Here is a 72,089-nt window from a genome sequence, read left to right on the forward strand (position 1 = left end):
GTGGTCGGCGGAAGGTGCACGTGCCCGTCGACCTGGGACCGGACCGCAGCGACGCACGGATGCACGCCAAGACCGTAGGATCCTACGCAGTGCCGTAGGGGACCGCACCGCCACTTCCCAGCAAATTAGGGACACTGTTGCTCCTGGGGTATCGGCGAGGACCATTCGCAACCGTCTCCATGAAGCTGGGCTACGGTCCCGCACACCGTTAGGCCGTCTTCCGCTCACGCCCCAACATCGTGCAGCCCACCTCCAGTGGTGTCGCGACAGGCGTGAATGGAGGGACGAATGGAGACGTGTCGTTTTCAGCGATGAGAGTCGCTTCTGCCTTGGTGCCAATGATGGTCGTATGCGTGTTTGGCGCCGTGCAGGTGAGCGCCACAATCAGGACTGCATACGACCAAGGCACACAGGGCCAACACCCGGCATCATGGTGTGGGGAGCGATCTCCTACACTGGCCGTACACCACTGGTGATCGTCGAGGGGACACTGAATAGTGCACGGTACATCCAAACCGCCATCGAACCCATCGTTCTACCATTCCTAGACGGGCAAGGGAACTTGCTGTTCCAACAGGACAATGCACGTCCGCATGTATCCCGTGCCACCCAACGTGCTCTAGAAGGTGTAAGTCAACTACCCTGGCCAGCAAGATCTCCGGATCTGTCCCCCATTGAGCATGTTTGGGACTGGATGAAGCGTCGTCTCACGCGGTCTGCACGTCCAGCACGAACGCTGGTCCAACTGAGGCGCCAGGTGGAAATGGCATGGCAAGCCGTTCCACAGGACTACATCCAGCATCTCTACGATCGTCTCCATGGGAGAATAGCAGCCTGCATTGCTGCGAAAGGTGGATATACACTGTACTAGTGCCGACATTGTGCATGCTCTGTTGCCTGTGTCTATGTGCCTGTGGTTCTGTCAGTGTGATCATGTGATGTATCTGACCCCAGGAATGTGTCAATAAAGTTTCCCCTTCCTGGGACAATGAATTCACGGTGTTCTTATTTCAATTTCCAGGAGTGTAATAGATGTGTCGCTAATAACTCTTGAGATGAAAAATAATTCAAACACCTTATACAAATATGTCGTTTATGATCATTTTTACTTAACTGGGAGGAAATGAGTCGGGACATGTCTTTGATCCAGACGTAGTGATAATTATCACGTTCGGAGAAGAGCAGCATGTTGACATGCAACTCTCGTTCACCTGCAAATTTTGAGAAATGGAGGGGGCCTACTACTGTATGCTTGTTCTGCTCATCTGACTTGCTTTTCTTCTCCAGGCCATAAACGTGGACCGATATTGCGGTATTCTGAGCCTCAAACTTAGGTATGTCCTGGATTCTTAAAGGGAACTCTATTCCGTCAAAGTTATACAGTCTCTTAATATCTTTGACTTTGTAACTGCTGGGACGCTCGGGATGATGTTTGTAATTGTAATTTCTCTCGCAAGCCAGGACTGACCATGCAAAACACGCATTATCATAGTTATTTTGAACATTAATGCACGCCTGCTTCTTCTCAATATCTATAGGGAGTTTAATATAACTAGACCCTCCATTCATTGGATCATAGACATGTATATGGATGTCGAGGTGTGGTATACTGCTGAGCGCTTTAGCGGATCCACGTACTTCCATCTCGGAAAATCGGGCCATAATAGCGCTCAAGGTGGATTCTCTATACCACTCAGCAATCGATGTGCTCCGAGAAATAACGCCATTGTCACCCCATATATAGTGCAGAGTCGTTGTCTCTGCGTCACCCTGATGTTTAGGGGGGTGACTCAGTTCACAGCATAACACAGCACTGCATTTAAAGGCTTTAAATTCCGGATCTTCTAAGAGTTTGAGGAGCTCGGTCTCCAAGACGGGGAGGCACGCCTCCAAAAACCTTACAGGATCGCGATACCTCCCGCCTGGATTCTCAATTCTGGTGAAAGAGATTCGCCCCTCAAACGCTCTAGCAACTGCTGAGTATTCTAAGGGAGTCATTACGCCGTTATTCTGATCGACTTCGTTATCGATAGGACGGGTGAGAGAACTACCGCTAGCCATAAGGAAATTACTATTATTACTGTTGCTACAACTAGGAGTCCACCCGATAGATGAATGGGTTGGTGATGGGTGATCGTAATCATCATCATCATTTGCGGGGAGAGGTATACGTCTCGTAACGCGTACCTTGCGTGGGCGGCGGCGGTGAGCTGCTGCTTCTAGAGGAGGAGGGGGTGACAGCCGCTGTGAAGGGCCAGGCTGTGGTGATGGCGGACGGGCTGCGCAGCCAAACGGTTGCGACAGCGCTGGGGGAGGAGCTGGCGCGTGTTCTGCATCCTCTTCCCGCGAAGCCCTTATAGGGGGGTACGCAAGGCGCGGCGTGTCTTTGCGGTTCGGTGCGCCCGAGTCCCGCCCCCGCAACCACCGCTCTAGGAACACGGCCTACGCCGTGTGATATACCTGTAAGATAAATAAGGAAAAAAATTAATTTAGTGATTTATATTTAAAAGAGCGATACATAATAACAATAAGAGTAGATAATGGTGGTTATGTGAAGGGATGTTAATGTTCAAAATTATTCACCTTCTCCGCTCTGACTCCATGGTTTGAGCAACTCATTGCCAAAATCAAGTAGATCCTCAAACCACTCAGGTAGGTTGATCTCCTCCTCAAACGGGTCAGGCAGGTTGGTCTCCTCCTCCTCTAAAGACTGAGTGTCCTGTGTGGCGGGCGCCGTTTGAACGCTACCGCCGCCTCCTTGAACGTTTTGGGTGGTTGAACCGAATTCTGAATTAGGCGCATCTACAAAGAAAAGACCGGCTTATGAGGACTAAATGTATACAATCAGGAAACGGGTATATATTAGATGAAATTATTTAAGTTTAAGAAGTGTGATTGTATTATAAATGTACTTACATTCGAGCTGCGCTTGAGCTCTTTCCATCTCGATCTGGTTGTCTAGATTAACCAAGATTTGCTGGAAGAAATCTAGAAAGATGGAGAAGACTGAATATAATATCGCATATGGAAAGGGAAGTGTGCTTTCAGTTAAGTGATAGAGAAATAAGCGGACCAGCAAATTTAAAAAAAGGAAAGAAATGAAATATTTACAAAGAGCACTGCACAACGAATATAACAGATACACAACACGTGGAAGCTCTATCTTTATAGCGGATACGGTAAATTAATTATAACACATACAACATGTGGAAAGTCATTCTTTACATTGAGATGTCCAAAACGGTTATAAGACTTAACACATGCACAAACATAGAATCCGTTAAAAGACTTAGTAAACTTTACAGAGAGAGATCGAAAACGGGTATAACATACACTCCTGGAAATGGAAAAAAGAACACATTGACACCGGTGTGTCAGACCCACCATACTTGCTCCGGACACTGCGAGAGGGCTGTACAAGCAATGATCACACGCACGGCACAGCGGACACACCAGGAACCGCGGTGTTGGCCGTCGAATGGCGCTAGCTGCGCAGCATTTGTGCACCGCCGCCGTCAGTGTCAGCCAGTTTGCCGTGGCATACGGAGCTCCATCGCAGTCTTTAACACTGGTAGCATGCCGCGACAGCGTGGACGTGAACCGTATGTGCAGTTGACGGACTTTGAGCGAGGGCGTATAGTGGGCATGCGGGAGGCCGGTTGGACGTACCGCCGATTTGCTCAACAAGTGGGGCGTGAGGTCTCCACAGTACATCGATGTTGTCGCCAGTGGTCGGCGGAAGGTGCACGTGCCCGTCGACCTGGGACCGGACCGCAGCGACGCACGGATGCACGCCAAGACCGTAGGATCCTACGCAGTGCCGTAGGGGACCGCACCGCCACTTCCCAGCAAATTAGGGACACTGTTGCTCCTGGGGTATCGGCGAGGACCATTCGCAACCGTCTCCATGAAGCTGGGCTACGGTCCCGCACACCGTTAGGCCGTCTTCCGCTCACGCCCCAACATCGTGCAGCCCGCCTCCAGTGGTGTCGCGACAGGCGTGAATGGAGGGACGAATGGAGACGTGTCGTCTTCAGCGATGAGAGTCGCTTCTACCTTGGTGCCAATGATGGTCGTATGCGTGTTTGGCGCCGTGCAGGTGAGCGCCACAATCAGGACTGCATACGACCGAGGCACACAGGGCCAACACCCGGCATCATGGTGTGGGGAGCGATCTCCTACACTGGCCGTACACCACTGGTGATCGTCGAGGGGACACTGAATAGTGCACGGTACATCCAAACCGTCATCGAACCCATCGTTGTACCATTCCTAGACCGGCAAGGGAACTTTCTGTTCCAACAGGACAATGCACGTCCGCATGTATCCCGTGCCACCCAACGTGCTCTAGAAGGTGTAAGTCAACTACCCTGGCCAGCAAGATCTCCGGATCTGTCCCCCATTGAGCATGTTTGGGACTGGATGAAGCGTCGTCTCACGCGGTCTGCACGTCCAGCACGAACGCTGGTCCAACTGAGGCGCCAGGTGGAAATGGCATGGCAAGCCGTTCCACAGGACTACATCCAGCATCTCTACGATCGTCTCCATGGGAGAATAGCAGCCTGCATTGCTGCGAAAGGTGGATATACACTGTACTAGTGCCGACATTGTGCATGCTCTGTTGCCTGTGTCTATGTGCCTGTGGTTCTGTCAGTGTGATCATGTGATGTATCTGACCCCAGGAATGTGTCAATAAAGTTTCCCCTTCCTGGGACAATGAATTCACGGTGTTCTTATTTCAATTTCCAGGAGTGTATGTTACATACAACACATGGATGAACAATATTTATAAAGAGCAGTACAAAACAAATGTAACAGTTAAAATAAAAGATTCATACACCTAAGTTAGAGGTAAAAAAGGCGTGGATAAACAATTTTTATAGAGAGAGAGATTCAAAAGGTAAAAAACGTAAGCAGGAACACACACAGAGCAAGTGGAGGAGCGATCTTTATAGAGAGCATTATAAAGATATGTAGCACTCATACACAGAGTTAAAGGGTGTAGATATCGGAATTCTGAAAATGTACTTACCAGGGAATGGAACTTCGTCCACACGAGCACGTTTGCTGCTGCTGCTGCTGTCACTGACGGTTCGTGATCGTTTCATTTTTACACGTTTAATTACGAAGACGTGACAAGTATTGGATGAATGAAGTATACGAGCAGTGAGAGAGTGAGGTAGGTCGGGCATTGATTTATATAGGTCCTGCCTAGCGCGTGTATGTAAGCGCGGGGTTGCGACAGAGAGAGAGATGGCGCTAACTCTCTCTCTCTCTATGTCACAACCCCGCGCCGGTAATAACGACTAGAGAGTCAACACTTGCCGGATACACTGCGTGCGACCTTGTTGCTGTCTGCTAACGATGCTTTGGAATGGACTCTCTCTATGTCACAAACCGCTACGGTAATAACGACTAGAGAGGCAACACGTACCGGATACATTCGGTATTTTGGAATGGCGCCGGCCGTGTCCCAATACTGAAATGTCTAGCGCGTATACGTAGGTGGGGGGAGGGGGGTGGGGGTTGGTGACGGTATTTTGGAATGGCGCCGGCCGTGTCCCAATACTGAAATGTCTAGCGCGTATACGTAGGTGGGGGGAGGGGGGTGGGGGTTGGTGACGGTATTTTGGAATGGCGCCGGCCGTGTCCCAATACTGTGGTCCTAAAAAATCACGCACATCAAGTGTAAAGGTGATTAGATTAGGAAATGAGACACTTAAAGTAGTAAAGGAGTTTTGCTATTTGGGGAGCAAAATAACTGATGATGGTCGAAGTAGAGAGGATATGAAATGTATATTGGCGATGGCAAGGAAAGCCTTTTTGAAGAAGAGAAATTTGTTAACATCGAGTATAGATTTAAGTATCAGTAAGTCGTTTCTGAAAGTATTCCTATGGAGTGTAGCTGTGTATGGAATTGAAACATGGACTATCACTAGTTTAGACAAGAAGAGAATTGAAGCTTTCAAAATAATGTGCTGCACAAGGATGCTGAAGATTAGGTGGGTAGATCGTGTAACTAATGAGGAGGTATCGAATAGAATTGGGGAGAAGAGCAATTTGTGGTACAACTTGACTAGAATAAGAGATCGGTTAATAGGACATGTTCTGATGCATCAAGGGATCACCAATTTAGTATTGGAAGGCAGCGTGGAGGGTAAAAATTGTAGAGGGAGACCAAGAGATGAATACACTAAGCAGATTCAGAAGGACGTAGCTTGAAGAAGTTACTTGGAGTTTAAGAAGCTTGCGCAGGATAGAGTAGCGTGGAGTGCTGCATCAAACCAGTCTCTGGACTGATGACAACATCAACAACAACACCATTCGTACTACAATGGAGTAGAAAAAGTGGCTTGGTTTAGCAAACACTGCTCGTTTACAGTTTTAGGCTTGCATTAAAAGTTATTTATTGTGGAACCATACATAGTGCTGTCCTGCAAGTGCACTATAGAATCTTCTCCGAAACATTTTTGAAGTGAAGTCTGTGTTACTTGATACGTAATACTGAAAGCATTTGAGGATGATTTCTCGTGTTTCAGGTTTGGAGCTAACTGATATCAAGCACCGCACTGCAGTCAACCGTTATGGGTGCTGCAGCACGGCCGTTGGAATGATGCTTGCTGGTCTGGTGTCTTGGGGGCTGCCCAATTGGAACTATTCCCTCTCGTTTGCTGCCCTCAGTTGTTTTATACTATTCTTCTTCTTCAGGTAATATACACAAAATAAACGATACATGGGGATGTGTAAAGATGCAATGAATATTAAAATTTTATGATTTTGAGATGAATGAACAAAGGACGACGAAAATGTACAGCTTGTGTTTAGGCAGCGTGTCTTGTGCAAGAACAGAAGTTCACCACAGATTATTTTTGAGCGAGAAGCATGTACAGTAGAAAGGCGTGATGCGAAGCACATAGCGAGCTACGTAGAGCTTTCGAGTGTCTCATCTCACTGACCAGTCGAGTGGTCCATTGTTGTGTGTGTGTGTTGTGGGACATTGCTCGCAATTAATCAAGTGCAGGGGCTGAAGACCTCTTAGTGTTCGGTATTCCCAGACTGCTCCTACATACGTCATCAGCCTTATAATGAGAGTTACATACACGTACTAGCCATGCTGCCATTCAGTGTACTTTGGCAGCTGAGCATTGAGTAGGAGGAATTAGAAAAGTCTGACTTAAACTCTGGTTTCAATTTCCTCCAGTTCAACTTAACGCCAATGTAGCTAATTCTCACAGAAAAATGTTTGTGTACTGTGATTTATCTACACTGTTTGTGCTTGTGCATATATATATATATATATATATATATATATATATATATATATGTGTGTGTGTGTGTGTGTGTGTGTGTGTGTGTGTGTGTGTGTGTGTGTGTGCATGCATGTGGGAGGGGAGGGGGTGCGGTCTGCTTGTAAACAGAAGTAACTTCCACTTAATAAACTCACCATTTCTCCAACCAATGCCTGAGACTTTTCAATCCTGTCTGTAAGCTGAGATGATGTTTGGTAATTTCCAGTACTGTGCCAGGGTGGGTTTTTCGTTGGTGTGGGTGGCTGCCAACACATTGTCGTGGAGGCTTAACGCGTGGACCTCCAGTATATTGCCATGAGGTGCTCCCTCCTGTTTACCATGTAGTGTTGATTGTTTACCCCGAATCTCTTGAAGCCCCTGTGAGTGAGTGACACACATGACCCTTTGCGGAATTCTAGCGAGTTTGCAAATGAAGCTGTTATGGCTAATACGTTCGGCGGTCAAGGAAAACAGTGCCTCTGGTTCTTTATTATTATTGTCGTGTGTTGTGCGGAGAAATAGTGTTGTGGCGAGGTGATTCAGGAATTGGAGTTTGTCTGGGCTCAGGTTACTGATGCAGTGCCAGTGAGAAGTTTCTGAATTATTTACTCAACAACACTACTGAAAGAGCTCAGCAGGATGATGAGCCTGTAATTTTGTGGGATGGAGTCGTCTTTCCCTGACTTAACTGAATATCAGGACCTTGCCCAGTTTCCAACGTGCAAGGAAATACCAATGTTTGAGGATAGCATTGTTGATGTTTGTAAAATTTTATAATGATGTACTTACGAGCTGGGTTTGAATTCCATCTAGACCAGTTTCTTTCGTAGGATGGTTTACTTGATAGTTACCATGATACGCCTTGTTTTACGATACCATATGTTGGCGAACCTCGAACATCACATTTCTTGCATATATATTTGGCTACAGTATGTATAATCTTTCTTTGTTAGCAGATACTTACCGTGAATAATTTTTATTATAATTACGATAGTTTTACAGTTTGTACGACGACGTAATAAAAAAGGCATTAGAGCAGTGTTTTCTTTTCGGTACTACAGCGTTGTGTTTTATAATTAATCCCAGAGATGTTATTCAACTTCAAAAAATGTATGAAATTGATAATTTGTAGTCTTTGATTTAGTCTGCTCTGATGAACAACCGTTTCCGTTCTTTAAATAAAATTTGTACTGTTTGAACCTTTTTCAATATTTTATGCTTCAGGTACTTCCACAATATGCAGACAATTAGCCCTAGCTTATGCTCTTGGCGTTATGTATCTCTTAACTTATAAAAACACTCTTATTTCAGTTTTTCCGTTTTACTTCTCTGAAAGACAAAAACTGGATGTTTGGTGAAATACGTTGTTCATATAATTTAACTTCTTCACGTTTGCAAGATAAAATATTTATTTTTAGATTTTGCAGTATCATAAACTCAGTAACAACGTTCTGCTTTCGTGATGCACGTTAAGCTTTTGGGACAAAATATAAACGGTAACTGAATACTGTAAAAGTTTATTGGATGAGGAATTCCGTTTTATGAAGACACCTTTGGCGTTTTGTTTTACCGAGACATATTTCAACATTTTTTGTGCTATCTTCAGTGGATTACTTTATCTTCTTTCTTACATGAAGCTATTGAATGTTAATGCTGGTACACAATATACAACTTAGTACGGCGGCGAAAATACTGAGCAAGTTCGAAAAATCGCAGAAAATTCCTGTGAAATGACAAAAGTGGTAGAAATCAGCATGTTACCATACCACAAACAAAGGGGACAGAAACATCAAAGCCATGACAAGTTGCAGATTGTGTAGCCGACTCACTGCTACCAACATTAACATTCAATAGCTTCATGCGAGAAAGGAAATAAAGCAATCCACTGAAGATAGCACAAAAAGTGCTGAAACATGTCTGGGTAAAACAAAACTCAAAAGGTATCTTGCATTAGGAGGAATTCGTCATCCAACTTTCTTAGCAAGCACGGGAATAAGAAGAACTGCAACACCAAAAGGTGATCGTACAAGTTCAAGTCATACAACTTTTTCTTACCTTTCTTTTTACATTTACATTAATAGTGGTCGAAAATTGTGTTTTCTAGCTGTCGCTGGTCTTCGGTAAAGGTGGTGGCTCTGGTCCCTGTCCTTTCCATATAAAACATAAAAATTTAACATTTTGTAATTATTTCACAAATTGTAATGGGTAAAAACCCTTTAATTGTAATTTGAAAGAAATATTTATCTTACAGACAGCAGCGTGACCGGAATGCAGTCGCACTATCTAGTCCATATGATTTCAAGTATCGTATGTCTGATGTAGGCGTGAGGCGCCTAGGCAAAAAGTGTGAAAGTTGTGTTTGAAGGGCTAAAACTGCCCTGGAAGAATGTTCCGCCTGGTCCTGGAGGGTTGGGAATCTAGCGTCTCTTACTGGTTCACCGTCCCATCAGATTAAACGCAGTTTGGTGGGCGGTGTCCAACCCAGTGAGTGTCTGATTCGATTATGGGCCTCAAAGAGTATGTGTTTGTTCCACACGTCAATTCCGACTGGGGCGTTTACCGATAAGGTTTCCAGTAGCAAAGGCATGCTGCGCTATGTTGAGTACTCTGCTTTTTATTGGCCCTGAGAGGTGCAGACTCCGATTTCTCGATTTCTCAAGTTTCGTTAGCTCTATTCCACTGTCTTGGTGGCCGTTTGTCGTTCGGTTCTGTCAATCTGTCTATCGGTACAACAGACAAAACATCTGATTATCTTAAACTGTCTGCGACGTTCTGATAGCATATCAATCACTACCGCGATGTGTGTGTTCTTCTGATTGCTGAACATGATAGCTTCGAACCTATTATTATGCACACTGAGGAAAATTGTAGTAATTATTACACCAACAATCTGTCTATCATCACAGGACAAGAGTCACAGTTAACTTTAACAATTTTCGTATGACATTTATAGATCATTCGTTAAATAATTCCTATTATACCTTAATGGGTTATTTAGCCAACGTGGAACAATCGTTTGTAAAAATGTAACACATATTTATAATGCAATACCCACTTCATTCTACAATATACTTTCTATAATACACATTCTTACTGGAAAATCTTACATGTAGATCTTCTTCGTCATAGTGAGGGGACAACCAACTGGTTTTAACAACCGATTGTCCAGTCTACAATTTTTTTGTTCAGTCGTTTTTTTTCAGTCAAGTGAAACAACCAATAATTGAATGTAGTCTCTGCAACCATGTAAGCTGTATCAGTGTTCTCACTCAGTCTCAATGTTTGAATTGTTTCACTTAATGTGAGACAGCTGACTGACAAGTCTCTGATGGTTACATCAGCCATATTAATGTTTTCACTCAGTCTCTGGGTTTGAGAGATTTCATGTGCATACTCTTTCAGTCTTTTCGGTTATACATGAATCACAACTAATTTTGCCAACTTCTTTAGAGAAAAGTAATGTAATTTATCTCAAGGAAAGCTGAAAAAAGTATATTTCTTAAAATGAAGCATTTTTAAAATTTGAGTATTCATTTGCTTAAATATGCATTTTTCGTCCTTCTGGTATTAAATGTGGATGTTTGGTGGGTTTTAATTGGTTAATGATTGGTGCTACAAGATAAATTTATGTTGAACTAAATGAACAATCACTTTTTTATTTAAATTTACTGAAACTCTATTTCCTCTGGTTTGCACCAATCAGCAATCATCCTATTTTGGTACATGCTGAGGTGACGTGAACATAAAACATATAATGTCAATTGTTGGAAGCTTTTTTTGCGAGAAATATTTGTTAATCTTCTTTGTATTTCTTTAATTAATATAGATTCAGACTATGAATCATCTTTGCAGAGACTTTAAATCTCACTGAGTTTGCCTTGAGGATCATTTTCTAATCAGTCATAAGGTTTATTCCATCCTCACACCACTGAGCATTTCGGAGTTCTGAAACCAAACACAGAGTTCACTATTAAGAAAATGCCTCTTCATAAACATGGATGAAGAGCCAAACTAATAGTTAGTGAATGCACTCAATAAAAATAAGATGTCAGGACAACAACAACGGTGACGACAAGTGATAACAGAGTTGAGTGAACAATAAGGGTTAAATAGTGGCATAACAATGGAATGTTCACACTCAAAATGGAATGCATTGTTTTCCAACAACCAACAGAATCGATTCCTTTGATTCAGTTGTTCCTATCAGTACTTCCTCATCTGAATATACATTTTATTGCTCAGGAATATCTACTCAGTTTTTCAGAGTTACAAAGATTCAAAGATTGAAGTGCATAGGAATAACGAAAATTCTAATGTGAATATATATGTATCATATGTGTTTGTGGCTCATAATGGAACATTCGTTTCCCTATTAAGCTTAATTTGTTTCGAGTATGAACATACTAAAATACTAAAGAATATTGTGCACTACCGATAAATTATTGTTAAGCTCGAAATGCAACCATTTAAATGTCCAAATGTATAAGTAAAGTTTTCATTGTGTCTTTTCTTTGTATTAAGCTGACAGCTCTAATATTGTTGTAAAGCTGATAAGTGGACCAATATTCTACTACAACTACTACTGTGATTAGTACTTACAGGAGACTTGTATTTTTTTGGTGACAGTTGGTTCCCCGAGTCTCCACGCTGGCTGGCGTGCAGGGGTCGCGAGCAGGAGGCGCTGGCTGTTCTGCGGCGCATAGCAGCCACTAATGGTTCCACGGTGCCTCCGTTCGCCTTGCAGGTGATCCAGACCGTGGGCAAGAGCAAGACAGACAGGAAGGGCTTCCTTGGCATATTCTCCAGCTGGAACGTCTTCAGGAACACAGTAATCCTCATTGTTGCCAGGTGACTTACCAAACAACTTTCCAACTCGTCTTTGTTCTACTAGAACCTAGCAGTTTATGGGTGGTACATATTATCTGCAGCCTCTTCAAATTTCTAGTTCAATGGGAAGGCGAAGGTGGCACAAAACTTGTGAAACCTTCCTAATTTCCTTCCAGTCTATTCGGGACCAAAAATGACCAAAATTATGTTTTGTCACCAGGTGACAACTTCTGACTACAATGCTGCATGTCTGATGTTTCCTCCAGTATTGTGGCGGTCGTGGAGTTACCAATGCACAAGCAATCTGCACTTTATTTATTGACTGATGCCTCCATACAGCAATACAGTTACCAATGCCATGGTGCAGCCACTGTCACATAGGCAGTGTGTGGAGGTGGAACGCAGAAGCAGCACAACAGCAGCTGACAGCGCTGTATGTGATGTGTCAGCTTATAACGTATCTATACTTTACTGTGCATTTTAAGATTTCTATCGTGTCCACCCATTCGTCTAATACAGGGTGCCTAGGAAGCTGTTTTCTCGGATACCTAGACATCAACTCAAGCAAATCTTATTAATGGAGTTTACTACAGTAAATTAAATTGACAGTACTTAACTTTGCCTTTGTCACAAAGAGGTGCCGCAAGCAATTGGCGACACGTATATATATCGAAGGACATTGATTATTTTCAATTCGCATGCAAGCAATTTGTGTAGATCACAAGTCACAGCTAATCGTTTGGATCACGGCCCGTCTTCTAGCGAGGCTGTGGCTATGCAGAGTGGCGCTTATACTCTCTTCATGTAGGGGCTGCTACTGTCATTGTGTCACCCTAGTGAGCGTGCTAATGGCTGATGTCGTCTCACAGTCCTCTCTGCTGTATCATTCTAGACTGATGTGCTGGTGCTTGATGTTAACACTCGATCAGTTTTAATTCTGACATACGCATATAAGATTCCACTGTTGGTGGAAACGAGGTATGAAATTCGATGATTAATGCTTAGCGATTGAGTACAGACAGGTACAATCTGGTTGCTATTGCAAGAGTATTTATTACTATGTAAACAATGATCGAAATGTAAAAAAAATGGTAATAAATAAAAATATCTTTGTACTTAGCCATAATTTTAAATCCTATAATATCGTTTGAATGAATTTAAATTGCAGAATAAAACGGTCGTCAGCTCCAAAAATGAGCAAAATTTTAGTAAATGACTGTAACGTCATTGAAATCACCTGAATATTGTGTGTTGAAGACAAAACATCAACTTGACAAAATCCACCCATGCTAGCTGACATGTGAAAAACAAGTGTGACATGAACACAAAAGATGTCAATTTGGAATGCAATGTTGTTAGTTACCATAGTGGTCACCAATAACAATCAATGACTAGTAAAATTTTACGAAAACTGTGCTATGTTTGTAAACATTCCCTTTTTGAAGTCACTGTTATTGACTTGTGGATAACAGCCTAACAGTTTAGAATAATCTGACTGTGTGTAACTGATAAAGGCTGATCAGTTAATATTTGAATGGGAGTTGTTTTGTATCAACTCTAACAAAGTAAATTAGGATGTCAGGCAGCAATAATTGGTACAAACTTTGTTCTTAAGGTTCCATTATTTTGTCTAAACAGCACGAATGACGCAGTTACGCCCTTCATCTGACAAAATAATAATAGTTTACTCATCACAGGCCGCCTATTAATATCGTCACATGCCAATATGCTTTTTGTAGCACTGACTGTGCAATCCTCACTGCAATCCAAATCGTAGGTGCCCGGTGCGGTTATTTGCGTAATCACGGTACACAAATGAACACATAAACATACCAACACGTCACTCAGTTCATGCCATTTCCGTATTTGCTGGAGGTCACGCTCACGGTGTTGGGTGACACACACACTCGTTAAACAATGGTAAATGCGGTCGGCCATCCTGCGGAAATCCGCCCTGCTCGTTTAGCAGTCAACAATTTACTTTTTCAGAGTCTCAACACTGATTACTTTTTGGTGCATTCGGCTCTCGACTATGGATAGTACCTACTGCGACCTTTGTGAGGAAAAGATATACTGTTCTTCATACGTAAGGGGTAGTTGACCCCTTTCATCCCCACCTCCCTCCCAAATGCCAAATGGACTTCTTTGAAACTGGAGATGGAAAAGAATATAGACAGAGTTAACAGTGATAGAAAGTGAATAAATATATAAATTCAAGAACAACAAAATTTGCAAACTGAATCCTCTGACTCCGGTAGTAAACTGCCCCTACAAAACAGATTACAGCTCTGTTACAAACTATACAAATGACACAACTGAAATTGTAATTTGTTGAAACAATACTATCACATATAGATTATAACAAAACGCCTCACTACCGTAATTTATTAATTATACAACGCTGGATGTCTATTGAATCATATTGTAACAAAACTATTTTCATTTTGGTTCATCTCTGTGAGGTCTGCTGTGCAGAATACAACGAAAATCCTACTATATTAGCACCACACACCACAGGAAACAACTATCTCTAATTAGACTAATACGTACTTAATACAAATGCAGATAAATGACAATAATTTCATCTCTACTCACAAATATATATATATAAATCTATCGTTAGTGTGGTCATCACAAGATAAATCTCTAAAGAAAGGTCTTTCTCATTTGTTACAAATTGTGTTTCCTGCTTTTGAGTGTCTGTTATTCCCACAGTTCATAGAATGCTCCATATCTAGGTCATATTAATACACTCTACAATATTCTAAACACTAATATTTCTCACACTATAAAGGATAACTATGTCTCAGTTCTTACATGCAATTCATCCCTTAAATATGGCTAAGTCTTTTATCATCATGAAAACCCATAATCCAGAATAGAAACAAATATAGTAAATAAAAGACAACAACTGACACTTGAACACCAGTTCTCAAGATCTTTATTCTCCAAACACACATAATAACCAAAATCATCCATATACACTTATGTTTGTGGCTGTCTAGGCCCTACTTCATCGTCCTGAATACTTCTCTCCTTCAGATTGCCCCAATCTTCACATGGATAGTAGCTCTTTATATTTTCAATTTGTTCCTTGCCATGCACTCCATCGGTTTGAGCATATTCCAACTCCAAAGTATTGTGGTGTTCAATCTTGATAATTTTATATGGTACCTCATATACATGGTTAAATTTATGTATTTCAGAATCTGTCTTCTTGGATTTAGCATGAACTTTCACCAACACTAGGTCTCCTACCCTGTAGCTTACAGGTTTCGCCGATTTATCATGTCTTTCCTGCTTCCTTTTAACATTCTCTCTCATGGTTCATTTCTACTAGTTCAAGTTTCCTTTCCAAAATTTGGTTATCTTCTTGTGGATATTCTACCAACTCACAAAAAACACTCAGGTAAGATTTCGCATGGTGCAAATCCTTTCGGATCATGTGTTAGGTGGTTCCAAATACACTCGAATTCTTCTAGGTATTCCTTCCAAGTACCGTGTTTCTTGTCACAATAGGTCAGAGACAAACGATTTAACTCCATCATCCGTTCGGCCTGGTTCGAAACCAGTTTGTATCTACAGATGGCGGTCTGTTTTATTTGATGCCTATTCAACATTTCCCTCCACTTCTTGGATCGGAATTGGGATCCATTATCACTTCGGATTCATTTCAGTGTACATGCATTGCTAAAGCGATCTTTTTCAAACTTATAAATGATGACCTTGCTGGTTGCTTTCTTTAATGGATAAGACTTCAGAAATTTAGATACTAATTTTTCTGCAACTACAATTTGGGCGTAATTTTTTTTGCCACAGGCAAGGGACTGAACAGGTCCACTGCCACGATGTCTCTAATTGATTCTGGTATGACTGGATGCATGTAACCTTTATGTTGAACAGTGGCAGTTTTAGTTTTCTGACAGGTGTCACAAGTGCTCAGCAACTTGTGTTTATGCATATATCTTGAAGATGCTGTCCAATTTCCGTTTCTCAAGGCGTTTCTTAGGTCCATAATGGGCATTGCTTTAATGTGTGTACCAGATTAACTTGTCTATTATATTCTCTGGTATACATAGTCTCCAGCTCTCTTCCTCCTCTATTTTTCTCTTGTACAGTATTTCCTGGTGGATATAACAGTATATCCTAATCTTTTCTTTACCAGCACATCTATACTTATTCTTGATTAATTTCAGTTTTTCGTCCTGGTTTTGCTCCCTACGTGTGTTCCTCAAGAACCTCTTCACAAGATCTTCATGCTGTACACCCTTCATTAAATTTACCTGAACTTCTCCGTCTTCTGGTCCTCTCACACCTGTTCCCCAAGAATCGAGTGGCTGCCTTGATAATGCATCAGGTACAGTACATGACTTACCTTGCTGGCTTGTATATCACTTTGCATTCATGATCTTGCAATGCAATTTTATCAACCAGCTGTGTTTCAGTTTACTTGTGGTTAAGAATGTTAGGGCTTTGTAGACCATGACCACCTTTACATGTCATCCTGTTAGATAATAACGAAATCGCTTAAAAGCCCACACAATAGACGGTGCCCCTTCCTCCATAATGCTGCATCTTCTTTGCCATGCATTCAAGCTTCTTCTTTATAACCTTGCTCTCTCCTTCTTTCTGTATCTGGTTTAAATGTGTGCTTAGTCCATAATCTGAGCTACCCACTCTCAAATAAAAGTCTCTAGAGGAATCAGGATGCCATAATGTATCTGCATTACACAATGCTTCTTTAATCCTTTCAAATTCTTCTTGACATTCATCATTCCAATGCCAGGTCATTTTGGCTTTAGTAAGTGTTCTCAAATGGTTCAAATGGCTCTGAGCACTATGGAACTCAACTTCTGAGGTCATTAGTCCCCTAGAACTTAGAACTAGTTAAACCTAACTAACCTAAGGACATCACACACATCCATGCCCGAGGCAGGATTCGAACCTGCGACCGTAGCGGTCGCTCGGTTCCAGACTGTAGCCCCTAGAACCGCTCGGCCACACCGGCCGGCCAGTGTTCTCAGTTTTGGGGCAGTGAGTACAGGTTCTTTCAGGAATTTTCGATAGAGCTCACATACGCCGAAGAATGCTCTCAGTTGCCTTTTTTTAAGGTCTGGAAATTGCCTAATTGTCTCGAGTTTACTTGGATCAGGATAAATACCCTCTTCCGTAATTATGAAGCCAAGAATTTTATCTGGCATTTACCAAATTCTGTCTTACCCACGTTTGCTGTTACCCTAGCTTTCTCAAACGCCTGCAAGACTCCCTCAAGTGTCTCTAAATGTTCTTCCCATGTCTCAGTTACAATTAATATATCATCTACGTTAACAGTAAGCTTCTTAAGTAATTCTTCAACCAAAATATTGTCCAATGCTCTAACAAATTCCAAGACCGATACATTAAGCCCAAATGGCTTGGAATGTATACCTCAGAGAAAGACTGGATAGTGAAGGGGGAGGCGTGTTTATAGCGATAAGAAGTGCAATAGTATTAAAGGAAATTGACGGAGGTCTGAAACGTGAAATACTTTGGGGAAAGGTAACGGTTAAAGCAGGCTCAAACATGGCAATTCGATGTCTCTATAGGCCCTCTGGCTCAGCAGCTGTTGTGGCAGAACACCTGAAGGAAAATTTGGAAAATATTTCTAGTAGATTTTCCGACCATGTTATAATTTTGTGTGGAGATTTTAATTTACCAGATATATACTAGGAGACTTAAACGTTTATAACAGGTGGCAGGGACAAAGAATCCAGTGAAATTTTTTTAAGTGCATTATCTGAATACTACCTTGAGCAGTTAAACAGAGAACCGACTCGTGGCGATAACATATTAGACCTTCTGGTGACAAATAGATCCAAACTATTAGTAACAGTTAATGCAGAACAGGGAAACAGCGATCACAAAGCGGTTTCAGCATCGGTGATTTCAGCCATAAATAGAACCATTAATAAAGGTAGGAAGATTTTTCTATTTAGCAAAAGTGACAAAAAGCAGATTTCAGAGTACTTGACGGCTCAACACAGAAGTTCTATCTCAAGTACAGATGTACAGATAGTGCTGAGGATCAGTGGACAAAGTTCAAAACCATCGTACAATATGCTTTCGATGAGTATGTGCCAAGCAAGATCGTAACAGATGGAAAAGACTCACCATGGTACAACAACCGAGTCAGAAAACTGCTGCGGAAGCAAAGGGAACTTCACAGCAAACGTAAACATAGCCAAAGCCTTACACACAAACGAGAATTACACGAAGCGAAATGTAGCGTGAGGAGGGTTATGCGAGTGGCGTTCAACGAATTCAAAAGTAAAGTTCTATGTACTGACTTGACAGAAAATCCTAAGAAATCTTGGTCTTACGTCAAAGCGATAGGTGGATCAAAACAAAATGTCCAGACACTCTGTGAACAAAATGGTATTGAAACAGAGGATGACTGACTAAAGGCCGAAATACGAAATGTCTTTTTCCAAAGCCGTTTCACAGAGGAAGACAGCACTGTAGTTCCTACTCTAGATTGTCACACAGATGACAGAATGGTAGATACCGAAATAGATGAAAGATGGATAGAAAAACAATTAAAATCGCTTAAAAGAGCAAAGGACGCTGGACCTGATGGGATACCTGTTTGATTTTACTCAGAGTACGCGAAGGAACTTGCCCCCCTTCTTGCAGTGGTGTACCGTAGGTCTCTGGAAGAGCATAGCGTTCCAAAAGATTGGAAAAGGGCATAGGCCATCCCCGTTTTCAAGAAGGGACGTCGAACAGATGTGCAGAACTATAGACCTATACCTCTAACGTCGATTAGTTGTAGAATTTTGGAACACTTATTATGTTAGAGTATAATGACTTTTCTGGAGACTAGAAATCTACTCTGTAGGAATCAGCATGGGTTTCGCAAAAGACGATCGTGTGAAACTCAGCTCGCGCTATTCGTCCACGAGACTCACACGGCCATAGACATGGGTTCCCAGGTAGATGCCGTGTTTCTTGACTTCTGCAAGGCGTTTGATACAATTCACCACAGTCATTTAATGAACAAAGTGAGAGCATATGGACTATCAGACCAATTATGCGATTGGATTGAAGAGTTCCTAGATAACAGGATGCAGCATGTCTTTCTCAATGGAGAGAAGTCTTCTGAAATAAGAATGATTTCAAGTGTGCCAAAGGGGAATGTCGTAGGACTGTTGCTATTTACAACATATATAAATTACCTTGTGAATAACATCAGAAGTTCACCAAGGCTTTTGCGGATGATGCTGTAGTATATTAAGAGGTCGTAACAATGAAAAATTGTGTTGAAATTCTGGAAGATCTGCAACAAACTGACGCATGGTGCAGGTAATGGCAATTTAATCTAAATGTAGACAAGTGTAATGTCCTGCAAATACATAGAAAGAAATATCCTTTATCATTTAGCTACAATATAGCAGATCAGCAACAGGAAGCAGTTCATTATATAAATTATCTGGGAGTAGGCATTAGGAGTGATTTAAAATGGAATGACCATTTAAAATTAATCGTCAGTAAAGTAGATGCCAGACTGAGATTCATTGGAAGAATCCTAAGGAAATGCAATCCGAAAACAAAGGAAGTAGGTTACAGTACACTTGTTCGCCCACTGGTTGGATACTGCTCACCGGTGTGGGATCCGTACCAGGTAGGATTGATAGAAGAGATAGAGAAGATCCAAAGGAGAGCAGCACGCTTCGTTACAGGATGATTTAGTAATCGTGATAGCATTACAGAGATAATAGATAAATTCCAGTGGAAGACTCTGCAAGAGAGACGCTCAGTAGCTTGGTACAGGCTTTTGTTGAAGTTTCGAGAACATACCTTCACCGAGGAGTCAAGCAGTATATTGCTCCCTCCTGCGTATATCTCGCAAAGAGACCATGAGGATAAAATCAGAGGGATTAGAGCCCACACAGAGGCATACTGACAATCTTTCTATCCATGAACATTACGAGACGGGAATAGAAGGGAGAACCGATAGAGGTACTCAAGGTACCCTCCGCCACACACCGTCAGGTGGCTTGCGGAGTATGGATGTGGATGTAGATGGCAATACTCTAAAATGATAACTTCTGCCAGCTTACATGAAGGCAGTATACTGACATGACTCAGAGGTCAGAGGTATTTGCCAGTATCCTGTGGGCAAGTCAATGCTACTAAGTATCTTTGCACCCCGAAACCTTTGAATTAATTCTTCTATCGTTTTTGGCTTGTCTTGATCTGGTTGAATGATTTTATTTACTGTACATGCATCCAAAACTATTCTCACTTTCCCATGTTTCTTGTCTACCACAAATAATGGACTGTTGTATTGGTCTTGGTTCTCTCAACAACCCCAAGGTCAACGATTCTTTGTATTTCCTCTTCTACTGCTTTCCTTTTAGCGTGAGGGATGGAGTATTGTTTTGAAAGGCTTGTGTTCCTTAATTTTCAATTTACATTCTACCTCTTGCATGATTCCTGGCTGCTGAGAGAAAACTTTGCTGTGCTTATGTGAGATCTCTGGTAACCTCTTCCGAATCTCTTCATCCAAATGTGTCATATATTCTAGTTTCTTGCCTATAGCATCTTCACTAGGTTGATCTGCTTGTGATAATCCCTCGTAGAATATCAATACTTGCTCATCAACCGATTGTTCTTCTGTAGGCGCACCGCATAACACAAATTCACCTGTCAGAACTCTTCTGACTTCTAACTTTCTACCAAGGTCAGTTCTCTCATTTCTCCTGTCCTGTCCTTTTACACTCACTGTGCATTCATCGAAATTTATGATTGCTTCTACTTCATTTGGCCAGTCAATTCCCAAAATAACTGTATGGTATCTTAAAAAATGTCGCTTTATATGCTTCTCCCTCTACTTCAAACCCAGTCATTGCTTATTCCTTAATAGGCTTACTTTTGGCACCTACAGCATTTGCAACTCGGACATCATTTATGTGAAAACTACGTAAGGTGGCGTTAGTATTCAGTATCTGGTCATATAGCTTTCGAGACATAGCACGCACTTCACTCCCAGTGTCAACTAAGGCATCAACATCTAGTCCACACATCTTTATCCTGACTACAAGTGGACCTCATCATGAGTGGGTTCTAGTTTACTTTTTCCTTTCTTCCTGATCTTAGGCCTCACTATTTCTTTGCCTGCCACCTTCTCTCTCATATTCCCTTGTATTTTCATCTCTTCTGGAAAGGCCTTGGAACTGATGTCCATTTCCATGGGCCCTACTTCCATGATAGTCTCCTCTTCCTCGGTTGAACGATTGATTATTAAACTGATTCCATTGGTAATTGTCTTCTTTTTGGCCCTGCTCACCTGCTTGATTATTCTCTTACCCACATGTGTGCTCCAGTATCTCCATCAGGGCTCCTCTATCTTTAAACTTCTGAACACTTTGACCAGTACTTCTTTAGAAATTGTCCTTTAAACTGCTTATAACTACTAACTTTATCTTTTTTCTTCACTCCATTCTAGCTATTGCAAACTGAATTTTGTCTTTGTCTCGAAAATGTGTTGGAAAAATGTCTCTCAACCATTTCATAAAAATCTTCAGGTGCAGCACTCCCTTTGGCTTATATTTTTGTCCCACATGAACTTGTGGATGACGATTATCACCAAACATGAATGTTATCACTTTACCTTCTCCTATAGCTAGTGTTGCATAACCAATTTTTCTGTCAGTCTCCTCAGTTTTCGTTTCTAATTGTTGGATTTCGCTTTGTAAATGTTGTATGTCCTGTGCAATCCTCCTGTTATCTTCACCCCTCTGCAATGTTATTGCGCTTTGTATATTTTGAGCTAATTCAGTCTGTTTGTTGCCTACTCCCTAAATAGCTACTTAACATTGCTGTTGCTTCTGCATTATCTCTTCGATCTTTCCCCCTAATTCTTCTTTAACTTCTTGAACCTCTTCATGGGCTTTCTCGGTTATCTCTTCTCCCATCTTCTTTGCATCTTTTTAGAGCAGGTTTATGCCCTGCTGGAATCTGCCTTCTCCCTCCTTGCAGTCTTTCCTCACCTATTCCTTATAATTCTGTAATTGTCTGTTAAAATTTTCATGCTCTTGTAGTGTCATCTCAATTTCCTCATTGACAATGTCAATCTTTTCTTGGGTTTTTCTGTTGCTTCCCTCGATTTTCTGATTGGTGGCTCTGATTTCCTTATTAGTGGCTTCAGTCTTTTCTTGGGTCATTTTACTGTGTTCTTTGGTTTCCTGCTTGGTGTCCCCCATTTTCCAATTGGTGGCTTCAATCTTGGCATCAATCTTTTCTAATATCGCCAGTAGCACATATTTCTGTCTGCCCACTACAATGTTTACTACAGGTTTAATTGGTATCTTGAGGTAATTGGTGGAATGAGATAATGGGCTTTCTATTATAGTCCACAGCCACTGATTCCTGAATCAACTCTATCCTCCTGTCCTATCTCCTTCTTCCCAGATTCTACCTCCAGAATCTCCTGCTTGATTTCAGTAGACATGTTTGGTTACATATATTACATGCAGGCAACACTATAAATTAACCATTGGGTAATGTAAGACTCTTGATCACCTGACAATTAAAACAAAATAATGACAGCAGTACTTCAACTAGCTCAAAACAGAAACAGTACCTGTTTGCGCTGGATATATAAAAAACTTCACCAACTTATCTGAATTAAACACCAGTGGTAATATTCATCACCTCACACCAAAGCATCAAAAATCAAATAACACCACCAATTAACTTATGAAACCTGTAATCAACAATTAATGCTACAGCGTAAGTCTTAAAATCTATTCGCAGCTGTCTTGCTGGTAAAGCATAAAAATATATGCATACATAGACAAACTACTGCCGAGCCAGAAAATACCGAAATGGAAGGAAAAATTACTATACAATTCTTGTAGCGTTACAAAATGTGATTATATGTTCTGCAGATAGCCTAATTAAATTATTATTGCGCCAGCAGGTTGTCTCGACTCGTTGCATGACGCTAATACTTGTTGCGGAATTCAATATTCGTTGTGTGCTGTGTTAACTGGTAGCTGGAGTAACCATTATCACAGTTCCAGTTATATTTTTAAAACAGTTATTTTAACAGTTATAAATAAGTTTCATGTTATTTTTTACTACTGAATACTCCAATGGAGTTACAGTTAAATATCGACACAAGTGGAATCCATCAGTTTAGTTATCAGTATCACTGTGAGTAGAGCGAAATGGCAGGAATGTCATACGAATCATGCCACAACCTTAGCTAATTAACTGCGGGCAGATTTCACTTGATGTTCGAACGATTATTAGTGTTTCATATCATATGTATGTATGTTATCACAGTAGCTATTATAAATATTATCCTCACAGCTTCAGCACAAAATGCAGAACTTCGCCATAGCACTGTTTAAGTTAAATGTTAACAATGTGCATTTTTAAGTATGAAGTAATATGTAAGCTGAATAATGCAGGTTGAATTCAAAGCTTGTGCTGTTTACTTAATAGAATAAGTGTATGGCCTTGTAATAAAATACAAAAATATACATAATGTGATAGATTCGTTTACTCCTCTACGCTATCCAAGTTTTAGTTGAGATTTGGAAAACTGCTCGATTTCTTCAGCTACAACATGTGTATGAAAAGTTTGACAGTGTTAAATTTCTGGGATTACAACTCAATAATTAATTCAGTTGGGAAGGGCATACCACAGAATTGCTGAAACGCCTAAACAAGTCTGTATTGGTAGTGAGAATGATGTCAGATGTAGGAGACATAAATATAAAAATAAAGAAAGCTATATACTTTCATTCTATTATGTCATAAGGGATCATATTCTGGGGTAACTCAACAAACCGAGCAAACGTTTTTAGCATGTAAAAGTGTGTAATAAAAATCATTTGTGGTATAAATTCAAGAACAACATGTACAAACTTGTTTAAGGAACTTCGTATTCTAACAACTGCTTCCTAGTATATTTATTCCTTAATGAAATTTGTTGCACATATTTCGAACCAACAGCTGAATACATAATATCAGTACTAGGAATACAAACAATGATCTACATAAAGACCTAAAATCACTTACCTTGGTCCAAAAAGGGGTCCAATATTTAGGAACACACACTTTCAATAAATTGCTAGCAAGTCAGCAACCAATAAAAACTTGGTTTGAGATAAAGCACGGTTTACAGAGAGTTTGAAAGACTTTTTGATAGGCAACTCATTCTACTCTATAGATGGATATCTTAACAGGGACTGTTAGACCAGCTTAAGTAAAAATTCTGCTATGTTTCAGTTTTGCCAGCACTTGGTCACAGCAGTCAAGATCAGGTACCTGTATCTGATAAATTTATTAAACATGCATAACTATGTTTTATTCTGGCAGTGTATTAATCCTGTAAACATTAGCAACTCCAGTTTACTGTAATACATTCATGTATTTTGACAATCTCCTGACAAATGATGAGGATAATAAGTATTATATTCAAATGTTTTATGTGATACTTTGTCCTCTCTGATAGCCACTGGCTATTTCCATACCAGTATGAAAGTATTTGTTCATTCCAGTAACCATCCTCTCTGCAAATATCACCGGGCTCTATGACCTCCAACTAGAGTCAGGAACACAGTTACTAGCTTCCAGGTTACCTGTACTGGTAGCCGTTAACTTACAGAGAAGTAGAACTGTGAACAAATGACAATTACTACCGGAGATAAATACTGACCTCATAGTTATTTCCATAGTCGCTCTAATTCCTTATGGTAACTGTATTTGTACTACCTGCCCAAACTAAATTGACAAACAAGGCGGTGGCTCAAGGGAACGACCATACATGTCAATGCATGTACTGCAGCCCCTGTTAGCCACCACTCTTACATTAACTTCATTTAACTGTTTGTGCTGAAAGTAGTGATGCGCACGAACTAGTACACAGTTCTATTAACAGATGGCGCGCAGTCTCATAGTTATTTCCATGACCTAGAGAACACCCTCAAAATGGTCTATCCCTCTCCATCGATGAGTTGACACGCAAGCGTAGTAAGATCTTCGGGTCAACAGATGGCGCGAGGCACCATTGGCAGTTATTGAAATACCTGCCAGTATCAGGTGAGCGGTTATCGCAGTAACCGTTACTTCTCAGTAATCGGTTATTTCTATCAGTTAAGTTATTTTTTGCCACCTCTAGTCGCTGCCGCTGGTGTCAATGCCATTGGCTCGTTATAAGTGGCGACTTGGCTGACGCGTCGCTGGCTGCCCGCCGCCCGGTGTCATCTGTATAGACGTTGTCGTCGAAGTTCGCTGATCGGTGGCCAGGTGGCACTGCGGTCAGGATACTTAGTAGCTTCTCCACGAGATGTCAGCTTCGGCGGCGTGTTGGTGGCTGCTCGGTGTAGCATGTCTACGCCGTCGAAACTCTCACGTGGCTGTAACTGGTGCTGTGTCGAATTACTTCCTGACTGACGTTCTTTGACGCGGCTGCTGGGCTCCGTGCATTATTGCCTACGTATAAGATTATGGGTCCACATTAATTTTCGAGATTTTACAACGGTTTACAGCCGGTTTCGTGGGTAAAGACTGAGCACAATACTTCTTTGACACGTTTGTAATGAATACGCGATCAGTTACGTCGCGATAATTTCTACCCATGTCTCTCGTTAATATTAACCTCGCACTGTTTTACACACGAATTTCCGTGCTTGTACTCCACAGTAGAGTTTATTAACACTGTCCCTGTCGTCTGATACTGCCAATTGCTTTTAATTATTAGGTGTTAGAACGTTCTATTATCCTGCAATTACATCGTAATACAGTGTCCGAAGTTTTTTATGCATTTTCACAATGAAAACCATTACAAAGTACCGTTTATCGAAGATGGTTTTTCACGAAATTTCTCAATTGTTCATACATACGTAAATTAATGAGAAGTTTTCGTTACCATTTAAACTTTTGGTGATTTTCTTAATACTGCCAATGTTCTTTCGTGATAAGCACACTTGAACCATTTGTTGTTATTCTCCTCCTCTTATTGCACTGCACACTGTCCTTTCATAGAATGCCACAATGAAACACTCCCTTTTAGAACTCATCGTTATTGACTTGTGGATAACAGCCTAACAGTTTAGAATAGTTCGACCGTGTGCAACTGATAAAAGCTGATCCGTTAATATTTGAACACGAGTTGTTTCGTATCAAATCCAACAAAGTCAATTTGAATGTCAGGTAGCAATAATCGGTACATACTTTGTTGTTAGGGTTCTATATATATTGCGTAAACAGCACAAATGAGGAAGTTACTCTCTTCATCTGACAAAATAATAACGGTTAACTCATCAAAGGTCGCCTATTAATATCGTCACACACCAATATCCTCCATGTAGCACCAACTGCACAATCCTCACTGCAATTCAAATCGTTGGTGTCCGGCGCGGTTATGGCGTAATCACGGTATGCAAATGAACACTTAAACATACCGACAAGTCACTTAGTTAATGCCATTTCCGTATTTGCTGGAGGTCACGCCTACGGCGCTGGGTGACACACACAGCCGTTAAACAATGGTAAATGCGGTCACCTCTCCTGCCGAAATCCGCCCTGCTCGTTTACTAGCCAACAACTTACTTTTTCGGAGTCTCAACACTGGCTACTTTCTGGCGCACTCGGCTCTCGACTATCGATAGTACCTACCGCGAGCTGCGTGAGGCAAAGATATATTGTTCTCCACATGTAAGGGGCGGTTGACTCTTTAAATGTTGCGCAATTCACGAGAATGCTGTGTGCCTGAAAATATCCTTCGTGTTAAAAACTGTTTATTATTCTTTACTTTTTACTCTACAGCTGATGGTTTATCAAATAGATGCAGTAAAAACTTTCATTCATCGCAACACCATACCTGTTTTTCACTAGCAGTGTTATTTTGATGTGTGCATAAAATATCACTTACAAAATACAACATAAAATTCTAAAACTACTTTCACTACATAAAATCCACCATATTATTATCATAGAAAATCACCTTTAATTTCAACTGATTATCTGCATTAGTAGTGCAATACTATACGAGCAATTGTCGGTACTACTATATTTTGATGCAATAATGACTCGGTTGAGAATAAACAGTAAATTTAATTACATCTGGCTTCTTTTGACTATTTTTTGCATTTATAACTTTCTTGGAATCGTGGTGAAGTGATGACTAGTGTCAATTAAGTTTCTCTCGACAAGTTCATTCTTTGACTAAATGAAGTATAATGTTCCAAGAAGTTCCTAAGATGCTAGTACGCGAATTACACATCTACAAAACACTGCAGGATCTCACTTCGCTATGCGTTGCCTGTGGTGCAAAGTAGTGCTTATTAGGAGTTCCATGATCGACAACAGGCTCTTTTTGGTTAGTGTGCAGCTTGAATAAATCTGGCCGACACAATATTATTCATTGCTTCGAAAATCTTCTTGTGACCATGTATTGTGCCCACATACTTGCTCGACCACTTATAATTTGCCTGGCCACATATCACAACATTTTCGACGCAAAACACTCTGGCGTTTGCACTTCAACGAATACGTCCATTCCTCCAGACATGCTTCGCAACTACTTCTCTGCCTTCACCACTGCGCACTCTTGCCAACGACGATATTGTTACTGTGCTTTACACAATAGAAGCTTCCCTGACATGCTCAGCGTATTTACTACAATGATTTGACACTAATAATTTTTACTTATCCTGTCAACAAAAAATAAAATTTTCATAAACACTAATAAACGAGAAAATTCATTAATACATGTATTTACAAAAATGGTTATGCAATCGAGAAATCAAGGTAGCTGAAATGTACGTGAGGTAGTGGGTTGTAGTGTTGCAAGCTCTCGTAAGAGAGCGCGTCAGATGAGCTGGCATGCATCACCAGCAGGTCACGGTGACTGACAAAGTGTGCAGGCGCTCAACGTCTGTTTTAATGTCCACTAGTGATCTGTCATGACGTCATTTTCCTGCCATGATTACGTCGTCGTGTGGTCGCACCCTCAGGACGTCCATTCATCTGTGCCTGCAGAGATGCAGCATCACCTGTATCGCCACCTTTGGCGCTATTGTTACCTAAAGAAGCGAAACACCTATCACTCTCCTATCTCATTTACACCAGTCTATTTCTCGATCTTAGTGCATACACTGAAGTACGTGTAGAAGGCGTGGGAGCAGCTTGCTTACCTTGTCACGTGACTTTTCCCTTCTTACTCTGCCCCACCAGTTAGAGACCGACACCTGTACAGATGCTTTACAACAGCATCATTTTCGAATCTACTTGAAAATGGTCTGGATGCGAAGGCTACATTCGGTCATGAACTTAAGTAGTGTATATATTAGGAAATGGAGTGGCTTTAAATTAATAGAACTGACAATCCACGTTACTGTAGCTACTAAGAACATCAGATCACAAGGGCTTGTTTGGAAAGAAGCTTCAGACTGGCCATCTATGTGTCATACACTTTACATGGATCTGATATCAAGGGTACCTAAAACCAATGTACAAGTTTTGTAAGTCTTTATGTATGATGATGGTAAAATCGTATTTTTAAGTTCACTTTTTGTACAGATATAGCTTGACGACAATTTTTAATCATACTTTACAATAAAGACTGTGTTGTGAGCCCATTTAAAGGAGTCTGTGCATGTTGATACTTGTTAGTGGATATGGAATAATGTGCGCATTTCTGGTCGTTACCAGGTCGGTATACCTGCTGACAATGTACTCACCGGTGATAGCAGTGAGCCGATTGAGCGCGAACCCTTTCCTGGGGATAGTGGCGCAGGGGGCGGCAAAGTTCACTGCATACTACCTGGTGAACTACTTTGGAGCGAGGTTCGGTCGCCGTTGGCCCGGCGTGGCCAGTGCACTCTTGGCTGCAATGGCCTGTGTCCTCATCTTCTGCCTGCTGACTGGTGAGCTGCGAACATGTCTCTCTGCTGATTTAGCCTCTATCTCATCTAAAAATTGGATAAAAATCGTAAGATAGATCAGTTAGATGTCAATAGTCAGAGAAGACTGCTGTGATAACCAAGTGGGTCAACTATGAGATCAGTACAGATGGAGCAGATCCAGGAATGTTCGCTTCTCTGTTGCTCATAGACTGTGGCAATTAAGAACCACAGGTTAGATATTGACGAAATTCAATAATAAATGGCCACGTACAGTAATGCGCGATGATGGTCAATATGCGCTGTTACACATTCTAAGGTTTAGGATGCCATTGTACTGCCGTTGATTCTTCTTGGCTTAATGGAATAGTAGACATTTTGCTTTCAGCAAGGGGTAAATTACTTAGTTACCTATTTACAGGAATAAGTCACTGCAGGTAATCGAATTGATCAGGAATGGGATAGAAGGTGGGATACAATACAACAAACGAGAAAATAATATACTGCCATAACTCGACTCAACAAATACTCAAATATACTGATTAAAACACTGTACAGCTATCAGCTACTACATAGCTAGTCCATAAATTTAATCAGCATGAGAACGGCAAAAATGCCAACGATATGATTCACGGTTATATAAACACAAATCTACTGAAATTTAATCTAAATCATGAAGCAAGTAATCGCTAAGTGAATATTCAGCTGCTTCGTCGATGGGGGAGAACAAAAATAGGGCAAAAAAAATAGAAGTAAAGACATGCCAGTTATGGGTAAAAGACGTTTTGGTGGAGCTAGACGGTTGTCTTAGTGGTTTACAACTTCTACTTGATGTCTGTTGTTGGGCAACAGGTATTTTAGTACATGGAACGAGATCTATTCGAACTGATAGGGACGGGTTAACAGCTTCATTTATCATAATCTACCCTATAATTTCCTAGTCCAGTATCATGGGAACATGGAATTTGTGAGAGTAACTGTTGATGCAAGTACAATATATAGCTCCAAAATCTAACCTGTTTTGAAAGTGGAGGCCATCGGCAGTTCATAATTAAATACAAGCCCAGAAACATGGGTTCAACCCAAAAATCCTTGCGGAGAAAATGTACAAAAACAAATAATTATAAGTTATTTTTGTTGTAAGCAGGTGATGATGTTTACTATGATTACACATGAAGTGGTTGTTTAAGAAACAGTAAGAAATTCAGTTACAAGAGATAAACAAACTAACTTTACAAATTAAGCACTATTTTGGTAGTAACAAAGAGTAAATGACGACATATAATAAAATGAAGTTTTCTTGTATTATGCATCTGTTTGAAAATCTGGACTACCCCACTCAATTTGCTATGACAGTCATCTTAGTTGAATACTCAAAATTAATCAATTTTATCAGATAACATCTGAAAATTGGAACCCATTTTATTTGAGGGTTCACTTTAATTAACAGAAATACAAAGACTATTTACTGCCAGAAGATGCAAAACATATGTTATATGCTATATCACAGTAAGTAATTAGCTTTATAGACACACATTATTACTGTGTGTGCTGAAACGAAAAATTGTGATAACATATGATAGAACCACACAAAAAGATTACAAGGAATAAATGTTACTATTGATGCCTTTGTATCTTTTTTTTAATATTGAAAATTCTTTAGAATATGTGCAGAATTTATAGTATTGATACATGATTCGATCATAGGTTTATTTATTCGCAATGTACCAAATACTTGTCAGATATGCATTTAAGGATAGTATCTTCCAGTCATTATTGTTAAATTGCATGATGTGTTGCGATACAAGTATAAGAAATTTATCGGTTGTATACTTATCAATTAATTGCCTAGTCCAATGAACACACTATTTATTTTAAGGTAATTATGGTACCTTTAAGTCCTTGTTACTCAGCATTTGGAGCTTTTAAAAACATGAAGTAACTGTAGTTTCACTTAGCAAGAGCGAAAATGGTTGAAGTAAAAAAAGGACAAGTAAAATGGAGCACTAGCTTTGATTTTAGGTTTTAGCGTAAACTGTTCACACAGAAATATAATACTATGACTGTCAATAACCCAGACAGAATATAATGTAAATGTAAACAAAAATATTGAGCAATTTCGAACAAACTGGTTTAAGAAGAGGTGTATTATATCAACAAAGGAATCCAACCATTTAAGAGAAAATGGAATCCTGGATTTGAAATTTGATTAACAAAACCATACTGATCAAATTTCAACTGTTACCATTAAATTATGAACGTATGTCTGAAAGCTGTATAAAAATGAAGTAAAGGGTCAAAAGGAGTTGCATATATCATGAATTACAGGATGGGTTTATTTATCAGCTGATTCTTCACACCTATGTATGTGCATGTCAGGCTGGATTTACATGTCTACTACAGAAGTACAGTAACACAAAAAGCTAAAACCGAAACTGCACCAACAAAGTTTGCAAAATTCAGAGACAGATGGAGCACATAATTTATCTTCCACTCTGTTAGAGTAGGGTAGTGGTGTTCTTGTTTAATCACGTGTCCAGGGAAGGATCAAAGTGTTAATACGGTAGCTCAATCTATTGCTGGCAGGTAAATGTATGTCTCCTCCTCAGAACTGAACATACAAAAATTCCCGTTTTGTGCAGCGCACGTCGCGGGTGCAGCCATCGTGATGGCGACCATGCTGATGCAGTTCAGCACCGTTGCCAACGTGGGCATGGTGAACCTGCAGAGCATCGAGGTGCACCCCACGTGTCTCCGCCAGATCGCAACGAGTGTCGAGTGGGCAGTTGCCGGGGTTGCCATGTCTTCCCTGCCCTACCTGGCTTTGATGGTACGTGAAATGTAAGATGTTGCACACCAGTAGGTGGAAAAATAAGCCTTACTGCTCGATTACAAGGTTGTTCATCCAAATTCCGTCGCAGACGCTGCAGGATAGGGGTTTTGGACCATACAGAGGTATGTTAAAATTCTGAGAGCACATGATCGAAGAAGCGCCAAGTACAACATTAGTTCCTCCGACGCACACTATCTGAACTATCGGGACACCCGTCTGTAAAGCGAAATTGACCACTAGATGTCACGAGATGCAGACGCGCCAATATAAAACGAGGTGAGGAGTCTTGTGTTGTAGAGAAACAGTAACAGCTGAATTTGACTTTCAGAAGAGTTCAGTGCTTCGATTGTGGACAGTCATTGGCTATTACCTGAGTAGCGTATCATCAGGGACATTTCAACTCCTCTAAAGCTGCCTATGTTGACTGTTGGTGATGTGATTGTGAAGTGGAAACGCGAAGGAACGATCACAGATAAACCAAAATCAGACAGATCAGACATCATATACTGATGGACAGGGACCGTCGAGCATTATGGAGTGTGGTCGAAAGAAATCGGTGGACATACTGACTTGGGAGTTAAAAAGTGATTTCAGCAATTCGGCTAGTACATTGACGGTACATATGGAGTCAAAAGAATGGAATACAGTTATCGACCAGGTGTTCGTAATCCATCCATTTATGTAATCAGTTCTAAGCGACACTTGACGTGGTGTAAAGAATGACGCCACTGGACACTGGGTGACTGGAGACGTGTAATTTGGAGTGATGAATCACGCTATACCCTGTGACTATCCGATGGCAGGGTTCGGGTTTGGCAAATGCCTCGAGAACATTATCTGCCGTCAATGTCTAATGCCAACACTGAAGTATGGAGGAGGTGGTGCTACCACATGGGGGGGGGGGGGGGGGGTTCTGTGGTTATGGTGTGGTCCCCCTACTGCGTTTAAGGAAACGGTAAAGGCAAAAGGATATGAACACACTTTACACCATTATATACGGTGTACGGTAGCGCAACAGTTCAGAAACAATGACTGGATCAACATGACAATTCACCTTGTCATAAACCAACGTCTTTGAAGCAATGGTTTGTAGACAGATTCATTCCTGAAATCGACTGGCCTGCCCAAAGTCCAGACCTGAATTCAACAGAACACTTTTGGAGTCTGATAGTACTTCGACTTCGCTCCAGATCTTCTCTGGTTTCGGCTATTGAGGAAGGATGGATTGCCATTCCTCCACATACGTTCAAACTACTCATTGAAAGTGTCCTCATTGGAAAGGGTGAAGGGAGGACACATCCATTATTAACTTCCACTTATAGGTGATGGAACACTTTTGGTAAGATAGTGTAAATCTCGTGAAAAAAAAGAACATTGCGGTAAAATCAGATATACTGTATTCGAGTTCATACCGAGATGTATCGGCAGTAATTCTGCCGGAGCTAATAAAGTGCTTACCTTATTCGAACACTGTTTTCCCCAAAAACTTACCAAGGTTAGAGCAAAGTCTATAAAGAAGCCACAGATTACTCAAGGAATAGAGGTATCTTGTGAAACAAAAAGAAAACTGTATCTGTCAATCCGAAACAGTTCCGATGTTGATGCTATAGCACATTCCAAGAAATACTGCAAAATATTAAAGACTGTAATATGGACATCAAAGCAAATATGTTACAAGGAAAAGATAGTCATATCAGATAACAAAATAAAGACAATATGGGATATAGTGAAGGAGGAGACCGATAGAACCAGACATGAAGAGGGACAAATAGCATTAAGAGTAAACGATACATTGATGACAGATGTGTATAGTGTCGCAGAACATTTTAACAAACATTTCATATCTGTTACTGAAAAGATGGAGTTGCCAGGTTCTGTAGATGCTGCTGTGGAATACCTCAGACGAGACGTTTCAAGTAACTTCCATAATATGAATTTGACCTTCACTACCATAGCAGAAATAATATCCATCATAAAATCTTTAAAATCAAAAATATCTAGTGGGTATGTTGAAATATCAGCAAAGCTAATTAAAGAATATGATTCTGAGTTAAGTAACATATTAAGCTATCTGTGTAACTAGTCGTTTATCAGTGGAATAATTCCTGAATGGTTAAAATATGCTGAAGTTAAGCCACTGTTTAAGAAGGGAGATAAAGAAATAGCATCAAATTTCCGTCGAATTTCACTTTTGCCAGCATTCTCAAAAATTTTAGAAAAAGTAATGTACAATCGGCTTTATGACCATCTTATCTCAAATAACATACTGTCAAAGTCACAGTTCGAATTTCTAAAGGGTTCTGATACTGAGAAGGCTATCTACACTTACAGTGAAAATGTGCTTAATTCATTAGATAAAAAATTGCAGGCAACTGGTATATTTTGTGATTTGTCAAAGGCATTTCCTTTTAAGTAAATTATAATATTACAGTGTAACAGGAAATGCTGCAAAATGGTTCAAATCTTATGTCTCTGGCAGGAAACAAAGCGTGTTATTAGGAAAGAGACATGTATCAACCTATCAGGCACCATCCAACTGGGAACTAATTATATGTGGGGTCCCACAAGGTTCCATATTAGGGCCCTTACTTTTTCTTGTGTATATCAACAACCTTTCATCAGTAACATTACCAGATGCCAAGTTCGTTTCGTTTGGCGATGATACAAACATTGCAATAAATAGCAAATCAAGTGTAGTCTTAGAAAGATCGGCTAATAAAATATTTGTGGACGTTAATCACTGGTTCCTAGCCAATTCTTTGACACTAAACTTTGAAAAAACTCACTACACGCAGTTCAGAACTCGTAAAGGGTGTCCCACGAGTATATGCCTAACATTTGATGACAAGCAGATAGAAGAAGTGGACAGTGTTAAATTCTTGGGATTACAGCTTGATAATAAATTCAACTGGGAAAAGCACACCACAGCACTGCTGAAGCGTCTTAACAAATCTCTATTTGCAATGCGAATTGTGTCAGACATAGGTGATATAAAAATGAAAAAGCTGGCATACTATGCTTACTTTCATTCCATAATGTCATATGGGATTATTTTGGGGGGTAATTCATCAAGCCAAGCTAAAGTTTTCCAGGCACAAAAACGTGCAGTACGAATTATATGTGGTGTGAACTCAAGAACATCCTGCAGAAGCCTGTTTAGGGATACTAACTACTGCTTCCCAATATATTTATCACTTTTTCAAAGCAACAGGTCAATTCATAGAATCAATACTAGAAATAAAAATAATCTTCACAACGATTTAAAGTCACTTAGTCTTGTACAAAAAGGTGTGCATTATTCAGGAACACACATTTTCAATAACTTGCCAGTAGCCTTCAAAAGCTTAACAACCAATGAAATTCAATTTAAGAGAAGCCTAAAGGATTTATTGGTGGCCAACTCCTACTACTCCATTGATGAATTTCTCAGCAGAACCAACTGATTTGTGTGCGTGTATATATTATATATAAGTACAATATAACTTGTGCACAATTTCAGTGCAGTAATGTGTTCATTGTAAATAAGTGTGTGTGTGTGTGTGTGTGTGTGTGTGTGTGTGTGTGTGTGTGTGTGTGTGTAAGTACAATTTAACTTCTGCACCATTTCAGTGCAGTAATGTGTTCATTGTAAATAAGTATTATAGTAGTTGTATTATACGTTTATTACCTTATAAATAAATAAATAAACTTTTTTAGATTACATTCAGTGTATTAGTATTTGTAAAATGATTCTTTCATATATTGCTCATTAAAAAATGACGATCATTCCACTTGGGGCCTGTGGAATGGTACATTAGTTTATTTGTCTGAGTTGTTAATATTTGTGATGTATTTTTGTTTTTATGACATGTTCTACATCCGGCAGGACCTCCTCACTGAGGATGAAAGTAAATCTAATCTAATCGAATGTGGGGGATAGTGCAGGAGTGCAATCACTTTTTTGCTCAGTTAATAGGTTTTGTAATTACAGTCTGGTGCGGGCTTTCTGTTGGATGGTTAGCAAGGAGGCTTTAGACTCGTAATAATTCACGTGGAAACATATCTGTGATTGGTGTCTTTCATTCTCACTACTTACAAATATCTTTTCCTTTCACAGGACGACAAGCGACTTCCCTTCGCCATCCTCGCAGCCCTGAACTTGGTGGTGGCGTTTTCCGTGTCGTTCCTGCCAGAATCTGCGCTGCAGCGATTGCCGGAGACGTTAAGGGACGGTGCCGTCTTTGGCAGAGGACAGCGCTACTGGAGCTGGAAACCCAAACCGACACCAGAGTACGCCAAGGGATAAAGGAGTTCCAGAAGTTCCTTTTAGTTTAGAAGGAGTGATAATGCATGCTGGCAACCTTCGACTTCTGTTTACTGACGGTGCACATGACTTGCTCGGCTTGCTATGAACGAATAACAGTGCACTTCGAGCCCTATTTCTAATCTGTAAACAGTAACACGAAAATTAAGCCTGACCTGGATTAGAATATAATTTATGGACGTTATATTTAGTAAATGCTACATGCCAAAATAAACTGACATGGAAACCGCACCTACTGCGCTATCCAAAAAAAAAAAACCCTCATAACGGACAAAAACTACATATTGCACTCCTAACAAAGCCTTAGTATGACGAGTAATCCTCTTACGCTAACGTCGTCTGCATTCATACCAGTTTCCCCTCGCATTTTTAATTTTAACACTAACTCCAAAAATACTCTAATGCTATGCAACCCGCCTCGCCCTCTGTACCCGTCCACTACCCCTCCCCCCCCCCCTGCGCCCCCCCTCCCCGCCTGTTACACTTACATGCTCTCCACAACCTATTCCAACAAAACTTAATCACCTCCCATAACGTGCTCAGGAAATCTCGCCCAGAGATCTACCCATCCTTCCAGCTTTTAACAGAATCCTCTTCAAATGGTCCAAATGGCTCTGAGCACTATGGGACTTAACTTCTGAGGTCATCAGTCCCCTAGAACTTAGAACTAGTTAAACCTAACTACCCTAAGGAGATCACACACATCCCTGCCCGAGGCAGGATTCGAATCTGCGACCATAGCGGTCGCGCGGCTCCAGACTGTAGCGCCTATAACAGCTCGGCCACACAGAATCCTCTTCTTGCTCTCGATGTCAGCGCTGGAGTTCGTAGCTCCTCGCCACTTCTATGGGCCCTCTCCCCCCCCTCTTCACTCCCGCATTGTTTCGGGAACAGTCTTCCTCTCACCTACTGTTTCTGTACCTGTAGTGAAATGAAGTCTTACGTTCAAAACATTTTTTTTAAATTAAAAAAAACCAATATTTTATTTACAATTTGAAATGTAAAATAGCTTGTTTTGATAATTTAAAAAAGACGCACATATTTCGTATTTTTAAATTTTTGTAAACTGTTTATATGTTTTATGACTGCTGTTCCTGAAGAACAGGGATGTAACGCGTAGAGTTCTGACGGACGATGGCTGCAAATAATAATAAAAAGGACAAAAAATTGTCCAATACTGTAATAAAATTCCGCGAGTATTGAAGTTATGTGCATGTCATTACCATTATTTGCTCATTGTTAGTGTATATCAGCGCCTTTTACTTCCTTTATTTTGAAGCAGGCTGAACCGTGATTTATTTTCAAAGAATATTCTTAAAAACTTATTTTATTTACTAACGATTCATCAAGAACATTAACATATTTAATCACACTATGTAAGCATGGAAGTAATTGACAGGGAGCAACTGATGAAATCATAACCAAATTCCTTTTAACAAATGGGAATTTTATTCACTTTAATAGTGCCTAAAAGCATTTTTTTAAAGAAACAGATTTAAAATTATAATCAGAAAGCACCCTCTAAATATCAAAGTTACAATTTATTCAGGGGCAGAAAGAAACAAGTTTTGACTGTATGAGCTTTCGGTCACAGAACCTTGCCGCTCCCTTTTGTCACGGCCATACTTACGATCGCTCACAACAGCCTCTGAAAGACTACACTGGTGTAAATCTGCAACACACCAGATAACTTTAAACCAAGAGTTTTAACAATTTACACAAGCACACAAACTATGCACCCCCTGTAGGAGGGATGGAAATGGTACAGAACACTAACAATTAAAATATTAACCTTGCCACATGAAAGTGCAACTTGATTTTAACTTCTAAGAAAATACTTACGGTGAAAGGGTGGCAACTTTATGTACTAAAATGATCATTTAAATAAAAGCCCATGAAATGCAATCTTATATAAAATTCTACAATGTTGGCCAAACAATAGTTAAGATGCTCTACAGTACACAGATACCACCTCTCAAGATCATAGGCAATAATATCAAAGTTTCCAAGGATCAAAACATATTTCAGGTATTAGGCCATTACACTCCAAGCGATAAATTCGTTAACATACCAAATCCGACAAACATGGCAGAGGCAGCTATTAACGTACGGCAGATTCAGAGGGAGATTACCGAACAACCCGAACCGCAGGTTGCTCTAACCCACCCCTACTCAGCAAAGGACATAGGGACGACCCAATTTATAAACAACCACCTTCCCGCGGGTGGGCAACCGGAGAAGAATGGTGGGACGACCCCAAAGCAAAACGGCTGGTGACCTCACACAGAAAACAAGTGTAATTTAACAAGTAAATGAAACAACATATCACCAATCACTTCTTAACTTCTGATAAACTGCCATTTCTCGAGAAGACCTGGCGCAGCACCCTCAAATCGCTCTCCCGAACCGTCCGCTGCCAGCCGCTTCAATGGATGCAGGAAAGCGCGCCGATCTCCCGTCTCACGGCGTCGCAGCTCGCACCGGTCAGAATGATGTCGTGGGTTGACTCCTGTTGCTCACGTGTCGACCGCGAAGTCACTACCCCTCGCTATACGCCGCGGCCCACTGGACTCACGTGGCGACCTCACATGCGCCGACGCTCAAGACGGACAAGTCATCTTGTGTCTTAGTGCGCGACTGACCAACCGATCGATCCAACCGCCAATGACCATTGCCCGAGCAAACTCGAGCAGACTGGCGGCCTAAAGCGCAGACTCAGATCCAGGAACTAAGCCCCGACCGGGCGACCACACGCTGAGTTCTCTTACTGCCTAACAAATGCGGACGAGAGACAGACTAGCAAGCTGGGGACGAGAGACTGACCCACTGGCGAGCTCATAGCGCCCCTTAAATGCACGTGAACAGGCAACCTTTCCCCTTTCCCACCAGAGGGAGACACCAAAGCTGCGATTGCCACAGCGGCGCCACAGCCAGAAACGGAGGGCGATTGCTTCACACTAGGCGCTGCGGTGCGCTCTTCAAAATAGCAAATTTTACCACGGCTCACAGGTGTCCATTCCCTTCGTTATGTACAGTTGCATTCAACTGCAGCGCTCCTCTGCGACATGCTGGTTTATACTTTCTTCTGAAGTTAAGACGACGCTACGAAACACTGGGATCAGTGAGCATGCCTCCATGCATGAATCAAGCTTTCATTGTCAGTGTTGTGCCATGTGTTTCAGACCTATCGATTCACTGATTGAGGGACTGAGAACCATAAGGGCCCAAAGCACGGGAACAAAGTTTTGAGAAAAACAGTTGTTTGCTGAAACGAAATTTTTAGACAAACCTCCAGTTTCACAGGTCTGAAGTGCATTTTAACCATGTCCTAACTTCCTAAGCTTCCTATGAAAGCATAACGTACCCACTATGTTATGGAATGTTAATTAATATTTAGGATTATATTTCTTATTAACGATAATTCACAAAATATCCATGTGTAGGCTAGTGACAATAGTGTCTTTTCACAGTTGTAAAGTTTGTAACTTATGTGAAACTGGAATCAGAACGTAAGAGATACCAAACACATAATTTAGTCATATTAGGACACTTCATAGTACTCATTAGCATTATTTTCATTAAACAGTTTCTGTGGCTTAAGGTTCAGCTGAAACTACCGGTACATTGTTACTACGTACATGACGTAGTCACTGAATTATGTTGTCAACCCCAGGAGACACTTGAACAACGCATAGCAACAAAATAATGCTTTGTTGTATGGTCTCACCTGGAAATGAATATCCGAGAAATCAGTGAGACAGCTTTTTGTGAATGTTCGTGTATACGGTGTAGGGCTGCTTTATTTATTTATTTATTTTTTTGAGTCATCAGTCCGACTGCTTTGATGCGGCCCACCACTAATTCCTCTCTTGTGCCAACCTCTTCACCTCAGAGTAGCACTTGCAACCTACATTCTCAATTATTTGCTGGATGTTTTCCAATCTCTGCTTTCCTCTACACTTTTTACCCTCTACAACTCTCTCTGATCCAATGGAAGTTATTTTCTTGATGTTCCACCATCCGGTCCCATCTTCTTGTCGGTGTTTTCCATATATTCCTTACCTCGTATATTCTGCGGAGGAACTCCTCATTCCTTACCTTATCAGTCCACCTAATTTCCAACTTACTCATTTAGCACCACACCTCAAATACTTCGTATCTTTTCTGTTCCACGTTTCCCGTAGTCCATATTTCACTACTATACAACGCTGTGCTCGAAACGTACATTCTCAGAAATTTATTCCTCAAATTAAGGCCTATGTTTGATAGTCGTAGATTTCTGTTGGCCAAGAACGTCCTTTCTCCCAGTGCTAGTCTGCTGTTTACGTCCTCTTCGTTCCATCTGTCATTGGTTATTTTTTTTGCCTAGGAAGCAGAATTCCTTACCTTCATCTACTTCGTGATGCCCAATTCTTATGTTAAGTTTATCGCTGTTCTGATTTCTGCTACTTCTCATTACTTTCGTCTTTCTTCGACTCTTGAAGTTTTCGTTTACTTCCATCATTGCTTCTTCGATGTATAAATTCAACAGAAAGAGCAATATAGGCCTACTACATTCCTGTCTTACACCCTTTTCTTCAAAGCACTTCTTTCTTGTCTCCTATTGTTCCCTCTTGGCTCTTGTACATATTGTATATTACGCGTCTTGCCCTATACCTAAATCCTATTTTACTCATTATTTCGAACATCTTGCGCCATTTGACACTGTCGACCGCTTATTCCAGGTCAACATTGCAAGTGGGTCCCTTTTCTCCTTTGCCGATCTAAGACACTCTTTGCTCGTCCCTGTCGGTTTGAAAATCGTCTTTACGCCATGTTTGCGCAATATACGGCCGATTCTGTCCGTCACTCTGGGAATGTGTGGCAGAAAGGCCGTACCTGACATTTGTTTTTCTGATTCCTTACTTCGCCGAGTGTTTGGCTCTGTTACACTTCTAATATAATTTGTGGAGTACTCATTGCTCCTCAGAACACTTTCCAGGCGTTGCAATTCTCGTCTGAGGTGCTGCGGCCCACGAGCATATTAATCGTGCCTCTTTTCTGGCTCGGGTGGTGGTTTGATAGTTTGTACAGATATCGGTCCTTGTGTGTCGGTTTTCTATACACGCTGTGTCTCAGGTTTTCGCCATTCCTTGTCACCAGCACATCTAGAAGTTTTCTTGTCCCTTTCTACTTCCATGGTAGATTTTATGTTGGCATGGAGGCTGTTCAAGTGTCTTAGGAAGTCACTGAGCTGTTCATCACCATGGCTCCACACCACGAATGTCAATTGGAGAGGATACAAATGTTATGTACAGCTATATAGCTGAAGTACAGAATGGGATACTATTAGCATCGAAAGTGGAAAAAAAACTGTACCCCATAGTGAAGTACGGGATACAAATTGTACATATGTCGTCTTATTGCCTCTTCACGTAGTTCAACTGTGGTACAGGTCGCAAATGCAACGTACGTCCATTTCCACGTTTTCGTTAGCAGTGTACAAATATAGCAGTCAACGGAAGTGTGGGGTACAAATATTATGTACGTAGCTCGTAGCTCGTAGCTCCACGTAACAACAGACTGTTAGTGATGGCGGAGGCGAAATAAATAACACATGTAAAATTTGTGTCCCGCGCTTCAAAATGGTTCAAATGGCTCTGAGCACTATGGGACTTAACTGCTGTGGTCATCAGTCCCCTAGAACTTAGAACTACTTAAACCTAACTAACCTAAGGACATCACACACATCCATGCCCAAGGCAGGATTCGAACCTGAGACCGTAGCAGTCACGCGGTTCCGGACTGAGCATCCCGTGCTTCATTTAGGGTTTAGTGAAGCAGGGGATACATAGTTAAACTGAACAACAGGACACTAATGCTAGTGAAAACGAAGAAATCAACTTGTATCCCTTACTGTACTTAAGCAATACACTTCTAATGAGGTTCGAGTTACAACTCATATATATGTGACGTCATGTATTCTACGCTGCCAATATTTTCCATCCATTTTTTCCCTTTCATTTTCCAGAGAAATAATACGATACAAACACGCGATATCCTTAACGTGAAAATACTACTGGCCTTTCTATATGTCAACCATATTGTTCGTCTGTCGTATTCCTTTGTTTCTGAACATTCTTGTCAGCTCTTTCAACTGTGTAACAAATGCTCGCTGGCCAATTCTGACGTCACTGGTCAAAGCCGACAGGTTGTATCCCCTGCTTCACTAGACCCGAAAGAACAATAAAATCTGAGTCAAAAGATAGATCTTACGCGTCGCCTAACTCATTAAACGGACAATACAATGTGTATTAATGCAAGTTGATTGACTCTTTAAACATTTTAAGTGTCTAAGTGAGCACATGAATAATGGACAGTGAAAAGTGACTAGTTTAAACCAGTATTACGGCGTATTAATAAAACATTTACTCCAACATAAGTTATCTCTGAAGTTACGCTGGACCGTTGCTAATATCTGGTAGCAACGGCACAGTAGGCAGAAAAGTTTCATCCTCACTATGTACAAGGTGCATTCAAGTTCTAAGGCCTCCGACTTTTTTTCTAATTAACTACTAACACGAAATCGATGAAACTGGCGTTACTTCTCGACGTAATCGCCCTGCAGACGTACACATTTTTCACAACGCTGATGCCATGGTTCTATGGCAGCGGCGAAGGCTTCTTTAGGAGTCTGTTTTGACCATTGGAAAATCGCTGAGGCAATAGCAGCACGGCTGGTGAATGTGCGGCCACGGAGAGTGTCTTTCATTGTTGGAAAAAGCCAAAAGTGACTAGGAGCCAGCTCAGGTGAGTAGGGAGCATGAGGAATCACTTCAAAGCTGTTATCACGAAGAAACTGTTGCGTAACGTTAGCACGATGTGCGGGTGCGTTGTCTTGGTGAAACAGCACATACGCAGCCCTTCCCGGACGTTTTTGTTGCAGTGCAGGAAGGAATTTGTTCTTCAAAACATTTTCGTAGTTTTTGGAACGCAATGGGTGAGGATTACACCCTCGCTGTCCCAGAACATGGACACCATCATTTTTTCAGCACTGGCGGTTACCCGAAATTTTTTTGGTGGCGGTGAATCTGTGTGCTTCCATTGAGCTGACTGGCGCTTTGTTTCTGGATTGAAAAATGGCACCCACGTCTCATCCATTGTCACAACCGACGAAAAGAAAGTCCCATTCGTGCTGTCGTTGCGTGTCAACATCGCTTGGCAACATGCCACACGGGCAGCCGTGTGGTCGTCCGTCAGCATTCGTGGCACCCACCTGGATGACACTTTTCGCATTTTCAGGTCGTCATGCAGGATTGTGTGCACAGAACCCACAGAAATGCCAACTCTGGAGGCGACTGTTCAACAGTCATTCAGCGATCTGCCAAAACAATTCTCTCCACTTTGTCGATCATGTCATCAGACCGGATTGTGCGAACCCGAGGTTGTTTCGGTTTGTTGTCACACGACATTCTGCCTTCATTAAACCGTCGCACCCACGAACGCAGTTTTGACACATCCATAACTCCATCACCACATGCCTCCTTCAACTGTCGATGAATTTCAATTGGTTTCACACCACGCAAATTCAGAAAACGAATGATTGCACACTGTTTAAGTAAGGAAAACGTCGCCATTTTAAGTTTTTAAAACAGTTCTCATTCTCGCCGCTGGCGGTAAAATTCCGTCTGCCGTACAGTGCTGCCATCTCTGGGACGTATTGACAATGAACGCGGCCTCATTTTAAAACAATGCGCATGTTTCTATCGCTTTCCAGTCTGGAGAAAAAAAATCGGAGGCCTTAGAACTTGAATGCACCTCGTATGATGCGAAAAACGACCGTAATGATGAAATCAAGAATCAAGATTTTATTTCATCACGGAACTAACCGAGCATAAAAATAAAAATAAACGATTGCAGTTTACCAGTTCGCACAAGCTGAGAAGACTGCTGCGGACAGATAACAGAATATTTCTAAGCCACGTGAGGAGATGTGTTCGTACGTGAGTTACAGGTGCTGTTCCACGTCGTACCGACGGGGACGAACATTGTTACTAGCCGCGTCTCCTAGCGGCGAGTGAAGGAGGAGGGAAGGGACGTCACAGACTGTAATTGCCTGTCGTCCTACACGACAGGAGTGAACTGTCGTTTGCAGTCCCCACTCTCTTCCGGTGTGTGTATGACAGCGCGCCATTATTGCCATCGGCCAGTCGGGGTCCAAAACCAGTGGTCGTCCCATGAATGAGCGCAGACTAGCCTTTTCGAATTCCCGATCTCTAGTGAAAATTTGACGTAGCCGACCAGGCCAACGAAAATACAAAAAGAGTCCGCTTTGAGTAGCTGAAATGTGCAACGGCTATGTTTTGTGCCAAATTGCCGCCGTGGCGTCACGTGGGAGCACACCTCGGATGCGTATCGTAAAGGTAAGACGCTGTACAGTCGCGAATAAATGCGTCGGAGGAAGACACCACTTCCCACAGTCGCTTTTGTCCGGAAAATTTCACGCCTCGCTGACAAAGACGAAGCAACGCACCGCCGCCGTCCCTTGGCGCTCCAAACCCCCGGTTCTGGGACACTTCGAAATTAACTGACAAAGAAATAATGTGCAAACACTACTTTCGCTACATTGCGTAACTTTTATTGTTGTGATGTCCACCTCCGTAGCACAGAGGCAGCATTACCGCCTACGACGCAGGGGGCTCGGGTTCGATTCCCGGCAGCGGACTGGGCGTTGTGTGTACTTGTTCATCATTTTCATCATCATTGACTCCCAAGTCGCCGATGTGGCGTCACCTAAAAAGGACTTGCAATACAGCGGCCGAACTCCCCCGAATGGGGCCTCCCGGCCAACAATGCCATACGATTATTTCCATTGTTGTGATTTTCAGTCCGAAGACTGTTTTGATGCAACTCTCTATCCAACTTCATCCCGTGTAGAGATGGGCAAACTGAAACACGTAGCTATTTCGAAACAAATAAAGCAGTACAATGTAATGTTTCGATACGCTGTTTCGAAACAGTGAAACAGTTACTGTTTTGTAATCTAATAAACCTACACATTTTATAATCTTGAATGTCTACTGTATTAGTATGTCCACATAAACAGAAATGAGGTGCGAGAGCGCTAATCATGTCGCAGAAAGTATGAAACTATCACTTAGACGTATTGGCAGTTTCGTATTTCCTGCAGCTAATGCGCTGCTTTCTTGTCGTGTGACTTTCGTACTTTTAAATTGGCTGAGGACAGCCGTAACTGAAGACAGAAGAACCCCCACGAACGGAACTGGAGATGGGAGCAAACTGCAGAAACAACGGATATGCTACTGGGATTCCCACATTCCGTTAGTATGGGTAATATACCCATCCTGCTAATTTCCACGCACACAAAGGGAATCATTGTGGATAATAGGCACAGTGACTTTAGACTCACAAATAACGCCAAATAATTCGAAAAAATAACAAAATATAACAGAAAAAATTTTGTCTTGCCAGGTGTTTCGACCCGTTACTATACATTCACCATACTTCCCAGCCCTTCCCGTTCACCATTACACTATCAGTGATATGTCAAACAGATTGCTTGCAATTATACTGACATCAAATTTATGTGTATGTCTAATAACTGTCACTCTACGCCTTTTTTTATTCAAAATGTTGTAGGCTTACTTGCGTTTCTTAATGTGATTACTGTACATGAACAGAGAAGCGTATGTTACAAAAAAAAGTGTAATTTAACTGAATGATTTTCACATATTTATTATTTTGAATGTGAATAGTATGCGTTGTTTTCTAGTTTTGTTAGTGTTTATAAAGCAGATGTTACGCCATTTCGGAATAGGACAGTCAGCTAGAAACGAAGATTTATTTTCGGATATCTTAAGCTTCATGCTATTGCTTGTCAAAAAGATTTCGACACTCTTAAAAGTGTTTCATGAAGTGGTATGTTGTGTTTCAGTGCCTGTGCCGAGCCCGAATCTCGTCCGACACAGAGCGGAATGAAACATCACTGTATCGATACAATTAGTCCGTTCCAAGCACTGGTGGGGTGAACAGCATTATTTTGAAACAACGATACAGTTTCTGTGTCTGCCTCGAGATCGAATCTGGTCCGGTTATCCGAGACAGGGGCGGAATGAAACACCACTGTTTCGAAACGGTGAACCACAGCCGTTCCGGAAGTTTCCCGAAACACTGAAACAGTTCCACGTATCGATACACTGTATCGAAACATAGAAACAGTGGCCAAGTCTAACCCCGTGCAAACCTCTTCACCTCCGAATAACTACTGCAACTGACATCATTTTGTATCTGCTCACTGTATTCATTTCTTGGTCTCCCTCTACAATTTTTAACCCCCCATCCCCCACCCACCCACACTTCTTTCCAGTACTAAACTGGTGATCCTTTGATGTCTCAGAATGTGTCCTGTCAATCAATCCCTTTTTCTAGGCAGGGTGTGCCACGAATTTCTTTTCTCCCCAGTTCTATTCGGTAATTCGTCATTAGTTACGAATCTCCTGATTTCTTCTGCAATACCATATTTCAGAAGCTTCGATTCGCTTCTTGTTTAAACTATTTATCGTCCATGTTTCACTTCCATACATGGTTAAATTCCATAAAAATATCCAGATGAGACTGCCTAACACTTCAATCTATGTTCGATATTAACGGATATGTTTTCTTCAGAAACGCTTTTCTTGCCGTTGCGCCAACTGTTTATATCCCCTCTACTTGGAGCGTCATCAGTTATTCTGCTGCCATTCCCTCAGCATCACCCGATTTAATTCTACTACATTTCATCATCCTCGTTTTGATTTTGTTGATGTTCATCTTATAATCCCTTTTCAAGACAATGGCCATTCCGGTCAACTGCTCTTCCAAGTCCCTAGCTGTCTCAGACAGTATTACAATGTCATCTGCAAACCTCAAAGTTTTTATTTTATTTATTTTTTTACACGAGGGTGCTGTGTACTTGTTAGATAGCAATTACTTCTGTACCAGCTGATATCTGCTTGTTCCCACATTAAAATGACTGGCGGAAATTGATGGTGGAGACTTATTTCCATCAAACGAGTCAGCCAGAAATTGGTGGACACGTTTCATCACGGGATACAAAAAGGGCAAGCATTTTGATATGTCCACCTTATTAATTTCTCTGTTTTATTACCTGTTGCCCATATTAACTGGCTTGGCATAGGGGTATTGATCACGAAAATGTAGAGAATAATATTATTCACATCCTTTCAAGAGGCTTACTACCTTCACAAACAGTCCTTTTTGTGGCAAAACAAATAAACAGTCAAGAAAAGAAGAAAGATATGTAAGAGGGATTCATCACAACTCATACGCATTTTACGGCGGTTAATGTTTCCAGTGATACGTCGCCAATAGAGTAATTGGACAGTAGTGGATTTCTTTGCATTTTATGCACAATATATCTGTTTTAGGTTCATGGTCAACTGCTGGACCCTGCACCAATCTTTCATTCTCTTCAGTCTTCAGTCTTCCCAGTAATTCGCAAATTTTCAGGTGTTTGGTACCTTTAAACGGTCGTGTCAGACTTTCTTGGGGTACTCCTGAAATTACCTTCATGGCTATTTGTTTCGTTCCGCTAAGAAGGGCGTGTTGACTTCTATCTGAAAGAAAAGTCCTGAGTCGAGCACAAATCTGATCCGATGCTGGGTAAGCTCGTATTTTGCTCTCTAACCGACAGAGAGTAACTCTATCGAAAACCTTCCTGAAGTCACGGGACGCGGTATCAAGCTGGGCGCCTATGTCTGCGCGCTCTGGATCTTACGGACCTAGAAAATGAGCTGGGATCGCAAAATATTTGTTTCCGCCCATAATGATTTTTATAGATTTTGTCCCTTCAAAAACAGCATAATATGTCAGTTTTAAACATATTCCATAATTCCACAACAAACTGACATCAGCCGTATAGGCCTGTTTATTATGTGCATCTGTCCTACGATCCTTCTTGAAAATGGGAATGGTCTTCGCTTTTTTCCAGTCTCTAGGTTCTCTTCGTTGCCCCAGCGAAATACGACAAACTACTGCTACAAGAAAAGCAAGTTCTTTCTCATAGTCTCTGTGGAACCTGACAGGTATTTCGTCTAGTACAGATGTTTTTCCACTATAAAGGGACTGTAGTTGCTTTCTTATTTAAATATCCGCCACTTCGGCGCCAAAAAGCAGTTGCGAAAGAACGAAATTAGTATTGCGGCCTTTCCTCTGTCATCTTCCGTTTCAGTGCCAGCGACGCAAATACATAGGTACTTTGGACGCATAAGACCAAAGATTCTTACAGGTTTTAGTCAGGCTGATCGGAAAATTTTCTCTTTAAATTTCATTGAAGTTTCTCTCACTGCTCTCCTTACGCTCATTTTCCCTTCGCTCTGCTTTTGTTTGTCTGCCAGGCTTCGACTTTTCTTAAACATATAATGAAGCTTCCTTTGATTTCTAGCAGCTTACACGGCAAATTCAACCACGGTGTCTTTCTTATCCCGCAAAACCTTGCTCGGAACGTAATTGTCTAAGGCGTATTGACGAAGTCTTTTAATTTTATCCATTTGTGTCCACATCTGCGTCCTCAGGACTGAATATCTGACTCTGACGCCTCAGATACTCTACTGCTTCTATCCTGTCATTCTTGTTGTTGTTGTTGTTGTTGTTGTGGTCTTCAGTCCTGAGACTCGTTTGATTCAGCTCTCCATGCTACCCTATCCTGTGCAAGTTTCTTCATCTCCCAGTACTTACTGCAACCTACATCCTTCTGAATCTGCTTAGTGTATTCATCTCTTGGTCTCCTTCTACGATTTTTACCCTCCATGCTGCGCTCCAATGCTAAATTTGTGATCTCTTGTTCCCTAGAACATGTACTACCAACCGGTCCCTTCTTCTTGTCAAGTTGTACCACAAACTCCTCATCTCCCTAATTCTATTCAATGCCTCCTCGTTAGTTATGTGATCTACCCATCTAATCTTCAGTATTCTTCTGTAGCACCACATATCGAAAGCTTCTATTCTCTTCTTGTCCAAACTATTTATCGTACATGTTTCACTTCCATACATGGCTACACTCCATACAAATACTTTCAGAAACGATTTCCTGACACTTACATCTTTACTCGATGTTAACAAATTTATCTTCTTCATAAACACTTTCCTTGCCCTTCCCAGTCTATATTTTATATCTTCTCTTCTCTACTTCGACCATCATCAGTTATTTTGCTCCCCAAATAGCAAAACTCCTTTACTGCTTTAAGTATCTCATTTCCTAATCTAATTCCCTCAGCATCACCCGACTTAATTCGACTACATTCCATTATCCTCGTTTTGCTTTTGCTGATGTTCATCTTATACGCTTCTTTCAAGACACTGTCCATTGCGTTCAACTGCTCTTCAAAGTCCTTTGCTGTCTCGGACTGAATTACAATGTCATCGGCGAACATCAAGGTTTTTATTTCTTCTCCATGGATTTTAATACCTTCTCCAAATTTTTCTTTTGTTTCCTTTACTGCTTGCTCAATATACAGATTGAATAACATCGGGGAGAGGCTACAACCCTGTCTCATTCCCTTCCCAACCACTGCTTTCCTTTCATGTCCCTCGACTCTCATAACTGCCAACTGGTTTGTGTACAAATAGTAAATAGCCTTTCGCTCTCTCTATTTTACCCATGCCACCTTCCGAATTTGAAATATAGTATTTCAGTCAACATTGTCAAAAGCTTTCCCTAAGTCTACAAAAGCTAGAAAGGTAGGTTTTCCTTTCCTTAATCTAGCTTCTAAAATAAGTCGTAGGGTCAGTATTGCCTCACGTGTTCCAACATTTCTACGGAAACCAAACTGATCTTCCACGAGGTCGGCTTCTACCAGTTTTTCCATTCGTCTCTAAAGAATTGTCGTTAGTATTTTGCAGCTGTAACTTATTAAACTGATAGTTCGGTAATTTTCACATCTGTCAACACCTGCTTTCTTTGGGATTGGAATTATTATATTCTTCTTGAAGTCTGAGGGTATTTCGCCTGTCTCATACATCTTGCTCACCAGATGGTAGAGTTTTGTCAGGACTGGCTGTCCCAAGGCCGTCAGTAGTTCCAATGGAATGTTGTCTACTCCCGGGGCCTTGTTTCGACTCAAGTCTTTCAGTGCTCTGTCAAACTCTTCACACAGTATCATATCTCCCTATTCATCTTCATGTACATCCTCTTCCATTTCCATAATAGTGTCCTCAAGTACATTGTCCTTGTATAGATCTTCTATATACTCCTTCCACCTTTGTGGATTCCCTTCTTTGCTTAGAACTGGGTTTCCATCTGGTCTCTTGATATTCATAGAAGTGGTTCTCTTTTCTCCGAAGGTCTGTTTAATTTTCCTGTAGGCAGTAACTATCTTACCCATCGTCAGATAACCCTCTACATCCTTACATTTGTCCTCTAGCCATCCCTGCTTAGCCACTTTGAACTTCCTGTCGATCTCATTTTTGAGACGTTTGTATTCCTTTTTGCCTGCTTCATTTACTGCGTTTTTATATTTTCTCCTTTCATCAATTAAATTCCATATTTCTTCTGTTACCCAAGGATTTCTACTAGCCCTCGCCTTTTTACCTACTTGATCCTCTGCTGCCTTCACTAATCCATCCCTCAGAGCTAACCATTCTTCCTCTACTGTATTTCTTTCCTCTGTTCCTGTCAATCGTTCTCTAATACTCTCTCTGAAACTGTCTACAACCTCTGGTTTAGTCAGTTTATCCAGGTCACATCTCCTTAAATTCACACATTTTTGCAGTTTCATCAGTTTTAATTTACAGTTCATAACCAATAGATTGTGGTCAGAGTCCACATCTGCCCCTGGAAATGTCCTACAATTTAAAACCTGGTTCCTAAATCTCTGTCTTACCATTATATAATCTATCTGATACCTTCTAGTATCTCCAGGATTCTTCGATGTATACAACCTTCTTTTATGATTCCTTAACCAAGTGTTAACTATGATTAATTTATGCTCTCTGCAAAATTCTACCAGACGGCTTCCTCCTTCATTTCTTACCCCCAATCCATATTCACCTACTATGTTTCCTTCTCTCCCTTTTCCTACTCTCGAATTCCAGTCACCCATGACTATTAAATTTTCGTCTCCCTTCACTACCTGAATAATTTCTTTTATCTCATCATACATTTCATCAATTTCTTCATCATCTGCAGAGCTAGTTGGCATATAAACTTGTACTACTGTATTAGGCGTGGGATTCGTGTCTATCTTGGCCACAATAATGTCATTCTTACTAAGCAAAAATATTTTCCTCCTATTCTTAACATTCCTTGTAACACCCATGGTCATTGATGAGTTAACTGATAAAAAAAGTTTCAAGGCTCTTTTTTGCTATCGTTGCTAGGAGATTAGGACGTTATCCTCACGATTTGGTTCTCTACCTACACTGCTCAAAAATTTAGAGGCACTTTTTAACACTTGCATTATTTCTTCAGGAACGTTTGGAGTGAAACAGATTTTTGTTCTGGAAAAAGAAACCTTATTTAAGGGAAATGTACTGGGTCATGTTATGCCCACTGCAGTTTTAATGGGTCCCCGCATCATGCTGCAACAAGACACTGGGAGAGCGCACTTAGCAGCAGGCACCATGGGAACCGTACAGCACCACACACGTTGGTGCTACGACCAGGAATTTAACACAGTATCGTAAATCAAAGTGGAGACACCTTCACGTAAGTCCCATAAGGCAAACAAAGAAACATTTTCTCATCTAGTGGGCCCTCCACATGCCCGTATTACTACCTCACATGTTCGAGGCATGCTCCTGACAAATGTGGGAAAATTTTCTTGTGGAATTTTTTCCCTTGATCAGCAACAAATTATGCTGGACAAGTAGTGAGTGTTGTGACGAATACAGGGATCAGCGACCACAAGGCAGTTGCTGCTACGCTGAATACCGTAACACGTACAACCATCAAAAAGAAACGCAAAGTATATCTATTTCAAAAAGCTGATAAAAATGCTCTCAACGCCTTTTTAAGAAACAGTCTTCACACCTTCCGATCTGATCATGAAAGTGTAGAAAAGTTGTGGAATGTTTTCAAAGAGCAACAGCAATTGAGAGATATATACCACATAAATTAATAAGTGATGGCACTGATCCCACATGGTACACAAAACGGGTCAGATCGTTGTTGCAGAAGCAACGAAAAAAGCATGTCAAATTCAAAAGAACCCTAAATCCCCAAGATTGGCAAAGTTTTATAGAAGTTCGAAATATAGCGCGTACTTCAGTGCCAGATGCTTTTAATAATTTCGACAACGAAATTCTGTCTCGAAATCTGGCAGAAAACCCAAAGAGATTATGGTCATACAAAAAGCACAACAGTGGCAAGAGGCAATCAATACCTTCACTGCGCGATAACAGCGGTGAAGTCACTGATGACAGTGCCACTAAAGCAGAGTTATTAAACACGGTTTTCCGAAACTCCTTCACCAAAGAAGACGAAGTAAATATTCCTGAATTCGAATCAAGAACAACTGCTAAGATGAGAAACATTGAAGTAGATATCCTCGGTGTAACAAAGCAGCTTGAATCACTTAATAAAGGCAAAACCTCCGGTGCAGATTGAATACCAGTCAGGTTCCTCTCAGAGTATGCTGATAAAATAGCTCCATACTTAGCAATTATATACAACCACTCGCTCACATAAAGATACATACCTAAAGACTGGAAAATTGCTCAAGTCACACCAATACCCAAAAAGGGAAGTAGGAGTAATCCGCTGAATTACAGGCCTATATCACTAACGTCGATTTGCAGTAGGGTTTTAGAACATATACATTATGAAGTAGCTCCAAAAAAAACGATTTATTGACATTAGTCAGCACGGATTCAGAAAATATCGTTGTTGTGAAACACAACTAGCTCTTTATACTAATGAAGTAATATGTGCTATCGACAGGGGATGTCAAATTGATTCCATATTTTTAGATTTCCAGAAGGCTTATGACACCGTTCCTCACAAGTGTCTTCTAACCAAACTGCGTGCCTACGGAGTATCGCGTCAGTTGTGCGACTGGATTCGTGATTTCCTGTCAGAAAGTTCACAATTAGTAGTAATAGACGGAAAGTCACACAGTAAAACAGAAGTAATATCCGGCGTTCGCCAAGGAAGTGTTATAGGCCCTCTATTGTTCCTGATCTATATTAGCGACATTGGAGACAATCTGAGTAGCCGTCTTAGATTGTTTGCAGATGATGCTGTCATTTACCGGCTTGTAAAGTCATTAGATGATCAAAACGACTTCCAAAATGATTTAGATAAGATATCTGTACGGTGCGAAAAGTGGTAATTGACCCTGAATAAAGAAAAGTGTGAAGTTATTCACATGAGTACTAAAAGAAATCAGCTAAATTTCGATTACGCCATAAGTCACACAAATTTGAGGGCTGTAAATTCAACTAAATACTTAGGGATTACAATTACAAATATCCTAAACTGAAACGATCACATAGATAATATTGTGGGTGGAGCAATCCAAAGACTGCGATTCATTGGCAGGACACTTAGAAGGTGCAACAGGTCTACCAAAGAGACTGCTTACACCACGCTTGTCCGCCCTATTCTGGAGTATTGCTGTGCAGTGTGGGATCCGCATCAGGTGGGACTGACGGATGACATCGAAAAAGTACAAAGAAGGGCAGCTCGTTTTGTATTATCGCGAAGTAGGGGAGACAGTGTCACAGACATAATACGTGAATTGGAGTGACAATCATTAAAACAAAGGCGTTTTTCGTTGCGACGGGATATTCTCATGAAATTTCAATCACCAGTTTTCTCCTCTGATTCCGAAAATATTCTGTTGGCACCCACCTACATAGGGAGAAATGATCATCACGATAAAATAAGAAAAATCAGGGCTCGCACGGAAAAATTTAAGTGCTCGTTTTCTGCGCGTGCCGTTCGAGAGTGGAGCGGTAGAGAGACAGCATGAAGGTGGTTCGTTGAACCCTCTGCCAGGCACTTTATTGTGAATAGCAGAGTAATCACGTAGATGTAGATGTAGATGTAGACGGACGTCTGTAAGTTGTTCAAGAGTCTGAGGTACTACAGGACGGGTCAGAAGTTGTCTGTCCAGTGTAGCGCATACACGCTCAAGGGGCTGAAGTCAGGACTCAGGATGTTTCAATCGCGAGGTCCTGTAAAGTTCCCGTGCTGGCCGCTGCTCAAAGCGCTGTCGCATTGTCTCGTTACAGAATAAAATGGGGGCCCATTAAAATGCAATGGGCATAACAAGATCCAGTACAATGTCGTCGATGTACCTCTGAGCACCAAGTCGACTTCTGAGTGTCCAAAGGTCTGACTGGTCATCAAGTGTGATGCCACCCCACGCCATGACAGCCGTAGCCAAATCTGTACGTTGCCTGGACCGCTGCTTCATTACAACATTCACCACGGAGACGACATACTCTTTGCACCTTGTCAGACGAAAGTGGGACTCGTCTACAAACAAAACACTGCGGCAGTGCTGCAGCTGCCAGCACCTATGTTCCTCGGCAAATTGAAGTCGATCTCTCATGTGTCGAGCAGTTAGTCGAGGGACGTGATGAGGTCTTCCTTGTGTTCCACCGGCGTCTCGGAGTCTGTTCCGTATTGTTTGGTCGCTGGCACTGTAACCAGTTGATGCTCTTAGCCCATATTGTAGGTCCCAGGCAGACGAAGAGCGCTGACGGATAGAACAACACACATCGGTCGCCTCCGGCCGATGTTGGGCCTTGCGCTAGCTTTCTTGCGTATGCAATTGTTTCAAGTGATAGTTTCTAAACCCTCCGAGCAACATTAAGCTCTGTAGACACTACATGAATGATCGAAGCTTCCTGTAGTCATGCCAGTGGCCGGACACGTTCTGCATCAGGCAGACGCCTCATCTTGATTCATGAGACGTACACAAAGAGTAAAGAGACGCACACGTTGCTTACACTCGCTATGCTCGTCCAGTTCACTCTTAGACACAGCACGATGCACTTGAATACCACCACTAAGCCATTGCTTTCAAACGTGTCGTGGGGAACTGTCCTCATTATTAAAGCATGTTGAAAGAATGGGAACAATAGTGTACACACTGACGGAAAAAATGGCAACACCAAAAAATAATTAGTACAGAATAATGGATGAGATGTGTGCAGCTCGCTTTGGTGCCGTTTGTAGGTTGGCATCGTGTAATAGGGATAGGGGCGTCTCGTTTTCTTCTTGTGTTACTGGCGCCACTACGTTTCCTAGCGTTGTCCGTCCGCGAGTGGCAGCAGCAGCGTTATCGATATCTAGTACCGTGGTAGTATCTTTGGAAGGACGTGAAGTGTTTTCTGGGACGGGTTGTAAGTAGGCTGTTTAGGTTTTTATGTTGGTAACGCCATGTAGCGCTCTCTAAGAAAATCACTGGCTGTGCTGTGTGCAGTCTGTGGCTGGTTTGCATCGTTGTTTGCTATTGTAGTGTTGGGCAGCCGGATGTGAACAGCGCGTAGCGTTGCACAGTTGGAGGTGAGCCGCCAGCAGTGGTGGATGTGGGGAAGTGAGACGGCGGATTTTTGAGAGCGGATGATCTGGACATGTCTCCATCAGAGACAGTAAATTTGTAATACTGGTTGTCATGAACTCATGTATATATATATATATATATATAATCACTTTTGAACACTATTGAGGTAAATACATTGTTTGTTCTCTTCAAAATCTTTCATTTGCTAAGTACGCCTATCAGCAGTTAGTGCCTTCCGTAGTTTGAATCTTTTATTTAGCTGGCAGTATTGACGCTCGCTGTATTGCAATAGTTCGAGTAACGAAGATTTTTGTGAGGTAAGTGATTCATGAAAGGTATAGGTTATTGTTAGTCAGGGCCATTCTTTTGTAGGGATTATTGAAAGTCAGATTGCGTTGCTCTAAAAATATTGTTTGCCAGTTTAGTGATGATAAGAATAAGTAAAGTGAGAAATGTCAGAGTACGTTCAGTTCTGCTCAGCGGTTTGAAAATCAGATAACGTAAGAGGTTTATCAGCACAGTCATTCATAAATTTTTCTAAGGGGGCGTTTCAGGATGTGTTGGCAGTTCGGTTGGGACGGAGCTGCAGTGGGGTCCGGCAGCGCGAGGACATGCCTGGACCGCTGGCGACACCCAGGCACTGCCGGATCGAGGGGCTGCAGTTGCGAGGGCCACAACCTCGTTCTCCACTGGACCCAGGACGTTTGAGTTGAGTGAACATTAACCCAGTAGTGAAACCTCCACTATTTTGAGACCACACCGTTTGTTCGCGCTTTGCTCCTGGCAGGGTCGCTGAGATGAAGAGCACCGAGTGGAGTGTTTGGAGTTGGCGAAATTAATTACCCGCCCTCCACCTTTCATTATTAATCACTGAATTCCTTATGTTTATTGATGAAGTTCAACCAGCGGTATTTTTCTGCCTAGTGGCCGCTAACGCCCCAGTTACCTCCCCTGGAGGTTAGCGTATTTTCGCGGCAGTGTACCTTTCCTTGCCTAGCTGCTGTCCGTTAAGGGGTGTAGTTCGACAGCCTCCTCGATTGTGGTTCGGATATCTCTTTCTTTTGGACTGCTTTGGTCGTAGTGGATCCTTCTGCTTCTGGTTGTTCTAAACAGCGGATTGAGAAGACACAGTGTTGTCCGTCGGTTCCGCCTTGCCTGGGTTATTCCATCGTTGTGTTGGTTATCAGATGTTAGGTACATGTTGCAAGAGTGTTGGCCGGCGTTTAAACTGTCACTAACTTGAGTTGCCACCCAGTTAAGTGAATACAACTCTTGGCTGCCTGTTTACGAAGTTGAGCGACTTTCCCATGTTGATCCTTGGAGCACTGTCTGAGGCCCACTTCCCTCTTGATTTGGTCAGATTGAGAATACAATTTGTCCTAAGAATTTTTAATTAGATATTGTCTCTTAACATGATTGTTCTTTCTTATAACATTTTAATAAAAATTTTGCTACTACGCCTTCAGCTGTCAAATTGTTTTTAAGTAATTACGACAGGGCCTTCAGCCGCCAAATGATTTGAATTTCTTGTCAATAAGACCTTCAGCCATGAATGCAGTTTCTCTTAAGTATTTTTAATTAGATATTATCTCTTAATATGATTGTACTTTTCCTTTTAATAATATTTTAGTAAGAATTTGCTATCTAGGCCTTCAGCCATCATATTGTTTTTTGAATTTCGAGTATAGATTAAAGTGTCAGGAAGTCATTTCTGAAAGTATTTGTATGGAGTGTAGCCATATATGGAAGTGAAACATGGATGATAAATAGTTTGAACATGAAGAGAATAGAAGCTTTCGAAATGTGGTGCTACAGAAGAATGCTGAAGATTAGATGGGTAGATCACATAACTAATGAGGATGTACTGAATAGGATTGGGGAGAAGAGAAGTTTGTGGCCCAACTTGACCAGAAGAAGGGATCGGTTGGTAGGACATGTTCTCAGGCGTCAAGGGATCACCAATTTAGTATTGGAGGGCAGCGTGGAGGGTAAAAATTGTAGAGGGAGACCAAGAGATAAATACACTAAACAGATTCAGAAGGATGTAGGTTGCAGTGGGTAGTGGTAGATGAAGAAGCTTGCACAGGATAGAGTAGCATGGAGAGCTGCATCAAATCAGTCTCAGGACTGAAGACCACATCAACAACAACAATACTATTGGGGCCTTCAGCCGACAAATACTTTGAATTTCTGGTCAATAAGGCCTTCAGCCGTGAATGCAATTTGTCTAAAGAATTTTTAATTAGATATTGTCTTAACAGTCAAATTTGATAATTGTTCCTTATTGTCAACTTTACAAGCCATTGGTTCCAAATATATTGTACGTGATTTAAAAAAAAATTCCTGAGCAATCAACGGTAACTGAGTAAGGCCCCATATACGCCTTTCCCTGCCATCCCTATGTCCCATGTTTCAATGGAATTTCTGGAATACGTTTCTTTAGGTATCATATTTATGTGGTTACATTACAAGATCACAGGTTAATGTAAGCGCGAGATACGCCATTGCGAATTTGACATGCTTGTACATTAATAACCGGTGTAACCGCCACAATGTTGAGTGAAAGCAAGGAAACGTGCGTGCATTGTGTTGTACAGATGCCCGATGTCAGTTTGTGGGATGGAGTTTCATCCCTGTTGCACGTGAACCGTCAATACATGGACTGTTAGAACTGTTTGTGGATGACGCTGCAGTTTTCGTTCGATGCTGTCCCATATGTGCTCGATTGGAGACAAATCTGGTGATCGAGCAGGCCAAGGCAATATGTCGGCACTCTGTAGAGCATGTTGGATTACAACAGAGGTATGTGGGTGAGCGTTATCCTGTTGGAAAATATACCCAAGAGTGCTGCTCATGAATGACAGCACAACAGGTCGACTCATCAGATTGACGAACAAATTTGCAGTTCGCGTGTATCGGATGACGACGAGATTTCTCCTGTTGCCGTATGATATAGCATCCAGACGATAACTCCAGTTGTAGGTCCTTTGTGACCGTATATTCTCGTGACCGCCTCTGCCAGCAATCATATGGAGTGGCTCCATTCCTGCCAAGCCTAACTGCAGTATCCCAAAAGGAACATCAAGCTTCTCATAGCCCTACCATACGACCTCATTAAAACTCAGTGAGGTGTTGATAAAGGCGTCTTTGTCGCCTTAAAGGCATTCTTGACTAACATCAACTCACCACGTCTGATCTCAAAGGTATCTAACGCTCACGACTGTAATAGCGTGCCGGCTCATGTGACCGAGCGGTTCTAGGCGCTTCAGTTTGGAACCGCGTGACCGCTACGGTCGCAGGTTCGAATCCTGCCTCGGGCATGGATGTGTGTGATGGCCTTAGGTTAGTTAGGTTTAAGTGGTTCTAAGTCTAGGGGACCGATGACCTCAGATGTTAAGTCCCATAGTGCTCAGAGCCCTTTGAACCATCTTTTTTGTTATAGCGTGTGATTAAAACGAACCTGATTGGCATCGTCATTGTGGCACTACTAGCGTCACTCTTGTGCGACTGGCGTGATATTCTCAACAGGCATCGTCTTTCAGATGTAGAAACACGCCTACCAACTTTCTTTTATTTCGCACAACTCTTTCTTTGTTCTTGCCATTTTTTTCTGTCCGAGTATCTTAATCGCGGACTACATACGTCTCACGCTCGATCAAATTCATGTCCTAATTGTTTTGCGCACGGTATCTTCTCGAAATAATTTACAAAAAAAAGGCGTTCAGAATAGCTTCACAGGAAATCATGTCTCCAACACCAGTTTACACCACTGTCAACCAATTGCTGTCCGGTTTCTGCGTTCTTTGACGAACTGAAGACGTGTCGTTTTACGCTACTGGCCATTAAAATTGCTACACCAAGAAGAAATGCAGGTGATAAATAGGTACTCATTGGACAGATATATTATACTAGAACTGATATGTGGTTACATTTTCACGCAATTTGGGTGCATAGATCCTGAGAAATCAGTCCCCAGGACAACCACCTCTGGCCGTAATGACGGCCTCGATACGCCTGGGCATTGAGTCATACAGAGCTTAAATGGCGTGTACAGGTACAGCTGCCCATGCAGCTTGAACACGATACCACAGTTCATCAAGAGTAGTGACTGACGTATTGTGACGAGCCAGTTGCTCGGCCACTATTGACCAGACGTATTCAGCTGGTGAGAGATCTGGAGAATGTGCTGGCCAGGGCAGCAGTCGAACATTTTCTGTATCCAGAAAGGCCCGTACAGGACCTGCAACATGCGGTCGTGCATTATCCTGCTGAAATGTAGGGTTTCGCAAGGATCGAATGAAGGGTAGAACCACGGGTCGTAACACATCTGAAATGTAACGTCCACTGTTCAAAGTGCCGTCAATGCGAACAGGAGGTGACAGAGACGTGTAACCAATGGCACCCCATACCATCACGCCGGGTGGTACGCCAGTACGACGATGACGAATACACGCTTCCAATGTGCGTTCACCTCGATGTCGCCAAACACGGATGCGACCATCATGATGCTGTAAGTGTAAGCAGAACCTGGATTCATCCGAAAAAAAGACGTTTTGCCATTCGTGCACCCAGGTTCGTCGTTGACTACACCATCGCAGGCGCTCCTGTCTGTGATGCAGCGTCAAGGGTAACCGCAGCCACGGTCTCCGAGCTGATAGTCCATGCTGCTGCAAACGTCGTCGAACTGTTCGTGCAGATGGTTGCTGTCTTGCAAACTTCCCCATCTGTTGACCTAGGGATGGAGACGTGGCTGCACGATCCGCTACAGCCATGCGGATAAGATGCCTGTCATCTCGACTGCTAGTGATACGAGGCCATTGGGATCCAGCACGGCGTTCCGTATTACCCTCCTGAACCCAGCGATTGCATATTCTGCTAACAGTCATTGGATCTCGACCAACGCGAGCAGCAATGTCACGATACGATAAACCGCAATCGCGATAGGCTACAATCCGACCTTTATCGAAGTCGGAAACGTGATGGTACGCATTTCTCCTCCTTACACGAGGCATCACAACAACGTTTCACCAGGCAACGCCGGTCAACTACTGTTTGTGTATGAGAAATCGGTTGTAAACTTTCCTCATGTCAGCACGATGTTGGTGTCACCACCGGCGCCAACCTTGTGTGAATGCTCTGAAAAGCTAATCATTTGCATATCACAGCATCTTCTTCCTGTCGGTTAAATTTCGCGTCTGTGGGACGTCATCCTCGTGGTGTAGCAATTTTAATGGCCGGTAGTGTACAACGGATCCTTACGTAGGAGGACACGGGGTCCCTGATATCTCTGCAGTTTTCTTTCGCCAGCCAACGATACGGAGAAGTGCTGTTCGATAATAAACGTCTGTTTGATAGTGTACAGCACATCACAGGTGACCTCCACCTCAAACAAGAGAAATCACCAACTTTTGTCAGACATTGGACAAACGCAGCGCTGCATCTCGAAAAGGTGCGAGGAACACACCAGGCATTTCCGACTTGGACAGATAGAGAAATCTGCTATAGCTGAACATAGCATCAAAGAAAACAACACCCTTGATTTCGAGAACACCAGGGTGCTGTGCCGAGCCGGGAGCAATTGGGACAGCGTCATTAAAGAATCAATAGTAATACGGGTCCACGAGAATCTTGTGAACAGGGACAAAGGTTATCAACTGAGCTCGGCCTGGAATCCAGCATTAGCCGCAATACGCCAGGAACGCACCAAGAACCGTCCAGCTCTCGAGACGCGACCAGAATGCTCTGACGGAGACAGGAACGGCGCACCCGCTTCCTCCTCCACCCCCCCCCCCCCCCCCGGCGTCTACTCTGGACCCAGCCCCCCGCGACCAGGTGGTGGGGGGCACGCCGCAGGTATAAAAGGACCGGCATCCGCAAAGTCTCGGCAAGACAGGAGTTTCAACATTGACGTGCAGGGAAAACAATCAACACGACACGGTATACAAGCGGGAGTACCCCAGGGAAGCATCCTAGGGGCCCTACTGTTTAACCTCTACATAAACGATCTCCCAACCACACACAACACAATGATGGCAATCTACGCGGATGACACAGCCATCCTTGCGCAAGATTGGAAACCATCAAACATTACGTCACGCCTACAGACTGCACTCAGAGTGGCCGAGCCTTGGTGGGAGAAATGGCGTGTTAGAGTAAACGTCGACAAGTGCGAAGCCGTTCTGTTCACTAGAAGACCGAAGCAACTGCGCAAACACCGCTACTGCAGACCAATAACTCTACATGCACGTCCAATACGTTTCCGCGAGAAAGTCAAATACCTCTGTGTCTGGCTGGACCGGAAATTACTCTGGGGGGACCACATACAACACATGACCAACCGAGCAACCGCGAGGCTCAAACAGCTCTACCCTATGCTCAACAGGCGCAGCACACTGAACAGAAGGGTGTCGAGGTCCATGTACATGACACTTATCCGACCCCTGATGACGTACGCAGCTCCTGCCTGGGGATACGCTGCGCCTACACGCCTGCACCGTCTGCAGCTCATACAAAACAAAGTACTCAAAATCATAAGCAATGCTCCATGATACACACGCATCGCGGACCTTCACCGGGAATACCGACTTGAGACTCTCACGGAGGTAATCCACAAACTCAGCACAAGACTATACAGCAACTCCAGACATTCGTAGAACCCGTTTATTCTGAATATGGGGAACTACGACCACAACCGTAGATGGAAACATAAAAGATCGAAAGACATACTTGTAAGGACCTAGCATCTATGGCCAAGCACACGCAAACACAACGGTACTGGCGAGCCCCTGTTAATTAGACGCCATTACTGGATATCCAGCTGGAATACACTGTCGAATAACTGGCACAACGCAGGGAAGCCGTACCGTACACTGCATGCAGACAAGCTCCACACATCCCCCACACAGTGAGATGATCTATGGCCGATCTCCCGCTACTGTATAACGATCTTGATTGTTCCAGGAAGGTAGCGGTTGCAGCAACTGGGATACATCGCCATCGCTTGCCACGGTAATGATGCTTGATACCCATCTAACAAACCGAACCTTGCATGAACTATCGCAGCTAGTAAGCCACTACTGCTCTTACTACCCATGCCACTGTCGCAGAGGTTTTTTTTCCCACGGCACGAGCCTTGGCACTTTTTTCCCTCTGCTCTTCCAATCGCTACCCTCACTCGTGTTTCGTCCACTACCTATCACCTGATGGACCGTATTAATGCGCAGTCTCATCCAGACGCACGGACAACATCACAGCCCAGCATCCTGTCATCCACTTACTAGACAACTAACATGTTTACGGAGGTGACAGTAGAACTTTTGGTTTGGTCACCACGTTGATGCGGGCGTGGAGGGCCCCATCTTTTTTTTTTTAATAAAGTCTCGGCACTTTGCCAGAAGATGACGAGTATATCACTCGTCGAAACGTCGCAGTTTGAAGACACCGCCACCCGGCTGGAAGCCTGAGAACTCTTCGCGTTTTGTCAGACTGTTTTGAGGATCATTCCATGAACATTCCTTGCGTGGCTTCTGAGGTCACATGAACCTGACTTTAATCCTATTGGTCACGCCGCTGTGTAAGGTTTCCCAGCTTTGGACTCAGTTCTGACCAACCAGAGAGAGTTATGGGTGATGGAGGTGTGGTTATGAATCAAGAGGGCTGCTCTACGCCTTCTTTGTCTCTTGGAATCTGTGCATCGATAGGTCACAACCGATATCATTAGGATCAGGAGTTTTACGTCAAACTTGATAGGACCGAAAATTGTGTTTCTCATGTGTACACACCCGTTGTGTTTCTCTCTTTAGGCGTAGTCAAAATGTCGTCACGTAAAACTTTTTTGATGGTACTGTCAGATCGGCGGGATATACTGAGTAACCTTTCTCCAAATAATTCCATTCAACGGTTCTACGTTTTGACCATTTTTCAATACGAAATTCTTCCAGTTTCTCGCATATTACTGTGTGATGTTCAACGTTAGTTGTATGAGCTTTCTACGTAATTTATCTATTTATGAAATACTGAATGTTCTTAAACTTCCTTCTCGTGTAGCGTGGACTTAAGAGGTCGTATTCAACCTTAAGAGATCGTATTTAACTGCTGTGCAGTACTGACTGACTATTGGTTGGCCCTGTTCTGCGCTTGTGAACAGTATCGTGGAACAAAAATTGAACCATAGTGAAATGCTGAAGTTGAAATAATGAAAGCGATTATAATTAAATCTCAAAAGAAACTAGTTGTCTATTCATGGAAAACTGTTGTACTGAAACTCAATACTGAAATACGTTATGAAAATTACGTAATATGAAGTGCAATATCTAACTTGAAATACCGAAAAAATAAAAAAAGTGTTCAATGCGGATGAAAATAATGATTTAAGATCACCTTCACTGTTCACTGTAAATTAATCTGCTCAATTAGCACAACACCTGAAAATTCTGGCTACGTACCGTTTGCTGACAAAAATGCAACGTGAGATCTGCCATCAAAGAAAAGTAGCTTACCCCTTGCTCACCATGTTGTTTTGTGTCTGATGTACTAACGTTCTCGAAAGCCAAATGAAATCAGCAAATGAAGCAACTAAAGAAAAGTAACCTACTCGCTACTGAAGTTTTCTTTGTTTGTCAAGAACAATCTGTGGCTGCGTGTGGCTTAAGGTGCAATGCACACAATACAAGACACTTAAAACGTCACTAAAAATGATGGAGGAGAGTGTTTTACTTGCAACAAAAGCGTTCTGGAAAAATTAAACTCGTATTATTGTTAAAAAGGAGTGTACAAGATAAGATGACTCTAACAATTACGAAATTCTTTCATTAAAAAATTACTGACATTTAAACCAATTGCGTAATTTGTGACATAATGAAAGCAAAGAGATCAAATTAACACTTATCATGATTATTATTAGTTGTCTAAGAGACAAAGATTCCCTTCAATTAATAGTTCTGACAAACAAACATTTCTTTCTTGTGCGTGCACTGGTTATCTTGAAATATTCCTCCACATATCTACTCCATCCATGCGCTCAAGAAAATATCTTTACGAACGAGTTTTCATCTTCGTAATAAAGTATGTGAGGTAATTTCTCCCAGATTCATAAACATCATATCTCCTCTAAAACTCAACTGCTCGCTAAGTTCCTCTAATAAGAATGCGCTAGCGCTGTACAACTGACTGCCTACCAAGCGCACTACATATTACGTTAAACACAGAGTCAAGAATTTTATCCACTACTAGCGAGCGCTCTTATGCCTGTTTACCCCAGTACAGTGAAGGTGGAATATTTACAATGGCAAAATACGTATGAAAACCTTACAACAGTACGTATCTTTTTACAGAACCATGGCGGGATGGGTTGTATGGAGTGACAACCACAAAATTTGAGGCTGTTTGTTCATGCAACAATGATCTGATCGAATTTTAGTGTAATAATTGAAAGGACCTATTTTTGACTGATAATTATGACAGCCGCATCTGTAATGTACCTACATGCTCGAAAGATTTATGATGTTAGGTGCAGATTTGTGACGTTAGGAGCTTAATTATCGTATTAACGATAAGGAAAGTAAGCGATCTGCTATTTTTGTAGATGTTGCAGCTCGCTGCAGCTTAACATTCCATCAAACCCCCCCCCCTCCCCCTCTTCCCACCCCACAAATACCAAACATATTCACTGTTTTTCTGTTCACCTGCACGTGGTCGTGGAGAAGAACAGAGGTAGATACTGAGAGCTGGGTGGAAGGCAGCCTGTAACATACTGTACAGCTATGGGTGCCAAACTTACTTGCCCCACTCTGTAGGAATCTTCCGCATAGTTAAACATAACCACAGAATTAAAAAACGTTGTGAATGCGGCGCTTGATACGAAGGAAACCAAGAAAACATCAACACCTATTCTGCCTCAGTTAGATAAAAGAAAGAAGAAAGATGGATGGCATGTGATTTCTTTTTCCAAGTAAATGATAAATATTTGTGAACAGCCCGTATGCGTGAATGAATTATTCATGTTTCTTGCAAGATTTCTCTGGAGATGATCTTACGTTTGTAAAAACGAAACATTAAATCTATTTTGGAAGTAAGAATTTGCTGGGAATTAAGTTTGTCGGGTTTTAAACGTGTATTATGTTAAGAAAGATTGGCAGCAAAATTAGTATTTATCTGCGGGCACATCGAGGGCACGGCAGTTGAGAAAATGCGCGGTGTTGCGGGTACATGCCGAACGTACCAAGAACTCACCGACGCATTTCTCGGAACGTATTGGTCGCGCGAAATGGAAGACCGAATAAAACAGGAAATCATTTTGTGTCCAGATCTGGAGGCGTCAGGATACAAGAGCCCCACGAAGCACTTTGAGGCTTTAATTAAAAAGAATCAGTTTCTTGATGTGCCATATAGTGACGGTGAAATAATTACGTTCTGTTTCGCGAAACTGCCAAACAACTACCAGCAAGCGCTTGTAGGAAAGTACGGATCGAATATCGAAACAGTCAAAAGCCTTCTGCCCGAGTGGGAGCTAATTTTTGAAAAAAGAAGGAGCACATGATCGAAGGAAAGGGCAAAATAACTATTACAATGTCGACTTCCGTGGAACACCGCGCAATAACAACATCCATCAGCGTGATGGAAGATCCGGGAGGCAGGACTATAAGAGACAAAATTGAGGACGGCAGAATTACTGCCAGAGGCAAAACGATACCCACCAATACGACACGAACTGCAGGCGCAGAGATTCAGATGAACAACGGGATGAGTCAAGCGAAATACGTTGTCCGAACCCGAGTTCCAATCTCCAAAACAGAAACGGAGGGCGAGATTGACGCCAGGACAGTGCGGTTTAGGCTCGCGGAAAATCCGCACAAATACTAGGGCAGAGCCGTGTACAAATGTTGAAATATGTGGACATATCAGAGTTGCTGCTCAGGGAGCAAGAGACTCCCACCAGAAAGGATCTCTATCCTATGATTACTGTGACAGTAGGGGGCGTACGACTACACGGGATTCTGTATAGTGGCAGTTATATAATTGTGATCTCTGATGCAGCATTTCAAAGAGGCTCGTAGAAGGAAAGCTGGCCCACCTTGGCCATGAAAAAGACGAACATCAAGAGAGCGCTAGCAGAAAAATGAAATGCACTGAGGTCAACAAGCAGACGAGGTTAGAGTTTACATGTCAGGGGAACAGGCTAGAGACAAATTTCTTAGTCGTGCCGAATCTATCCATCGACCTGATAGTAGGCATGGACATTCTAAATGAACGCCAAACTTTTCTTGACATAGGGAGGGGAGAGATTGTGCTACGGAAAGACAAGACCTGTGATAGTCGCTACTTTTGGCTTCACTGAAACAGCAAATAGTTTACACTTTCAGCCAGAAGGCGAATACTTGTTTATAAAGAATGATTAATGTATAACGGTGGAATTTCCTAAATCATGTAATTCGTTGTCTTTGAGCGGCAATATAAACTGAGAAGAATACGGTTCAATATGCTATCTCTCACTATTTTGTTCGCTGGAGAACTAATAAAGACTTGAGCGCTAAACACTTGTACTGTTTTTCTTAAGTAAGACGGACGCAGATTTGTGGCGGTCTGATCGAATTTTTACTGTTATTGTTGTTGTTGTTGTTGTTGTGGTCTTCAGTCCTGAGACTGGTTTGATGCAGCTCTCCATACCACTCTACCCTGTGCAAGCTTCTTCATCTCCCAGTACCTACTGCAGCCTACATCCTTCTGAATCTGCTTAGTGTATTCATTTCTTGGTCTCCCTCTACGATTTTTACCCTCCACGCTGCCCTCCAGTACAAAATTGGTGATCCCTTGATGCCTCAGACATCAGCATCCTCTTCCTATCCTGCTACTTTTATCTGGCAGGGACAGAGCTGAACAGACCCCCTCTGCATCAGAACCCACCATGCTTAACCCTATAATGACCCCGTCACTGAATGGGAATTCTTGCAGGCTCTTACCTCTTCACATGACGTGGCCCCAGGCCCATATTCCAACCACACCCAGATGATCTAACAATTGGACATTACCCAGAGGCAATATCTACTCAGGGTCTTCAACTGCATTTGGCTCATGTTATCCCCTTACACGCAGGAAGAACACAATGTCTCTCGACAGCTAGTGCCCAATTACCCTCACCATCATACTTTGTGAACTACTCGAGAGGATGGTTAGCTTCCAATTATGTTGGGTACCCATACTTCTGTCTGTGTATCAGTGTGGCTTCCAGGGAGGACGATCTGCAATTGACCTTATATTCAGGTTGGAAACAGCAATCCGACAGGCTTTTACTAACCACTGGCATCTTCTCACGGTCTTCTGTGACCTACATAGGGCATACAAAACATCTTGGCGCCATCACACTTTACATACTGTCCATGACTGGGGATTTCGCAGCCCCCTTCCAAATTTTATCCTCGATTTTTTATCCAACCGGATCTTCCATGTTGGAGTTGGCACTTCACTCATTACCCCTCGTATTCAGAAGAACAGCATCCCACAGGGTTCTGTGTTGCGTGAGAAACTCTTTGTCATGGTTATCAGTGAGCTTGCATCCTCTGTTACCCCAGCATTGTATGCTGACGGTTTTTGCACTTGGAGTATCTCCCACTTGGTAGCATCTGCTGAAGGCTGGCACCAAGGCGCCATCTGACGTGCCTCTGCATGGGACCTCTCCCATGGCTTCCAGCTTCCTCCTTTAAAAACACGGGTTATGCATTTTTGCTGTAGACCCACAGTACACCTCGATCCAGAACTTTATTTAGGTGACTGGCCTGTAGATTTTGGAGCACAGTCCTGTTTCTTGGGCCTTATTTTTGACAAAAAGCTGATATGGCTGCCACATCTTCGCTATCTGAAAACTACATGCATGCACAAACTTAATGCTCTCTAACTCCTGGCCCACACATCTTGGGTTGCAGGCTATGCAACTCTTCTCCATTTTTACTGTGCTATGGTTTTGTCCTGACTAGATTCTGGTGGTCAGGTATGTGGCTCAGTGGCTCCTTTCATTCTGAAATTTGACTGTGTTCATCATTGTGGGATGTGTCTGGTTATTGGCGCCTTTCATGCTAGTCCCGTTGACAGTCTCCTCACAGAAGCAAGGATTCCCCATCTACAAATATCATGTAGCGTATCCTGTTTACTTACGCAATCACCATTCGATGATTCTCTGACCATCCCATGTACCATGCCCACTTTGTACACGATCTCCTGATACCCGCTCCTGGGTGGGATATTTGCCTGGAATAGGTCTCTGTCAGGATCTCCATTTCCACTCACCTGAATGTGCCCCATGTATTTCCTCCTGCGCTCCGCTTTGGACAGTACCTAGACCACACATTAGAACTGACCTATTCCAGGGTCCCAATGATTCTGTCACCCATATAGTCTTCTGGGGTCTTGTACATTCCATCCTCACAGAGTTCCAATATCTTCTACAATGATGGCTCTAACATGATAGATAAGGCAGGATACCACAATGGAATTTTCACTCTGGAACGGAGTGTGCACTGGTATGAAACTTCCTGGCAGATAAAAACTGTGTGTCGGACCGAGACTTGCCCTTCACAGGCAACTGGTAGAGCACTTGCCCACAGTTTTAACCTGCCAGGAAGTTTCAAGGCGGGATACATTTTCATGTCTCTTACTGGCTTAGAGCACCATTTACTGCCAGGATTGGGGCAAGGAGAGCTTCTGGCCAGTACCAGGCTCCTCTATTTTGTTGCTCAAGGCTCCTTCCACAGTGTTTTAATATGTACCAACTCAATGGGCAGCCCACAGGCTATAGAACGACGCTAGTCTCGTCACCCTTTGGTGTCTGCTATCGATGACCATCTCTCTGCCTTGACTATGCCAGCTGTCCTGTTGTCTTCCTGTTGTTCCCTAGTCAAGTGGGCCTCCAGGGAATGAACTGGCTGACCGTTTGTTTAGAGAGGCAGGTACTTACCCTCATTCCATTCCATCAATCCAGGTGCAGGTATGTGGATCCACATCAAATCTCTCTTTGCCGAAATGTGGAATGACATCTGGTGTACTACTTGTCTCGGTAATAAACTCTACACGATCAAAGAGACTACAGCTGTTTGACCCTCTACCTTCCACCCCTATCAGAAGGAGTCCATAGTCTTATTCCATCTACACATTGATCATGTCGGGCTCACTCATTGCATAGCAAACCACCCTCACATCTACACATTGATCATGTCAGGCTCACTCATTGCATAGCAAACCACCCTCACATCTACACATTGATCATGTCGGGCTCACTCATTGCATAGCAAACCACCCTCACATCTACACATTGATCATGTCGGGCTCACTCATTGCATAGCAAACCACCCTCACATCTACACATTGATCATGTCGGGCTCACTCATTGCATAGCAAACCACCCTCACATCTACACATTGATCATGTCAGGTTCACTCATTGCATAGCGACCCACCCTCACAATGTAACTGTGCAGCCAGAGTGACAGTATCCCATATATTGGCGGAATGTCGCCTTCTTTTGACCCTTCATACTAAGTATAGCCTTCCAGATTCTTTGTCTTTAACACTGACAGATGTTTCACGGATGGTTCAACTGGTCCTCAGTTTCCTATGTGAAACTGGTTTTCATTTTCAGATATAAGGTTTTGCTTTACTTCTGGGGTAGGTTCAGAGTGGTTGTGGTCTCTCCTCATGTTTTCTTTGTCCGGGACCCATGACCACTTCCCAATGCGAAGACTGCTCTTTTATCCCTGTTTTTAAATTTGTTCTACTGTTTTATGCCTTCTGTTCTGTGTTTTTTTAACTTTTTCTTTTTATAGTTTGACCCCTCTGACTGGATCTGTCCACTTTTAGCAGACTATCACTCTTCTGCAGGTAACTTTGGTATCATTGGACTGATGACTTCCCCGTTTGGTCCCATAACCTAACTCAATCAGTTAACCAATCCAGTACATCGTATTTGTGTAAAGCATAATTAAAAGCCTTATTGATGTTATATATCTTTTTATTATGATCTTCTATAGCACTATCAAAAACTGTATTTCTTTTATTGAATTGTATTAGAATAATTTCGTATGCAGATTTTGTAACATTATGAATTACCTCGAAGAGAACGATCTATTGATACGTAATCAGAATGGTTTCAGAAAACATCGTTCTTGTGCAACGCAGCTAGCTCTTTATTCGCACGAAGTAATGGCCGCTATCGACAGGGGATTCCGTATTTCTAGATTTCCGGAAAGCTTTTGACCCCGTTCCTCACAAGCGACTTCTAATCAAGCTGCGGGCCTATGGGGTATCGTCTCATCGTCTCAGTTGTGCGACTTGTAACACCTCCGTTTTTATCCCGACCTGATCTGATCGATTTTTTTTTTTTTTTTATTTTTGGTCATCAGTCTACTGACTGGTTTGATGCGGCCCGCCACGAATTCCTTTCCTGTGCTAACCTCTTCATCTCAGAGTAGCACTTGCAACCTACGTCCTCAATTATTTGCTTGACGTATTCCAATCTCTGTCTTCCTCTACAGTTTTTGCCCTCTACAGCTCCCTCTAGTACCATGGAAGTCATTTCCTCATGTCTTAGCAGATGTCCTATCATCCTGTCCCTTCTCCTTATCAGTGTTTTCCACATATTCCTTTCCTCTCCGATTCTGCGTAGAACCTCCTCATTCCTTACCTTATCAGTCCACCTAATTTTCAACATTCGTCTATAGCACAACATCTCAAATGCTTCGATTCTCTTCTGTTCCAGTTTTCCCACAGTCCATGTTTCACTACCATACAATGCTGTACTCCAGACGTACATCCTCAGAAATTTCTTCCTCAAATTAAGGCCGGCATTTGATATTAGTAGACTTCTCTTGGCCAGAAGTGCCTTTTTTGCCATAGCGAGTGTGTTTTTGATGTCCTCCTTGCTCCGTCCGTCAATGGTTATTTTACTGCCTAGGTAGCAGAATTCCTTAACTTCATTGACTTCGCGACCATCAATCCTGATGTTAAGTTTCTCGCTGTTCTCATTTCTACTACTTCTCATTACCTTCGTCTTTCTCCGATTTACTCTCAAACCATACTGTGTACTCATTAGACTGCTCATTCCGTTCAGCAGATCATTTAATTTTTCTTCACTTTCACTCAGGATAGCAATGTCATCAGCGAATCGTATCATTGATATCCTTTCACCTTGTATTTTAATTCCACTCCTGAACCTTTCTTTTATTTCCATCATTGCTTCCTCGATGTACAGATTGAAGAGTAGGGGCGAAAGGCTACAGCCTTGCCTTACACCCTTCTTAATATGAGCACTTCGTTCTTGATTGTCCACTCTTATTATTCTCTCTTGGTTGTTGTACATATTGTATATGACCCGTCTCTCCCTATAGCTTATCCCTACTTTTTTCAGAATCTCAAACAGCTTGCACCATTTTATATTGTCGAA

At 42.0% G+C, this 72,089-nt stretch overlaps 1 protein-coding gene across 1 annotated transcript; it reads left to right on the forward strand.

Moving 5' to 3' along the window:
* Positions 1–5,150: 5,150 nt before the first annotated feature.
* On the forward strand, positions 5,151–36,135 carry LOC124789251 (carcinine transporter-like). Its single transcript, XM_047256546.1, has 5 exons — positions 5,151–5,179; positions 11,916–12,137; positions 28,827–29,041; positions 31,660–31,847; positions 35,947–36,135. Exons 1-5 carry the CDS (start codon positions 5,151–5,153, stop codon positions 36,133–36,135), a joined length of 843 nt encoding a protein of 280 aa, XP_047112502.1.
* Positions 36,136–72,089: the final 35,954 nt, after the last annotated feature.

Source organism: Schistocerca piceifrons, chromosome 3 (assembly GCF_021461385.2).
Source record: "Schistocerca piceifrons isolate TAMUIC-IGC-003096 chromosome 3, iqSchPice1.1, whole genome shotgun sequence".
Taxonomy (NCBI): domain Eukaryota; kingdom Metazoa; phylum Arthropoda; class Insecta; order Orthoptera; family Acrididae; genus Schistocerca; species Schistocerca piceifrons.

What these genes read in the sequence shown, in the direction of transcription:
- LOC124789251 (XM_047256546.1), top strand. Translation starts at nt 5,151, where the DNA reads ATGAAGTATACGAGCAGTGAGAGAGTGAG. An exon ending in GTAATCCTCATTGTTGCCAG is followed by an intron (nt 12,138 to 28,826) that starts GTGACTTACCAA and finishes GGTCGTTACCAG; the next exon opens with GTCGGTATACCTGCTGACAA. An exon ending in TGCCCTACCTGGCTTTGATG is followed by an intron (nt 31,848 to 35,946) that starts GTACGTGAAATG and finishes TTCCTTTCACAG; the next exon opens with GACGACAAGCGACTTCCCTT.